A 72,089-nucleotide genomic window follows, 5' to 3' on the forward strand; every position below is an offset into this window, starting at 1 on the left:
TACGTTCACAATTCCTATTGTGAAATGATCAATTGAAATATTTAATTCATAGCACACCAGTGCATAGTCCATTTGTCTTTTAGACTTTTTCCTTTAAAAATATTTATTTATTTTTATTTTATGTGTATTTATGTGTGTCTGAGTATATGCATGTGCATCATGTATGGACAGGTACTCTTGAAGGACAGGAGAAGGTGTCAGCAGAGCCACTGGAGCTGTTGGGAGCCATCCAATATGGATGTTGGTAATCAATCTCTGGTCTTCTGTAACAGCAGCACAAACTTTTAACTGCTGAGACAGCTCTTCAGTCCCAATAATTAATTATTTTGTTGATCTATTACTTTACTCATTCTGATCTTGGTGGGAGTTATATCCACACTGGAAATGCAGATGAAGACATCAAGAGGATTATAACCTCAACTAGAAGCTGAATGACTTTGCAATCAGCCAATGGCAGAACTAGGGTGAGACTCAGCCCTGCTGGGAACCAGAGCTTGTGTCCCCTTGTCCTTCAGGTACCATCAAGTCTCCTGGAGTGATGTGCACCTGCCCTACCTGAGCCACCTGTCCCTTCTCTGGAATCACATAACCATTTGTGGTTTTGCCCTTTTTTGATTGATTGAAGGAAAATTGAGCTAATTAGTTGGTTTCCCACTGTGGGAAAGCATATTTTTCAATGCTTTTGAAAGATAAAATTATCATTCATTCATTATTTTATTTATGCAACAACATCCATGAAGTCTACTTTGAACTTTGACTAACAGAAATCATCTCTCCTTTCTTGTTTTTCATTAATTATCTATACATTTTGTGATACCTTCTAGATGTACCTCAAACTAAGAAATCAGCAGGGCAAAAGTAGTTAATGGTTGTCATGATCAGTTTCATCTCTTGTGGTTCCCATGGTTTAAACAGATCTTTGTTTGCTTCGGGGACCATCTAGTTAGTCTACTCCCAGCTAGCCTTGCGAAGCTAAACTGGGTTTTTTTTTTGTTTTTGTTTTTCATTTTGTATTTGGATCTGGGGATTAAGAGAAACACTGTTTCCAAATGAAATGACTGGGGCACATCTTTTGGAACTGGATGTAGATCTACTTCTAAATCCTGCAAGCAATTTTCTTGATTATTTTAAAGTTCATTATTAGCACACATTAATTCTACATATGAATTTTCTCATTATGACATTTTCATGCATGTATACAGTGTATTTTGATTTTTTTTTATCCCCATTAACCTCTTTCATCCCCTCTCATTTATGCTGAGCCCCTTCCCAATCTTAATTAGTCCCCATGTACTTTCATGTCTTTTTAGAAATAGTCCTATGAGTTCAATTATGGTTGCTTACATGGCTATGGATAAGAGGTTATTGACGATTGTGTGGACATCTTACCAGAGGCTACATCACGACGAAAATGTCTCCCTTTTCCCAACAGCCATTAACTGTCTAGTGATCCTTAGGAAAGGGTCAGCCCTCCGGAGCCCCTCCCCAACCTGCCAAATTTGTTTACCCACTTATTTTTCCTTGCAAATTCATAGTAATCATTTAAAAAACACCTTTTTTGTGACTATTTCAAAGAAACTCAGAGCAATCCCCAAATCTAAGCTGCCTTAAATATTGGGAGCGATTTTTGTTAAGTACACAATAAGTAAGTTTGAGGTTGGAAGGAAGTCATTGGGTCACCCTCCCTAGCCCCCCAACAGACATCAAAAAAGGACAGGACTGTAGAAGGGGATTTGTTGGGAAGGAGGGGATCAGCAGACGTGAGTGGGGAATAAGAGAGGGTCGGGGTAAACACAATCATAACACATTATATGCACATACATATACACAAATGGCAATGTAATAATGGAGTCCATTATTCAGTGTAATTAACATAGGCTAATAAAAAATTTAAAAAATTTTGTAGAAGTTTAGATCTTGTTCTTTGGGAGGCTTTTAAAAACATTTTGTGAGGGCTGGCAAGATGGCTCAGTGGGTAAAAACATTTGCTGCTAAGACTGAGGACCTGAGTTCAATCCTAGGATTCACATGGTGAGAGAAAAAGACATCTGTCTAAAGTTAATTTCTGACCTACACACACACACACACACACACACACACACCACACAAATACACAAACACACATACACACACATACTGTGGCATGCATATGGCCTCCCACAAAAAACAAATAAACAAATAAATAAATATAATGAAAAGAAAAGATTTTATGAGTTGGTAATTATAACCACTCCTTTGTACTGAATGGGAATCTTTGATGTGGGTGTATGAATTCTTTTTTAATTGAAGAAAAATTATGATAAATTCATGACTAGAAAAGAGAATTTGCCTCAGTTACATTTTATAGTATCCTTCACAGAAAGTATTATGGATAGGAGCGGGTTCCAGCTAGGTCACATCCAAGGATAAGGCTACAGAAGTGGCTGATAGGTACATAGAGTTATGAATGAAATAAATGGGCTGGGAGGTTCAATATCTGCAAAACCAACACTCAGGACGTGGGGAGAGATATTAAAATTCATCCTCAGCTACGCAGTGAATTTGAGTCCAGCCTGGGCTACATGAAACCCTTTCTCAAAAAAGTGTGTGTGTATACATTAAACACACACACACACACACACACACACACACACACACACACAAACAGTTTTTATGTGAATATGGAATAAAATTGAAGAGCCAGTGTATGATTTGTGTTTGAGTAGACCAAGCAATCATGGATTTCATTGACACACCAGGATACTGTGCTTACAAGCATGGGCAAGTTTGACCTGTTTTAAGCTATAACTTACCCTTTTCCTGGGTTTCTACTGATTTGCATACAACTCATATTTGTCATAAAACAGCACATACCTTAAATATTTATTTTTAACTTTTGTTTATATGTGTAAGTCTGTGTGTGGATGTGCAAGTGAGTGCAGGTGTCCCCTTCAGTGTGTATGTGTGTATGTGTGTGTGTGTGTGTGTGTGTGTGTGTGTGTGTGTGTGTGTATTTGAACACACTTGTATGCAGGTGCATTGGAAAATATATGCCTACTTATGAGGTCAGAGGACACCTTCTGGTATTATATCTTAGGAACCTCTAGGTGCTGTCTTGTCTGCCTCCTATCTCACCATGGCTGGCTTTAAACTATCACATCCTCCTACTTATCACTGAGCCATCCCCCAACTCCTTTAAAATAGAAAATGGTCCTCTAACAGGGGCAGGCCTCAGGAACTGTGTGATAAGCTTCCTGGGATGAGCTCTGCTCATCTGTTTTCTGGAGTGAGCACAGGTTTTTTTTTTTTTTTTTTTTTGCGGGGGTGGGGGGAGGATATGCTAAAGACCCTTTGCAGGGAGAGATAGGTGCTGAAATACTTTACTCTTATTTTGTTTCAGATTTGGCAAGCACATCCTTTCCTGGCAGTGGAACCTGCTTGTCATTTCCAAAGATAGCCTCGAGAAAAATCATGAAGTCACGGACATCCAACTCATCCATATGCTGTTTTTTGAAATTCTGCCTGTTACTCCTTACCTGCAGGGGAAAGGTGGGCTCTGCTTGGCTCTGTGACACAGTGCTTTGTTCTTGTCGTCCCCTTCTGTGACCCTTTCATCTCTTACCTTCCTTACTTTAGCAAGAATGACTTTTCTGGAGAGTCTCTGAGAAGTGTGCTTAAGAACCTTGTGAGTGGAGGAGCACCAGAAGGAAACAGAGATGCAGAATTTAGAACAAACAGGACAGTGTTTCCAGGGAGGGGACAATATTTCAGCTGCTGTGTTAGAAATTCATGACAAAATTCTGTATTTTGTATGCAAAGTGACCTTCTAACTATTGCTGTAGTCAATCAAGAGGAACTGGCTTAGAAAATCTAAGTACATGGTAGGGGTGTGCCAGGGGATAACTCATTGCATAATGGCATTTATTATTGTGTACAGGATCTGGGGTGTAGCTCAGTGGTAGAGAACTTACTGAGCACGTGCAAAGCCCTTGGTTCAATTACCATCACTACATAACTAAAAATAAAGTATGTGAATAAGAATTTGTGGAAAGGAAGCTGTGTCTTCAGAGACTGACTGGTTGATTAGAACTGTAGTGATTTGGAGGGGTTGGAATGTTGTGGGACCAGATCCCAGTTATACTTTATTTTGGACTAGCCATTCCTTGCCCATCTCTGTGTTGAACCTGATATATTGTGACTAATAGATTAAAAAACAAAACAAAACAAAAAACAACAACAAAAAAACCCTTTGGAATCTATTAACTTAGCAGACCACTTGTTTTCAGAAACCAAAAGTAAAGAATGTCATAATATAGTATCTGACGTGTGTAGAAGAGACGCCCCCATTTTGTTATGTTGTTGTGGAAGTGAATAAGAATGAATTTCATAAACACATGTATTTGAATGCTTAGTTACCAGGTAGTGGTACTTTTTGAAAAAATTGCCATGATTACCAGGTGTGGCCTTGCTGGAAGAAGTATGTCATTGGGAGTGGGCCTTGAGGTTTCAAAAGCCCATGTTTCTCTCTCTCTCTCTCTCTCTCTCTCTCTCTCTCTCTCTCTCTCTCTCTCAGCTCCTCCTTCAGTTCCATGTGTGCCACCATGTTCCCTGCTATGACAAAAATGGACTAACCTCTGAAACTGTGAGCCAGCCCCCAATTAAATGCATTCTTTTATAAGAGTTGCCTTGGTAGACTCCTAGAGGACAAACACTATTCTGCCCCAGATCACTAGATGTGGGGTGAGAAGTACACCCAGGAGCCTGCCTCTCTGGCACCAGGCAGTCAGGCACTATTATCATTCTTGGAAGCAGTGTCCTGCCCAGTGACATGGTAGACTGGGTGGACAAGGAGGCCCACATATGGTGCTGGGCAAATGGGCAGTATTGTGGTAAGGTGACACAACCTCTCTCATCTGTAGAGTTGTGGTGAGGATGAGGAAAAGATGCCACCCATACCCCTTCTGCCTACAGCTGGCAAGAGAACTGACCCCTTTACCAACTGCAGCACTTGTACCTCACCTGGGCAGCACAGCAGAGCTGACCCTGTGACAGGGCACAGATGAACTGGCCGAGGGAATGTAAGCCAGAGAGACCTGGCACCATTCCTCATCACCATCCCCCACAACACCTGAGACTGGTGGGAGAGCTAACCCTGAGGCCATAAGAGCAAGGGAACTGCCCCTGCCCATAACCAGCTGCAACGCTCTGGAGAACAGGCCCTGCACCTCACATGGGCTATACAATAGTGCCAACCCCTTGGTGATGTGGGTGAGCCAGCCCCAAAGTTGTGAGCATGGGAGGGCTGTCTCCATTACTCATCTGTCATGTGGTGGCATGGCCATGGTTGGGGGATAGATGCCATTCCCCACCCTACCCTCCTGCCCATCAAGGCCTGAGGCAGGTGAGAGAGTTGGCTCTGAGGTCATAAAAGTGGGAGGGTTGTCCCTGCCCCTCATCAGCTGTAGCACTTGAGAGAGTGGCCATTACATGAAGTCAGGGCAACACTGTGGAGCTAGCCCTGATGGTATAGATGTGGAGAACAGATCCTGGTGGTATGAAAACAGAACTGCCCCCCACCTGCTTATCACTGCAAGGGATGAACTAGCTGTGGCAATGCAAGAGAGCTCACCTGTGAGGACAAAAGAGAACTGGACCAAGCCCACAACTATCCAGGCCCAGAACCAGGGTTATGAGTTGGCCACCCCATCATCTACCCCACCTGTGTTCTGGAGTACATGAAGGGACCGTTCTTGCAGAGCCAAAGCTGCAGGATTTCCATGACACAGGGCAATAACAGGATAACCAAGAGTAGTTCTAGTGAGGGTATGGCATCCAGAAACAAGAGGCCTCGAACTCTATGCAATGAATACTTTCAAGTACAGATAAGTGGATAAAAGGGTTTACTGTGTGACTCACTGTGTCACACTAGAGCTTCTGTGACAAGATTGATTTTTCTTTTTTTTTTCCTCTTAAATTTTATTTTATTTTATTTGGAGGGGGGAAGGTTGCAAGGGCAGAGGGCAGATACAAAGGGAGGGGGAAATGAATGGGATGAGAGGCATGATGTTAAAGGCACAAAGAATCAATGAAGAAGAAAGTAAAAAAAAGAAAGTTGGCCTTGGTCATAGTGTCTCTTCAAAGCCATAGGACAGTGACATAGACACTCACCCACCTGATATCTCTACTGTTGTGTTTCCTAAATGCCTTCATCTATGACTTTCTTTTTGCTACTATAAAACTTCATGAAACTGCTTCCATGTTGAGAAAATGGACCTGGGGGTAACTTAGTAACATAGTCACTCCAGTTTGGCTCCAGTATAAACTCACATTCCTTTTTGGGTGAGATCTGTCTTTTTGTGTTGACAAATGTTAGAATGTACATTAAGACCCATATGCTCTGATGGTCATTAGGAAGGTTAAGGTAATGTGAAGCGGGAGGTTATGACTATGCTTCATATTCTTTAGTCATATGTAGAAAGAGTGGCTATAGTCATTTTCATTGTCTGGCACATTTTCATTTCATAACTGTTCTTTAATATTGCTAACTCTGGGCAAAGCTTGTGGCTAGGAGGTCTTGGGTTCTAGTGGAAACTTCACCATAGTAGTTTTACCAAGTGGACATGGTGTGGTGGACCAGCCCCCAAATTTGTTTACCTCAGGGACTCTTGAGGAATGAGGGATAAGAGAATTAGTTAGAAATGGAAGAGACAGAAAACAGAGCAAAAACACAGGATACCCATGGGTGGGCCTGGATCCTTATCCACCAGCCCAGAACTTTATTCCAAAGGGCAATTTATAACAATGCCAAGGGGTGGAGCAAAAGACCTCCCCCTTGCTAGTTATCAGCAAGTGTAGACCCCTACAAATACCTGGTATCCAGGCCTGTGGTCCAATCAACTGCTTATGCAGTCCTGCTGGGTACAGCCACTAGTAAACCTAGTTGGCTCCAACAACATGGTATCAAACTTCCCTCTAAATATTGATGTTTATACCCATAGTCAAGAAGACTTCATTACAGCATGCTGTGGCCTTTGGTTTGTGCACCACTTCTTCATGTACATATACAGCTCTCTCTTCATATAGTTGCTTCTGGTAATATTCAGTCTTATAATCACTATTCCCTAAGCAATACAGCATCATGACTATTTACAATGCATTTACATTTTATTGGGAATAAAAGGTATCTAAAGATGATTTAAAGTACATAGGAGCATGCACAGTTCCTATGACAATGCTACAATGCTACACAAGGTCATGTAAGGGACTTGAACATCTGTGGGTTTTAGGTTCTCTGAAAGGTCTAGGACCCAATTCTCCTAAGGCTCTCTAATGGATGACACTGACAGCCCACTTGACAGGATCAAGAATCAGCTAGGACATGAACTTCTGGGCATGCCTGTGAGGGAGTTTCTGGATTGAACTAATTGAGGGGAAGAGATTAAATATGGTTGCACTATTCTGTGAGCTGGCATCCTAAACTGAACAAAAAGGAAAAGGGAAGACTAAACTCCAGTGTTCTCTCTCTGTGTGTATGTGTGTGCATGCATACATGCCACAGCATGTACAGGGAAGGGCTTAGCACTTACCTTGCACCCAGCTTGGACAGGGTCTCTTGTTTTTGTTCTGTGTACCCCAGGCTAGCTGGCCCTAGAGCATTCTGGAATTCCCCATCCCTTCTTGCTGTAGAAATGCTAGAATTAGAGACTTGTGCTACCACATCTGGCTTTTATGTGAGTTCTAGATTCAAACTCAGGTCCTCACATTCTGTGTGGTAGGTGTTTTATTGATGAGCCCAGGCTACTCTCCTCTTTTCTATTGAGCCACATGTCATTTCTTGCTATTGCAGCATGTGAATATCTTGCAAGATTTGATTTGATGTCAGGTAAGACATATTCCTTCTCTGAGCTTCCCTGAGCTTTTTTGTTTAGTTTTTGTTTCTGTTGTGTTTTATTTTAACTAAATTTGTGTGAAATTTTATTCCTCACTATGACTCTTAAGATAAATTTGTCATGTTAATAAAAGTCCCTCCTCTTTCTTGACAGTTGGACACCTGGAGCTCCACCTGGGGCCTGGCTGAGGATCTACTTCCATCAGTTACTGGATGTGAGTTCCAAGATGACTGTTAGTGTGTTTAGTCATCTTATCACCAGACTAGGTCAGATCAGGCTTTCTCTCGACCATTGCCAGCATTCTACAGAGGATATATCATTGTAGATTTCTGGGGACCTCTCGAGCACTCTGCCTATTCCTGTTCTCATGTGGTCTTCATTTATCATGGTCTGTTATTCCTCGTTCTCCCCTCTGGATAAGTGAGACAATTGAATAGCTTGATCTGTTTGGGAGGCATCCAGGCTGTGGGACCAGGACCTGTCCTTAGTGCATGAGCTGGCTGTTTGGAACCTTGGGCTTACACAGGGACACTTTGCTCAGTCTGGAAGGAGGGGACAGGACCTGCCTGTACTGAATCCACCAGGTTTAAATGAATCCCCAGGGGTGTCTTGGTCCTGGAGTACATGGAAATGGAGGGGAGGGGCGGGGGGGAAGAGGGGGGTGAGGGCAGGAGCGGGGAGGACAGGGGAACCCATGGCTGATGTACAAAATTAAAACACATAATAATAAAAAAAATAAAAGTCATCACAGACTTTCCTAAAGGCATATATACTTTATAGATAAGTTTATTTTCTTTGGAGTTTTTTCAGTTTTTGTCATTTTGCTTGACATATTTTAAGACAATATTGTTCAAAACACAATGTCCACAATGACTTGCTATATAAGCAATGCCCCTTTATCTATATGTAACTCACCTATGTAGATATATGAAATATATATATGTATATATATGTATATATATGTATATATATATATATATGTATATATATATAAAACTTCAAATGCATTTTGTCAGATACTAAGAATATTTTGGTTTTTATCAAAGTTTCCAGAAAACTTTTTCATACAAGCAAATCAAAGAGTCTCATGTACAAAAGTATTCATATATTTTAATAGTCACGACTTTCTGCATATAAATCTTGTGCCTTTTTATTAAAATAATTTCTAGACAATTTGCATGTCTTATCTATTATGAATTACATCTTATTTTCTAGTTGATTGAAAATAGTGATTTTTTATATTTTATTGTCCACTGGAAAACAGCACCATTCCATGAGTTCTAATATTTATTTATTTGTGTAGATAATCATGTTCGTGCAAGATGAATATTTTGCCTTCTTGTGACTTTTTTTATACTTCTATAACTGCCATGATTATGTTTATAGAACCATCTGGAACATTACCTAGACAATAGATGCCTGTGTTTGTTTTGGTATGAGTGGAAACTCAGCCGAAGCTGGATTTAAGTATGATATTTCACGTGGGATTTTTGTTAGGTGACCTTTTAAAGTTAAAGAATGCTAAGTGTACTCCTGATTGGCTCTGAACTTTTAATGTATTTGAACTCCATTAGATGCTCTCACTATGTCTACTGAATTAATGAGGTCATTTGCCTTGACAGGTTTTCTAATGCAAAGCCATTATTGCCTTCTCCAGCAAATGCCACTGGACTTTTGGATTTTAATACTATTTTTGTAGTATTATTTTAAACTAGTTTTGAATTTAATTAGCTGATAATTACTATAACTTCCTTGATTTTTGGCTCCACCCACATAAGTGAAATGGAGTTATAGTTAGTTTCAAGTTTATTAATGTGTAGTTGAATTCTATGCTGATTTAGTTTTAAAACTATCATGTTTTATTTGAAATTATTATCACTCTAATTTTTTGTTGTTTTTGTCTTGGTCTGAATCAATCCCCTCCCCCCCTGCCTCTCTCCCACTCTCCTACCCCTCCAAATTTTAAGACTTTTCTGACACCATTAATTATTAATTCCTTCAAGCAACCTGCAACTTCTGACAGCATCTGTGGTTTGTTCTCTTCCTTTCTTCACCCAGTTCTTTCTGTTCAGGTGTGTGTGAGAAATAAAGCCATAGCTGGGGATGGTGAAAAGAGGAAGGGTTGAGAAGTCAAGGCCTGAGGTCTAGAAAGGAGTGGAAGGGAGGGATCTGGCCAAGCTTGTCATACACATAGGTCATTTCCTGCTGACCTCAAGAGGCCCTCAACACACTTCCATGTGCACGTGAATTCTTGGTGAAGAAAAAATGCTTCCAAGTCTTTTCACTGAAGAACTTCAGTGTTTCCAACTTTATAAAATTTATGAAAGCCATTAGCACTATTAGGGTTTCAAATTATGATATTTATTGTGTGTGTGTCAAGGTGTGAGTACATGCTATGACATGCATGTGGAGGCCAGAGGCCAGAGAACATTTTATACTACTGTGTCAGTACTAGGGCTAGACCTAAGGTTGTCAGGTTTGGGAACAGGCTCCTTTAACTGCTGAGCCATCTTGCTGGCCCACTAAAGTGAAAATACTTTAAAAATTGTCTTTTAGATTCTTTCTCATATTTTTTTATTTGAAGATTTTTTTTCATTTTTCTTCATTAAGAAATTTTCTACTCACTCCACATGCTATCCACAGATCGCCCCTTCTTTCACCCCCCCAGCCCTCTTTCCCAAGCCACCCCACATCCCCAAAGTATCCCCAGTGGTTCTCTATAATTTTGTGACATTTTGGGAAGAACAGAGTTTCTTGAACTTGTTGCCAACTTTTTAAGAGTTTCAAATCAGACTATATATGGGCTGAGGATGTGTGTGTGTGTGTGTGTGTGTGTGTGTGTGTGTGTGTGTGTGTAGACTGAAGATGTAGCCCAGTTGGTCAACTATTTGTCTAACATGTACCAGGACTACACACTAAACTGAGTACACAGGTATACCTGTAATCTAAGCACTTGGGAGATTGTAGTTGGATGAGAAATGTCTCCCCAGGCTCTGGAATTTGAACACTTGGTCCACCATTGGTGGTGCAGTTTGAGGAGGTCTACAGTGTGCTACCTTGATGGGAGAAGTACATCACTGAGGGTATGCACTGGGGTTTCAAAGCATCAAGCCACTCCCAGAGATGTCTCTCTGCTATAAGCATGGGAGTACTCCTCTTCTGTTCCTGTCCCGTCCCTGTTTCCTCTCTCCTGTTATCATGGATTCTTAGCCCTCTGAAACCATAAGTCAAAATCAACTGTTTCTTCTACAAGTTTCCTTGGTTATGGCATTTTATCACTGCAGTAGTAAAGCAACTAATACAGAGGTTAAGGCAGGGGTATCAGAAGTTCAAAGTTTTGCTCAGCCAATACAGAGTTAATGAGACCCTGTCATTAAACAAAACAACTCAAAATGGTTGTGGAAGAATGTTTCTTCACAGATAAATATAATGTGTTTTTTTCCTTATGGAAATAATGACTTCTCAATATCTGACTTTTTTTTCTGTTAAATGCATGTGTACTTGATGTCAACACTGGACATGTTTCACACTGCATAGTGTATTCCAGACAATTTCATGGGTTTATCTTACTAGTCTGTCCTAATTAAAATTGTGCTGGCTTTTTTTAAAATCAGATTTGGTGTTTGTCCTATCACAGAGGCATTTATTGTAGTTATGAGTGAAGTCTTCATGTACTAAAAATTCAGTTTACTTACCTCTTTTTCTTATGTGATTTCATTTAGGGTTTTAGTAGCAGTCTTGGCATCCAGAAAGAGAAAGTTAGATTATCAATGACTGGTGAGTGGCCTCAGGCAAGTTGCTTTGAAATCTCAGGACTGCTTCCTTCACAAATCAAGGAGGGGTACGCTTACCTTGCAGGGCTTTTGCAGTGATTGAGATATAACTGCAAAGTGCCTAGTGCCATGATTGGCATACAGTAGGGAATCAATGCGTGGTTGTTGTTATTATCACTCCATTACTCTTCCGTAGAGGGAAATACATCTCCTGCAGTTTGAATGTACTGGAATAAGTAATGACATTTTAGCACTCAGACTTAGCTTCCTTAGCCAGGATTTACGTGCCTTACCATGAGGAATATTCAATCACAAAACCAATCAGATAGTAAAATAGGAGAAGAAATTATAGAGATCAATTTGGTTATTGATAAAGACTTACTTAGCTCCAAATGTAATCTTGAGCATCCTTTCTAGCCTCAGAACCTCCTTCCTGACCCTAGGTACTGTTTTAGGGATTGGGGAGATTCTCCCACAAAGAAAGTCTCTTGAATCCTTATCTATGCAACATTCATGTGCTTGTAAAACAGCAGCAAATGTCAAAGGTTCCATCTGAGGCAAAGCTAGCTTAGAACAGATCACTGAACTTAAAGCATTCTCACGGGTGAGGGAGACAGCTAAATGCGTAAATCTCTTGCCAGGCAAGTTTGAGGACCTGTATTTGGATCCTCAGAACCTGTGTAAAGCTGAATGTGGTAGTATGCCTCTGTAATCCCAGAGCTCCCCCAAGGAGAAGGAAACTGGAGACAGGAGACTTTCAGCAAGAAGATGGAAGGCAAGGACCAACACCTGAGGGTGTTCTGTGAACTCCACCTGTGCATGTACGTGACCACACTCCCACATGAATGTGCACACATCACACCTATGCACAAAGACAAAAACTAGCACTTTCAAGTAACAGGTACCATTTGACACACACACACCAATAATAAAAACATTCTCAAGAAATTGTTTCCATTTATATGGTATATTTTTCTGTTTTTTAGAGTTTATCTTTCAATATTATGTTGCTTTTTAATATCCATAGACAACAGGCCAAGTAATTTCAGGGTACTTTTCATAAAGTGGAGTATAGAATAATAAAACAATGTACTCACAATGTGATTATAATTATAGGTAGAATTGGAACAAAAATCTATATTGCTTTTCTGCAGTGATTGCTTCTGGATTATTTAAGGGACAATGGGTGTTTATATGCTGTCAATGTATCTTCTTCTAGGTTATGTCTATTCATACATTTGCTCATTTAAAAAGTTTGGCTATCTTCTCAAGTAGGTACACATTCAGGCTGCTAATAGGCTAAATCAACATTACACTCCTAGAATAAATCCCATTGGAATATAATTTACTCTAATTTGCATATTGAGTTAGACTGAAGTTGCTGATATTTTATTAAAAATGTTTGCATATGTGTTCATGGTAGATACTACTCTATAGATCTTTTAAAATATATATTTTTTTATTTTCCAGGCATTTGATCAACATTGGCAATATTAGTCAGAGTTCTCTAAAAGAACAGAGATGACTACACACACACACACACAGGGAGTGTTTATTACAATGGTTCTCAGGCTGTGGTCTAAATAGTCTAACAATGATTGTCTCCTGATGGAAAGGCCAAGAATTGGGTAGTTTTTCAGTCCATGATGCTGGATGTCTCAGTAGTCCCCATCTGGTGCTAGAATCCTGGGTGTTTCTACAGAGCTTCTGATCTTCAGTTTGCATTGGAGTCTTGATGAAGTAGGTTCTAATACCAGTGAAGGAGTGGGGCAGTAGCAAGACAGATGGACTTGTCAGGGAGAGCAAGAGCAAGAAGGCAGAAAGCATAAACTTCCTTCTTTCATGTGCTTTTATGCAGGCTGTCACCACAAGATGTGGCCCAAATATAGGGTGGGTCTTCCCTCCAATGATCCAATAAAGAAAACCCCTCACAGATGTGCTCAGGTGCTTGGGTTTAGTTGATTACAGATGTAGTGTAATTGACAACCAAGATTAGCTAGCCATCACAATGGCTTTAAGGAATGACTTTAATTTTGCTTTTTTTCTTTGAGACAGGGTTTCATGTATAGTTCTGCTGACATAACTCCCTATGTAGTACAGGCTAGCTTTGAATTTGTGTGTATGCACCTAACTCAGAGACTCCATTGCTGGGATTAACAGTGTGAACACACCTGCTTTACAGAATAATTTTAACATTGAAAGCATTCTTTTGTTTCAAAATTTCTGAAAGGTTCTGTATAGAATGGGTGTGATTCCTTCCTCATATGTAACCAGTATGCTATGATAGTCTCGGTTATCTCTTTGTGAATGTTTTAAACTATGAATTATGGAGCCTCTGTAAATAGAGATAGAACTGAACGAATTATTTATTCTTCTCCAGGGAGGCTGGCAATTTGTGTCTCTGAATGCATTTTCTCCCTTAAGTTGTTGAATCCTTTAGCATAAGTCCTTCATAATTTCTCACCTTATCATCTTACTAATGTCTTCAGAGTCAGAACTAAATTCACGTTTCTTATTCTTCTATCAGTAATTCATGATTCTTACCTCTTTTCCATGATCACAATGGCTAGATATATATGTACAGTACAGATATGATATATATTGAACATAAAAAGTTGTCTCATTGATTTTTACATTATTTTCATATTTTACATGATTTTCTCTACTCCAGTTGTCATAATCTAATTTTTCTATAGTTTACAAGTTTTAAAAAATTTGTTGTTATGTATTTGAATGTTTTTCATGCATGGATTTATGGGCACTATGTGTGCATGCCTTCTGCCCTTGGAGGTCAGAAGAGGGCATCAAATTCCCTAGAACTGGAGTTATAGAAGATTATAATCCAATATGTCAGTCCTGGGAATCGAACTTGGATCATGTAAATGAACAGCAAATGTTCATAACTGCTTAGCCATCTCTCCAGCCCCAGGAGTTAGTCTCTCTTTGTCTCTCTCTCTGTCTCTCTCTCTGTCTCTCTCTCTGTCTCTCTCTCTCTCTCTCTCTCTCTCTCTCTCTCTCTCTCTCTGTGTGTGTGTGTGTGTGTGTGTGTGTGTGTTTGTGTGTGTGTGTGTGTAGAATAGAGAGATGGATTTGATTGTCCTCTAATATCTCTACCTTATCTTCTTGAATAAGGATCTCTAACTGAATATTCTTTTTATCATCTTGGCTAGACTGTCTGTAAGTGAAGTTTTGGAATTAGTCTTTCTCTGTTACCCAGTCTTGGGATTTTAAAAGTAGGCAACTTGTTCATGTGGGTGCTGGTGATCCAAATTCAGATTGTCAGGTGCTGTGGAGTATTTCTTTACACTGTGAATATATGTTGCTGTGATTGGTTTAATAAAGAAGCTGACTGGCCCATAGTTGGGCAGGAAAAGGTTAGGCAGGAGAGATACACTAGGAGAATGCTGGGAAGAAGAAGGGCAGAGTCTGGAGTTGCCAATAGACATAGGGAGAATCAAGATGGACATGTGGTGAGAGAAGGTACCAAGCCATGTGGCAAAGCATAGATAAGAAATATGGGTTAATTTAAATGTAAGAGTTAACTAGTGACAAGCTTGAGCTATTGACTGAGCATTTATAATTATTAAGACTCTGAGTGGTTATTTGGTTGTGGGTGTTCAGGACAGGAAAACTCCACCTGCAAATGGCCTTCCAACATGGGGCTGGGATGTCCACATAAGATCTGACAAAGCTTAAAAATGAATTCTAAACACACACAAAGCTATCAAATGCAGCTTCTTGGTAATAGTCTTTTTGTGGGTAGGCTGTTTGCTGGTGGCAAATAGAGGTACGACTCCTTGAAGAAGCAGCTTCCTGATTCAGTGCTAGCCACAAACACGGTGCGGCTCTTTTAAGGAGTCCTGCTACCTAACACTTAAATGGGGTTTATGAGCAGCTGGCAGTGTGCTACCGGGTGGCAGGACAGACCTAAAAACTCCCCAGAGTTGGTGCAGTAAATGTGGCTCTCACTGGTACCTCTGCCATGAAGCTAGACTCTCAGGGAACCAAGCAGGTTGGAGCCAGCTGCCAAAGCAGAGGCTTTGGTCCTAGCCATGCTGCTTAGCAGTTTAAAGGCTCATGCAGTCAAAAAAAGATTATAAATATACAATAAAGAGGGATTCAGAAGAAAAGAAAAAACCTAAATGGTTTTCAATGTGTTTAAAAATGTACACAGGTTGGAGAGAAAAAAGAGAAAGTGTAGACAGTAAGGCTTTGGTACGAGGCACTTACCAGCTGAGCCACCGTTCCAGCCCCAGTTATTGGGCTTCAGTTGTGTATCCTTTTCCAGTTTTATAAGGTCAACTGACGGGGAGCATTTCTTCCTTTCAAACACAGGCATTGTGACATGCTTCCCTAGTTGTGTTACTGTGGCTACAATTTTAATCACTTTAAAAATAGCATAACTTCCCTTTTATTTCTACCTGGAACCAAAGGATAGTCACCAGTAAGTTCTTTTATTTCTACATATTTGATGTTTTTTTTGTTTGTTTGGTTGGTTTTTTTTTTTTTTTTTTAGCTAAGGATCGAACCCAGGGCCTTGCACTTGCTAGGCAAGCACTCTACCGCTGAGCTAAATCCCCAACCTTGATGGGTTTTTAATTATGTTGTTTATTTCTAACTTAAGCTCATGTGCTTATGAGCATGATTGTTTGATGTGAATTGTTTAAATATGTTGATATAGCATCCCTACATCCAACATATATTCCATACTCCTTACATCCAAGACTCAGGGAGCATCATAGAAAACAGGGTAGAAAGATTAAAAAGCCAGAGGTTGGGGTAGACGCTGAAAACCATGTTTTCTGGACTTGGTGGGATTCCTGCACTCAGGAACTCAAGGCAACTGAGGCTGTCTGTAGAAGATCAAGCCGCTCCACATTTTGCTACTGGAGGAGCTAGTGGCAGTTAAAGGCTGGCTGCTTGGGAGGGATCCATGGCTCTCCAAGGGTGTGGGACCTGGTCTTGGTTGGTTATTAAAATATAACACAAATAGAATAAGAATTCAGAGCAGGGATGAGATGGGAGCAATCTGGGAGGAACTGGAGACAGGAAATATGAGCAAACTATATCATATGCATGTATCAAATTAGTTAAGATATTTTAAAAGGCATTGAATTATTTTATGATGTATATGATGATTCTGTGGGTATACTATGTCTTTGCTTGCATGGATTGTCCTTTCTGCAGTTATTGGCAAGAGTATTGTAGAATTGCACATTAGGTCAATTTGTTGAATTTGGGTAAGTGAAATGTTTCAGAAGTTCATTTCCCTATTTTCTATTTTTGAGTAACGTTCATGGAAATCAGTGAGAGTTGTGAAATACTCTACTCCAGTGTTGCTGTTTCTTCTGTAAGCAATCATTAGTCTCTGTTAGATGCAAAGACCTTGATGATCTGATGACCATCTTTTTTATTTTAAGCAATATCTTGTTATAAAATCAAATTTGCATGATTTAATAGATATTTTTAGTTTGTTTTGCTTAACATTAGTTTCAGCATGCCATGCAATTTTATTTACTTTATCATTATTTTGTTGTTATGAGTCAGGCAGGGTCTCATGATGTCCAGGGTGGCCTTCATCTTACTGTGTAGCCAAGGATGACCTTGAGCTTCTAACCCTTCAAGTTCTGGAAATAGAAGCCTGTGCCATCCCACTCAGTATGTGTGGTTCTAAAGATGAAGCCCCCAGCTTCTTGAATGCTAGGCTAGCAATCTCCCCAACAAGCTGCACCCCAGCTCTAGTATCCATTAGCCTTTTAAGGAAATCCCCAAATAATAATGTTTAAAAAGTGTCTGTGGAGCTGCCCCACCACTTCTACATTCCTGCGTGCAGACCTCGGGTCCCTTTTAGACTGTCCCTGTGTTGGAAGGACTGCCTCGTCCTAGCACACATTTGGTGGCAATGATTACCTTGTCATTTGCATGAACTGTGCCTTTGGAGCGGTTTTCTCTGACTGCTTTGCTCTCTTAGTTTTCTTCCTGGGTTGTCTTCAGACTTACATTATTTCAAATCACTGAGAAATTTCTCCCACTTCTGTTTTTGTTTCACTTTACATGACATCGTTTTAATACACTTAAGCTTTTAAAACTTCTCTTTATTTCTGACTGCTTTGAAATATTTCTACTTAACATAATTTAAGATTTAAACTTTCTCAATTTGCTTTAAAATTTTATCGTTATCACTCTACTTAAGCATTTGATTATAACATGTCTGGGTAGGTTTTATTCCCTTCCTTCCTTCCTTCCTTCCTTCCTTCCTTCCTTCCTTCCTTCCTCCCTCCCTCCCTTCTTTCTTTCTTTCTTTCTTTCTTGATCTTTGGGATTCCTTCATGAGCTTTCATACAGAGCATTATAATTATTGTCAACTGGTCATCTGTGCTCCATACTAGGGCCCACAGCCCCGGCAGCTTTTCTGGAGGCCAGGCTGGTCCTAGGGACCCCAGGTAAGATACAGCATGTCACCCACTAAACCCCTTTAAACTTGCCCAATAATCCTGGTCTGTATCCCCTCCCTTGAACTCCATATTCTGGCCTACAACTTTGAAAGAAGACTTCCACTTTACCAGAGGCCAGGCCAGATTTAAGGACCCCAGTCCCTAAAACCCTTCAGGAGACATCCTACTGGACCTGAAGACTTGTGAGTCACCAGAACCCTTGGCCACTTAGGCCAGAAGACAAGAGAGGAAAAAGAAACCAAGGAATAAAATACCAGTCCAATGAAGACAAACACAGGAAGCAACACTTAGACCTATAATAATCTCAACTCTAGATGCATAAATGTCAATGGAAGAACAGAATCAATAACAGACAGGGCAATATGAGATCATCAGAACCAAGCTATCAAATGACAGCAAGACCTGAGCAATCCAACACAGCCTAAGCAAAAAAGCAAAACAACAACAACAACAACAAAAACATGACCTTAAAAATAACTTTATGAAGATGATAGAGCTCTTTAAAAGGGGAAGAGAAAAATCCCTTAAAGAAATTGAGGAAAAGACAAACAAGAAATTGAATGAAATCAACAAATCCCCAAAAGAATGCCAAAGTGCCAAGAAAAAACAAACAGGTGACAGAAACAGTTCAAGACCTGAAAATGGAAATAGAAGCAAGAAAGAAAACACAAATGGAAGGAATTCTGGATATGGAAAATCTGGGTAAGTGAAGAGCGACAAAAGGTGCAAGCATCACCATGATTACAATTAGATTACAACAACAGAACAGCAAAATGCTACAGACTCCCGGAAACTGAATGACTCTCTACTGAGTTACCGCAGAGTCAAGGAAGAAATAAAGAGTTAAAGACTTTATAGAATTCAATGAAAATGAATGCACAATATATCCAAACTTATGTGACAATGAAAGCAGTCTAAGAGGAAAGTTCACAGCACTAAGTACCTCGGAGAGATCTCATACTAAAAACAGCACACCTGAAAGCTCTAGAACAAAAAGAAGCAAACACACCCAAAAGGAGTAGATCAGGAAATAATCAAACTGAGGACTGAAATCAATAAAATAGGAAAAAAAGAGAACAATAAACAACAACAACAACAACAACAAAACAAAGAATTGGTTCTTTGAGAAAATCAACAAGATAAACAAACGTTTATCCAAACTTACTAAAAGGCAGAGAAAGAATATCCAAATTAACAAAATCAGAAACAAAAAGGGGGCCATAGCAACAGACTCTGAGAAAATACAAAGAATCATTAGGTCATACTTCAAAAACCTATACTCCACTAAATTGGAAAATCTAGAAGAAACTGACAAATTTCTTGATAGATAACACTTATCAAAGTTAAATCATGATCAGATAAATAATTTAAATAGACCTTCTGCAACTGGATATGTCAAGTTTTGTTGATATACGTGGGAGACCTGCCCTTTCCTGAACAGAAATGAAGGAGCGAAATGGGGGGTGGGAACAGAGAGGAGTAAGGGGAGGGGCTTGGAGTAGAGGAGGGAGGGGTAACTTCAACTGGGATGTAAAATCAATTTAAAAAAATTATAAAATTTAAAAATTTTAATGCCATTATTTTTCCAATTTTTCTTCCTTCTTCTTTGGGTATATAAATTTGGCTCTTTGAAAGGTCATGTTCTTGTGTTGTTGTTTTTCCCTTTGGTCTTTACTTCTACGTGTGTTTTGTTTGGTCTTGTTTGTATTTCTGTGTCTTCAAACTCACCTGTGTTGTATTCTGCAATGTGTGTATACGGCCCGTGCTGACTGGCCCAGGCACCATAGCTTTCGTCATTAGACGTTTGGCTGGGCACTTTGCTGCATCTTCTCTCCCAGTCTTCTCTGTAACTTATTGTATTAGAGCAGGGCCATAGTAATGCTGGGAACTTTGTTCTAGTACCATTACATTTCCTCTTCCTTCAGACAGGTCAACTTCACCGCATTTCTGGTAGTGTCTGATGGAATGCCAGAATTGTCTTTCTTTTTAACATGCTATATCATCAATATTTTTAATAACTCTAAAAATATTGTTGAGCTCTTCTCTGAATTGCAGTTAAGTGACTTGGAAAAATAAGATAGATTTGATGTTTGTCTCTAATCTTTCTTAGTAGGAACACAAGTATATTGATCACGAGGCTAACTTTTTCTCACTACTGAGACAAAAGGCCCTTCACAGTACTCTAACCAAGAATCCCTGCATTATGTGAGTCTCGGGATGGGAAGTGAAACCGACACTTGCCAAGTTTGCATGAATTGGGTAACTGGTTCTCTTGGGGCTGGTGTTTTCCATTTGCATAGTTTCCTCAAGCATCCTGAAAGGTGTTGTGTGTACATGGACCTGTTTTCTAAATGAGCATGTGTTGCCTATCTTACAGAGACTCTCATTACCCAATGTCCGACATATTTACTGCTATAAATTATTGTCCCCTTTTATTTTTCAATTGAATCTTTTTAATGCTCTCTCTCTCTCTTCCCTCCCCTGCATACGTGTGTGTGTGTGTGTGTGTGTGTGTGTGTGTGTGTGTGTGTGTGAATCCCACATATGCAGCTGCCTGATGAGGCCACAGAGGGTATTGAATCCTATGTTGCTGGACTTACAAGTTGCTATGATCTGTACTGTGGGAAGCACGTGTTCATAACTGCTGAGCCATCCCTCCAGTCCCTTAATTTGTTTCTTATAGTAAGGCAGGTGGGATGCTTATTATTTGATCTTAAATGGAAGCACATGTTGCAAATGTCTGTTGGATTGACTTACTTCCCAAAGATTGTAGCAACCATTAGATTTTGGTTACTGTTCATTATTTCAAACACAAACACTCTGTAGACAGAGGCTCAACTGAGTACCAAAAACCTTTAGGACATATGATTTTTTTTAATTAAATAGTTAGCTATTGTCTCTTTTGTCATCCTGCACCAAAAGAAGAATGGCTGAGAGGTGTTCATTTCTCTCTGATTCATGACTGCAGATGAAATGAGACAACATTCCTCAAGTTCTGGCCACCATGCCTTCCAGGCCTTGAGAAAATGGATCATGAAAGTGTGAGCAGAACTACACCTTTCCTTTTTTAAAGTTGCTGTTGTGGGATATTTTGTTACAGCAATGGGAAAAGTAACTAATGTAATGCAACTATTTGCACAGCATGTTGTTGCATTCAGTCCCACACTAAACCAAGGGCTACTTGTATGTATGTAGAAGTATGCATGTGAGTAATTTGCCAACACATTCCATTTTACACAAGGGACTTGACCAGGAATTGTGCAGATCCTGATAATCAATCCTTTATGCATATTGGGTAACAATTACATATAGCTACAACTTTACTTTGAGTTTTTAGCTTTACACCATACATATTTTTCAGAACAACTTTGTAACCTGTACTATTGAATCCTGAAGATCTAATCCCATTCTCTTAGAAGAAACTGAAAGAGAAAGTTTTTAAATGGCTGACTAATATGAACTTGACTGCTTGAACATTTCTTGACTGTTCACAATAGCCAACTCTATAATTTATACAATAAAGGGATTTATTCATGAGATTTCACTGGGTCATTAAAGAAGTTAAAAAACCTGGGGCCAGAGAGGCAGCTCAGTGCTATGTAAGCATGAGGACTTGAGTTTGAATCCTCAGCATCCCTGTAAATGGCTGGGCATGGCTGTGTGCTTGCCTGTAACCCAAGTGTAAAATGCCTGGTTCTTGCTTGCCAACAACTTCATGCCAGATTCAGTGAGAGATTCTGTGTCAAAGGGAATATGGTAGAAAGTAGTAGAGCAGGACTCTTGATATCCTCATCTGTGCATACTGGTGGACACAAGTGCATACGTGGGGCACACCACACATACACACACACACACACACACACACACACACACAGATAGAGAGACAGAGAGACACAGGCACACACACACGTGTGTGTGTGTATATATATATATATATATATATATATATATATATATATATATATATATATATATATATAGAGAGAGAGAGAGAGAGAGAGAGAGAGCACAGGAAGTTAGAAAAGCAGGTTTAGAATACACAGAAACAAAAGAAGAGTAAAAACTAGAGTTTTAGCAAATGTTACAGGATTTAAAGCTGCTGGAGTGCCATGACGCCATGCTGTTGTGCTGTTTCTGTGGAACACCACTCCCCCACTGCAGAAGAGAAGATACTCTTAGGGAGGGATGAATTGTTCCATGTCATTTCTTTCTGCTAGAATATGAATACCTAGGATTCAGAGATCTGGGCAGAAGTACATGATAGGCTGAGCCTATAGCTTATTACCATCTTTTTTTTTTAAAGTTTGTTTTCATTTATTTACTTTCTTAGATACAGTTTCTCATGTATCCAAAGCTGCCTTGGAATTTGCTATGTAGCTGAGAGATGGCCTTGAACTTCTGATCTTACTGCCTCCAGCTCCTGAGTGCTGGGACGAGAGGTATGTCTTACTGTCCCACTGGTCTTAGTTTATAGGATGCTAAGAATGGGACCCAGGGCTTGCTATGTGCTGTTAGCACTCTGCAAGCTGACTGACATCTCCAAACTCTCACTTTCATCTTCTAACTGCTAGAAGAGGGCAATGAGTGATCTGACTCTTTTCACGAGTCAAGATCTTGCCACTTACTAAGTCTGACAAAGTGAGTGATTGTCCCCAGATGATGGAGTCCACAGGAAATGTGATATAGCTGGAATACAATGCCAGACTTCATGACTTTACTGCCTGTGCCTTGTGCCACTGAACAGAGGATTTTGAGTGCACATGGCATAGTGACTCTCAAAGTCCATCTCACTGAAGCATAGATAGTAACCCCAAGAGATCTAGAATGTTCTGTGAGTTTTAAATGTGTTTCATGGGTGTTCATGTTTTTGAAGGTGCATGCTGTAGCATATGTTCAATACTGTCCTATGCACATTTGTATCCATGAAGAGCTCTGCGGGACAGAAATCCATTTAAGTTTGTTAACCCAAGTTTCCCATATTTATTTCATCATTCAGCATTTTTTTTTATTCCTCTTGCACTTCTTATCTTCCCCAGGACAGTTTTTGGAAGTGTCAGACTAGAATCATAATTCTGTTTTTGTAGTAGTAGAGAAGATACAGCCTGGTGACCCAGATGCCATGCCCATAGGCTCCCATGCAGGTCTGAATCTGTGGGGGACATGTCCATTGGCAGGCAGAGAGTAGGGCACATCCAATGTCCCACAGATTTTGTTTGGCAGCTTAGTGAGGTCCAAACAACTATAAGAGCACTGTCTTCCAGGTAATACGCTTGTAGATAAATTTAAAATGAAATTTTAGCTATTGGTTAGGCTGAGTTTGTCCTTTTCCCAAAATATTCAACCATATTAGTGATTCACAGACCTGACCTTAAATCATGGTCACCTAATACATCTTGTTAAACGTAGAGAATCTCCACAAGGAGGCCTTAGGCAGGCTCTAGGCACATGTGTGTACATATGTCTCATCTATTAGCAAGGTCCTGGGAGAGTTGCTGTAAGCCACTCAATACTCCAGTGATGGAAAGGGACTGGGTACATGCTAATTTATCTTCTGCCCCAACCTCCTTTATTTCCTTCCAGGGTTTCAGTCCACATTCCTATGCTCATATAAAACTAATTTTGCTAATTTACTTGTAGTAAAATTTTATGAGCTATAGCAATCAGATACTTCAGGAATATTTCAATCTAGAGTTCATGATGCATCTTCTTCATTATTTTGGAAATGAGTCAGTTGAATATAATTTGCTGAGAGCAGTCCCATGCAATTACATCTGACAATTCCTCTGTCTTTTTGGGTTGTTGATTTGTTTATTTCCATTATTATAATACAGCTGAATAGCTCAGTGTTCTTTTAGACTTACTAAGTGGTAGTTTCTTGTATATTTTTAATTTTTATTTTCTTTAGTTTTAAATGATTATTTAGTTTTTATAACTATCTGCATGTATGCATTGTATTATGATAACAACCACCATTATCCTCTTATTCATTTCACACTCTGATTGGTTCCCTTATTCCCAACCATTCCTTCTTCCATTACATCCTTTTCTGTGTGTATGTAGGGAGCCACAGCTATCATATGCCCAGGATTGTGATGACTTTACCATTGGCAGCATCCTCTTTATCCTCTAGCTATTACAATTTTCCATCTTCTCTTATGATGTTCCCTCATCCTTGTAGAGAATGATAAAGATGTTGCATTTAGGATCCAGTACTCAACAGTCACTTAGTCTTAGCACTTTGACTAGTTGTGAGATTTTATTTTATTAATCATCACCCTCTGCAAGAAGAAGCTTTTCTAACACAGGCTGAGAGCAACACCAGTCTATGTGTATAAACAAAAATTTGAGAGGTATTTCAACTATGTGTCCATTTAGCAAAACAGATGTAGCACATTCCTTCCTAGGGTTATGGCATCTCTAATTACAAGCTTTTGATGTATTCCCTCTTAATGGACCTCTTATCCAGTCTGGAAGATTGGTTAACTATCAAACATTCTTGCTACTATTGTATGATTGGACATATCTTGCCTCAAAGGTTGATATTGTTGCCCATGGAGTCTACAGCTGGTAAAGAACATTGATGATGTTTCTCTCCCAGCAGCCTCCTCTCTCATAGCAACTTCTGGGACTATGAATGTTTTCTAGCAAGGAGGAAGTATCTATTCTCAGTTCCAGCTCAATTTCCTTGTGTCCTAAAATGACGTTGTTTTGAGAATGATCTTGTATTTATTGTGATTGAAATATGGAATGTCGCCGGGCAGTGGTGGTGCACACTTTTAATCCCAGCACTCAGGAGGCAGAGGATCTCTGTGAGTTCGAGGCCAGTCTGGGCTACAGAGTGAGTTCAAGGACAGGCACCAAAGCTACACAGAGAAACCTTGTCCCAAAAAACAAAACAAAACAAAACAAAACAAAACAAAACAAAACAAAACAACAACAACAAAAAGAAGTATGGAATGTCCCCTTTAGACTCTTGTATTTCAACATTTGGTCCCCTGTCAATGGTGCTGTTTGGGAAAGTTATGGAATCTTCTGGAGGCAAAGCCTTGGATGGAAGAAGTTTGTTAATGGGAATGGGCCTTGTGTTTTTATACCCTGTCTACTTCTTGTTCTCTTTCTTCTTCCTGAATGCCAGGCTGCCTCAACAGGTCTGCTTACACATCTTTCTTGGTGTGATGGATTACCAGGCCCCAACTGTAAACCAAAATAAACCTTTTCTCCCCTAAGATGCATTTTCTTATGGCATTTTATCACAGCAGGAGAGAAGAAATAGATACAGTGGATTTTGCTATAGCTAAGCATTCTCCAGCATTTCTCACCTCTGCATTGTCCTGTCTCTCATCATTATTGATCTTTAATTCTTTCCAATTACTGACTATATTGACATTTCTATTGCATTGGATCAAATTAATGCAAAAGTATGGTTAAATTTAAAGAATAGGTTTACTATCTTAGACATCCAGGCAGTATCTAAGGTAATAAAAATCACACTGCAATGTAACACATTATTAACTTTTCAAGGATCTGTCTCATGAGAACTTTTCAAACCCTTCGATAACATGGTGGCATAAGGCAGATAATCTCATCTCCATGGAAAAGGTAAGACTGCTGAGGTCAGAGATACTAGATTAACTTGAGATCACACAGAGCCAAAGTCAGAAACTTAAGGCTTCTTAGATTCCTCAAAGGATACTCATTGAAACCATTGGATTGAATTGGGCCAACATTAAAGAGGAAGGGCTTACTAGCTTATTGGAAGCAGAAAATAATCTGCTTAAAGGCTCTTTCTGCATGGGAAGAACCCTGTTTCTTACCATGACAATAGAGGCTGTGTGATATAGGGGCAATGGGAAAGAAAACAAAGAATATAGAACTCAAATTCAGATCCTCACGTACAGACAGACAGTGCTTTCATGGTGATTTCTCTGCCTGGCGATCGCTTTACTCCTCCCCCACCTGCTGCCCCCCCATACCCCCCATCAATCTCTGTTTCTCTTGTTTTAATACTATTTTGCAAATCAGGACACCTCACACACACTGGACACACAAGCATAAATTTAGTGGATGGGTGTGACTAGTTCTTACAGGGTATGAGGAAGCTTGTCTATTTCAGATAGGAGGAATATGGGTGGCTGAGGTCTGGACCTTAGTCCCTGCCCAGCATTTTCTAAAAATGATGACTATACAAGTTTTTTTTTTGTTGTTTGTTTGTTTGTTTGTTTGTTTGCAACTGTGGAAATTTATGCTTCTAAAACTGGGATACAGAATTGTGAGGCTAGGAGAGGAGAATTATGGACAAAAGTGAATAAATTATGAATGCATTCTAGGCTGTGAAGAAAATTTTAAAATAGGTCCAGTAAAATTCACATTAAAATGAAGACTTTTGTGCCACATAATATTGCTGCCTTTCTTTTCTTGTTGGAGGATTGGCAAAATATGTGAGGAAAAAAAAACTTCTAAGGAAAAGGTTTATTTTGGCTCATAGTCTGTGGCTGTAGCACATCATCACAGAAAGTCATGGTAGCAGAATGGAGAGGTGGCTAGTCACATGGCCGTAGATAGGATGTAGGGAGGTGAGCATTGGTAATCAGCCTACTTTACTCTTCCCTATTAAGTCCAGGACCCCAACTCATGGAATGTCATTGTCCAAAGTCAGAATAGGTCTTTCCTTGCCATTTAAACCATCCTTGCAGACACAACCAGAGGTGTGCTTCTAGGTGATTCAGATCCTATGAAATTAACAATGAAAATTTATTATTGAGAAGAAGCCTATGAGACAGTATTTTGTCATATTTCCCAGTCTTGTCTCAAACTCCTTGTCTTTACTGGTCCTCTTGCCTCAGCCTCCTTCCTCAGCCACCATATCTGACATAATCCCATTAATCTAACTCATGAAATGCTTTTCTACAGAAAAGTTTCATACTCTGTAAAATTCCAGTGGGACATGACCAGCACATGGGAGCTTTAGAATTGTTTGTTCAGCATGGATATTGCTTAATAGACATTATTATACAGGTTGAAGCAATGGCTTAGCTCTTAAGAGCACTTGTTGCTATTGCAAATGATTGGAATTTGGTTCCTATCATCTATGTCAGGTACTTTACAACTGCCTGTAACTCTGTAAGCCCAACTTGATATTCTCTTTCTGCTTTCCACAGGCTCCTGAATACATATGCACAGACACAGACAAACAAAAAAATAAGTAAACAAACAAATAAATGTTTCTGACTGTACTTTCTTTTTGGATCTTAGATGAGACTGAGGTAAGTTTGGTTAGCTTCTTAGAGTTGTCCTATATTGCAAAATATGGCAAGGTTTTCCTACCTCTCCTTGTTCAGTTGCACATGTAACCTACCACAATTGGGAAGAGCTGCCCCTGGGGAGTCCACAGCTGTGATGAGGTAGATATAGAGTAAACAAAGAGCTGAGACTTCTGGCTATCTTTACTAAGCCTTGGCAGCCCCTTTTTTTCTGAAGGTAGATAGATCTAGTCATAGTTAAACAAAGTAGCACCAAGAATTGCCCAAGTAGAACATTTGATTTTTTTAGTCTTTCCTGGTTTGATACTAGATCAGTAGTAACACATTGCAGTGGTTTGAATAGGTGTGGCCCCCATAGACTCTTGTGTTTGGATGCTTCTCCCATAGGGAGTGGTACTATGAGGAAGTGTGGCCTTGTTGGAGTAGGTGTGGTCTTGTTGGAGGAAGTGTGTCACTGTAAGGGCAGGCTTTTGAGGTCTCATACGCTCAGGCTATGCACAGTGTAGCACACAGTTGCTTCTGCTGCCTGTGAATCAAGATGTAGAACTCTCATCTCCCTCTCTAGCAGCATTTCTGCCTACATGCTGCTATGAAGATAAAAGTCTAAACCTCTGAAACTGTAAGCCAGTCCCAATGAAATGTTTTCCTTTATAAGAGTTGCTGTGGTGATGGTGTCTCTTCACAACATAGAAAACCTAACACACACATCCTCTTAATAATAATTCAGGCAAGTTACCTGAGTCAGCAGTTGAGTTTCCTGCCCTTCCTTTCTATACACAAGGAATTCTCGCTGCCCATCCAGCAGCTGCAACTAATGGTTCAATGCTACTCTTGTCTTCTACTCAAGGCAATATGCTTCATTTGGTGCAGAACCTCCAACACTTGTGAACCCTGAGTTGTGGGAATAAGACACAAATAATGTCTTATGGTGTCATAAAGAATGATGGTGAGCTCATGATGTGCCTCAGTTTGTACAGTGCTCACCTAGCATGCAGAAAATTCTGAGTTTAATCACCAGCACTGCACAAATCAAGAATGGTGGCACACAACTTGAAATACTAGAACTTGAGAGGTATAGGCAGGAGGATCAGGAATTCAATGCCATTACAGCTACATAGCATGTTCAAAACTAGCCTGGGCTAAGGGAGACTGCCTCAAAAACACAATAATGATGAGTGGGGTCATTCTTGCTCCTCTTTCTCTTTGTGTTTACTCTTTCTATTGAGAATCCGGAGCTGTATTGTGTCTTTGAGTCAGTACATGCACTGGACCCTAGTAGAGACATCATTTTGCAAATTTTACACATAAAGCATGGTGATTATTCATATATTTTTTAGCAGGCCATCCAAAGATATTTTAGGTCAGTCACTTTATGATAGTGTGAAACTAATTTCACACTAGTTGTAGGGAAAAAGGCCAGCCAAACAAATAAACACACCCTGACCCTGAAACCAGAGGCATAAGGTTAAAAGGAGTCAGTGAAAGAAACATATTTTGGCCCTGAAACCAGAGCCAAACAAACACACCCTGTCCTTGACTCACTCAGCACAACTGTAGAGAACACCGCCGGACTGCGCCATACCTTTCCCAGACCCTGCAACCTACCCCTTCATTTGTAAGTTACCCCACAAAATAAACCCTCCTTTTAACTAAAAAAAAGAAAAAGAGAGAGAGAGAGACAGAAGGAAACCAATTATAAGGGACCATTATCTTCAAGATTCTAATTCTCTCCATGCTTATTCTTGATTTCTTGGAATCCTTTCTTACATGTCATGACATCTTTAAATCCAAACCTTCCATTCTGATAAAAAATAAGTTTTTTCCGATAGCAATCTCTGAAGTCTCCAGAAGGAAGATGGGGCCCCAACAACAACAACTCTACCCAATCCAGAATGATGCCATGGTAATCATCATCATACTACACTTCTTGCCAGAATTTCAGACAATCTTACCCATTACTCTGAGAGTTGTTGCAGAATCTACAGTTAGTCTAACTGAGATTTAACTATCTGAGCATTGTCACAATACCCAACAGAGATACCATCGCCCCCTAAACAACAGGAAGCAATTCTAAGAAAACGACGCCCCTTATCCCTAAGGTTTCATATTTCTCAGGGTTATGGATAATGGTTCTAGGGTTGGGGGTGGAAGAAACTGTTAAACTCAGTACTCTCCTTAAGGAAAGAAAATATGTCTCAAAAAAAAGGCGGGGGGAAAGAAGAAATGGAATGGATAGGTATAAGATATTATGGTAGACTATCATATACATTAGTAAACAAATTTAGTAATATAGCAGCCTTTGCACTGTTATGAATTCTTATATGTTGATACAAATATAAACTTTTTACATTCCTATTTAAGCTAATTTGTATATTGATACAAATACAGAACTCTGTTATATTGTACACATATTTTTACTCTTATTTGAAATATTTGTATATTGATACAAATGTGAATTTATATCTGTCATACTGTATGTATGTTCTACTTCTGTTTAAGATATTCTATTTGCTGATATATATTTAGGATTATTATCATATTGCATATTGCACTATACATTCCTACCTCTGTTAAAGATATTTTGTGTATTGTCACAATTTAAAGTCATTGTCCTTTTACTGTACATTTGCTTACAGACTGTTTGCCTTATTTATAGGAAGCTTAGTCCTTAGGTTGTTTAGGTAGATAAGACTTACAGAGTTATTGTCACCTATGCTTGTCATCTCTATAATTATGTTAGTTAGGTTATCCATATTTATAAATATATAGGTCAGATGGACAGGTAATCTTCAAACACTTCATGGACCTAGAGAATATGGCATTTAAATAACTTAGAATTCTGTTGACGTGAGACACAATTGCTCCTGGCAGCACCAATTTGATCCCGAGAGAATGTTGGGCTTCTAAGACATTTCCATTTGAAAGTTTGTCTTCTTGGCACAAAATGGCCTACTGGGCAAAGAACTGCCCTTGCCTCAACTGCTGACAGTACAAATGCTGTCCTTTCTGGACAAGCGGGACACAAGGAAAGCGACCAGTATACTTTGCCAAGACAGGGTAAGATGGTCTTTCAGAATCCCTGCTTCTGAAAATGGTCTGTCAGATACTCTAGGCCTGTAGCCAATTTGAATGCACCAACGATGCTGAGAAACATTAGGTGACTGTCCAGGCTGCTAGCTGTCTCTGTCTACTCTGGCAAGACTCCTAAAAGTTGCTTGCATCCTTCTCCCATTTCTCAGGTATTATTATATTCCTTCTCAGGTCTTTGATGAGGTTAGAGATTAGCAGTTATAGTTACAACTTAGTATATATACATATATAATATCTTAGATAGAATATATTAAGTATTAGACTCAGGTTCTTTAGGATAGGACACCTTTTGGAATGATCTTTGTAACATGCCACCTACCCATGCCCTAGACTTCCCTGGATTTTACCATGTGTTTTTTGCTTGATATTGTTTGCATTTATTGTAATTCCAACTTATCTAGGCCATTATCCCTCATTACTCGTGGACAATATTTGATAACCATCTCTTTGTGTATAGTCTTGTATTAGGTTAGAACTTTCTTATTTAGACAAAAGGGGGAGATGTAGTGGATAGCCATCCCAGCATTGGCCTGGAAGTTCCAACCCCCATTGAGGCTTCGGTAATGGTCACGCCCACAAGGCAGGGCAGAGGAGGAAGCAGAAGACCGAGGATCGAGAGGAGGTCGCTGTCTTGGTGCCGGGACCCTGGACGCTGAAGGTAGACCGAGCAGAGTTCTCCAGAGAACACCGCCTGACTGTGCCATACCTTTCCCAGACCCTGCAACCTACCCCTTTTTGTAAGTTACCCCACAAAATAAACCTCCCTTTTAACTATGTGGAGTGGCCTTAATAATTTCACCAATACACAACACTAGCAAATCTTTGAGCATGAAACCAACCAATCCCTGAGCATGAAATCCAGGCAATCTCTGAGCTTATCCAAGCTCAGGGATTGAAATCTGACCAATTCTCACACTAAAAATCTTCATTCTAGAAAAACTCTGCCCATGAGAAGAATCCCTGTATAAGCCCTTTACCTGTTCAGTTGGAAGCTTCTTTTTCCACCCTGGCAAAGGCAGCCACTCTCCTGGATTCCTCATTCTCAGTAAATATCTTGAATGAGGTTTGGATGAGACCTTCTGTTCCTGGTTGGAGCAGAGCAGAGCAGAACTGTAACACTTTCACTGAGGACACCTTGTCCTAGCATACCAGAGTTGTTACACTCTGGGGGATCTGAGAAGAATTGTGGTAACTTCGCTGGGGAAACCCTCCCCTGCCTGGGCAGAGTTGTTACCTTGGGGAAACCTTTCCATGGAGCAAGAATGTAAGGTGCTACTTTTGCAGTATTCCTTGGCTGCCAGAATACTTTTCCATCTGAGCTGCAAAGCTTACACTAGTCATCAGGGAACCCTGTAGGTACAGTCCCTGTTGTTTGAATTTTCCTGCCTGGCCCACAGTCAGGACAAATCTCTCTCACCCGCCAGGCCCATAGCCACCTAGACCAAACCAAGTAAACACACAGAAACTTATATTGGTTACAAACTGTATGGCCGTGGCAGGCTTCTTGTTATCTACTTCTTCTATCTTAAATTAACCCATTTCTGTTAGTCTATAAGTTGCCACGTGGCTCGTGGCTTTCCAGTACCTTACATCTTTGTCATGGTGGTGGCTGGCAGCATTTCTCCTTGCCCCAGCCTTCACTTCCCAGAATTCTCCTCCTCCTTGTCCCGCCTACCCTAGCCTTCCTGCCTGGCTACTGGCCAATCATCATTTTATTTATTTTAACCAGTCAGAACAACATATTTGACATACAGAACATCCCACAGCAAGTCCCTTTCTTGCATATCTTTTCCTGTGGCGTGGGTTTCCTCATCTGTTGGGATAATATGTAGAATTCCAAGATAGTAGCTAAACTTCTCCACTTGCCTAAAGAGAATTGTGTTGGCTTAGGATGTTTGTGTAAAATGTAGCAAAACTGTTATCTTGTTGTCAGAACACTGGAGCCACCACAGGATTCTCCCCAATTCTTTCCTTCACCTCAGGGACCACAGCTACACACTGCCAGTCTGAGGATATTTTTTAAACAGCAGTTGTTCTGTGTATACACACGCACGCATATTTTCAACTTTCCTTCCTTTGACAGCAGGTCTAGTACTTGCTCCTCCATTAGAATTGCAAATGTAAGTGTTCATTATTACAATATCACTCTAAAATTCTTATCTTTGGTTTGTGCCATATTCTGCCTTTCATAGTGCAGGCTGTCTGTAAAAGTCTTTAAGACAGAGGGTAGATCTTGTGACTCTCTTAGTCCCTGTACCTAGGATAGTCTGAACTTGTGGGAGGTTTTAAGTTGCCCCACATGGTGCTGAGAACCAAACTTGCCCTCTGCAAAAATAGCAAGGGCTGTTAACTAATGAACCATTTATCCAGCCACTCTTTTCTCTTAATGTACACTGTTGGGATCCTGCCCTCCATCTCTTCCCTAGCTAGAGAACATATTCCCAAGGTCTGGTGAGTGCTGGCTGTTAAGTGGTCACAGTTGCTGCCTTCCTTGGAAAATTACCCTTTAGTAATGAGTGCTTCCATCACTACTGGAAACACCTGGAAGATTACACAATCTTACCTCAAGATGGGACACTCTGTGATAAGGTTACCAGTCACAGCTTCCTCTGTGAGCATTTGTTTGGGTGGGACTCCACCTCAACTCCTGGCACCCTGGCATCCCTATACCCAAAGAGTCAGGAATGTTCTGGTGGAAGATACACCTCAACTCCCCTGCCCCATCTCTTTCCCAAAACCCTACCCTTCAAAGCCTGCCAAACACAACTCCTCCCCCAGAGAGGCTCAAGACCACTCCCACAGGGTATACAATCTGCATCCCAGAAAACAGACACATGGTTTTTTGGGTCTCTTGTCCCTGTGTCTCCTCTCTGTGGGGCCGGGGAATCACCCAGAAATGCTTTATCCATTAAACTGGGCATTTTCCTAATTTGGTATGATTTGGATTGCTGTGTTTGCAGAGAGGCTTATTGGGATACAAAAACAAAAGCAAAAAACAGAAAACAAAAAATCAAGAAAAACAAAACCCCCCAAAACCTTATCAATATTAATACCCATTTTCTGCCCTATCCTCCCCTGACTGCCTTCTAGGTTTCACCCCTGAGCTTATTTCCTCAACACACACACACACACACACACACACACACACACACACACACGCAAAACAAAAACAAAAACAAAAACATAGAGAGACAAGAGAGACAGAGAGACAGAGACAGACAGAGAGACAGAAAGACAGAGACAGAGAGACAGAGGAACCTCCCATTTTAGTAATTTGAGCTAAATGTAGATAGTGTTTCTAAACAACAAAAAAAAGAATAAAAAAGAAAAAGACAATTATTAGTTTTAAATACTTTACATTCAATTGGATTGTTTTATATTGTATACAAATTATTATTATTGAGATTGAGATTGTTAGAATATACCATATACGTATTTCTAATCTTGTTTGAGATATTGTATTTATACCATTCATTTAACAATGTAATGCAATTTGCTAATCCTTGAATGTTATATTACCAACTATTAGGATATATAGAAATGAAAATTAGTGGTTAGACATTACAATTGAACTTGTAGTCATATTAGGTGTGTTTTCAAGATCAAACAGATTTATTTTAGATAGACAGGTCATCTTCAAACCCTTCAGAGATCTACAGAATATGGCATTTAAAATGTTCTAATAACTTAAGAATTTTTCTTTTTTGCTATGACTATGAGACATGACGGCTCCTGGCAGTACCAATCTACTTCAGAGAAAATATGGGCATTGAAGAAACTGCATATGGAGCTAACTTTCATTGTGGCAAAAGTCAGCCACTGGACAACAAAGTATCCTCAAATCAACTGCTGACAAACAGGACAGACAGGACATGAAACCAAGGACTACCAATTCTTGCCAAAACAAGTATGGTTGTGGCTTTAACAAAAGGCATCTTCTGAAGCCAGGACAATATGGCACCATCCCTGAAGTGAGTGACCTTTGCAATCTGTAAAAGGTACTGTGCCCTTTTCTTCGAAGGCAGCTGAACAGGGAGTGGGCCAATGGCTTCTGATATGCAATGGAACAGCAGATGAAACAGTTATTCTTGAAGAAAAACTAAGCTCACCTCTCTCAATAGTAGACTGGCGTTTAATAGAGAGATGTGGAGAAGAACAGGATGCCAAGATGAAGCCACATATACACAGCCAAGAAAAATGGACAGCTGAATTGAAAAGACATCAATAATTTCCAGAATTTAAAATCCTGAATCATGACATGACACTAATGGAATTCAGGTGTTTCTGGTACATGGACTGCTCTCACCAAATGTGAGGTCAAACTGTTGACCTTGTATACATCTTAGTTCACAAAAGAGTCTTTCAGATACGCTAAGCCTGTAGGCTGAAGATGATGCCCCAACACTGTGGAGAAACATTAGGTGACTGTCCAGGCTGCTAGCTGTCTCTGTCTACCCTGCAAGACCCCCGAAAAGTGCTTGCATCCTTCTCCCAGTTCTCAGGTAATATTACATCCTTCTGAGGTCTTTGATGTGGTTGAAGACTAGATAGTTATAATTTCCTCAGTTATGATAAAAGATAAGTTAGATATAAAACCTTAGACTCACAAATATAAGATAGATAGGATATCTTCTTTAATATTATAACTGTAATTCTTGCTTGATAATTGTCTTATTATATGTAATTGTACTATGTAAAAGTTAAAACCTTCCTTTAAAAAAAAAGAAAAGGGGAAGTGCTGTGGATATCGCTCTGTGTAAATAAAGTTCTGATTGGCCAGTGGCCAGGCAGGAAGTATAGGCGGGACAAGAGAGAAGAGAATTTGGGGAAGTAGAAGGCTGGGAGAGACACCGCCAGCTGCCGCCATGAGAAGCAACATGTAAAGACACTGGTAAGCCACACGCCATGTGGCAAAGTATAGATTAACAGAAATGGGTTAATTTAAGATAGAAGAAGTAGATAACAAGCAGCCTGCCATGGCCATACAGTTTATAAGCAATATAAGTTTTTGTGTGCTTTCTTGGTTGGGTCTGAGGGACTGTGGGACTGGCGGGTAAGAGAGATTTGTCCTGACTGTGGGCCAGGCAGGAATACTCTAACTACAGCTAAAAGATTGTTATTTTAAAATCTTCTAGGTCAAAGATATACAGAATCACTTTTTTCTTTTCCCATTTTTCATGTTTGGTGGAGGAGCATACATGTGTGTGGCTATATGTGTGGTTTAAAGATTGATGTTTGGAATGATTCTAGGTTGCTTTTCTACCTTAATCACTCAGGCAGGTCTCTCAGTCAGACCCAGAGTTCACAGATATGGCTCCCCTAGCAATTGACTTGTTCTGGGGTTTCTCCTGTCTCTATGTTCCAAGGCTGGAATTACATGTGGCTGCCAAACCCACCCTGCCTGAATTTATGTGAAGTTCTAGAGACCCCAACTCTAGTTTCATACTTGTGTGGCAAGTGCTGAACCACTGAGCCATCTGCATAGCCCCAGAACCACATTTTTAAATGTAAAGTAATTGAGAGAAAAGAAAAAAAAAAAAAACTATTTGAGCTGTTTTATGATAGTCTGTGACCATCCACCTATTTCCCAATTCTTTCAAAAACAACTCCATTTATCCTGAAAGCTGAAGAAAAATTCTGAAATGCCCCAATAAGTGAATACTGAGCAGCCCCAAACTATTGCCTAGGTTTCTGTAATAATTTTTGGTGACTCCAAATGCCCCGAGGGAGGGTGTGCTCACTCCCAAAGCCTTCGCAGGGAAGAATTATGAGGAGATAACTCTCAGAACACGAAGTAGGAAACATGGGAAAACAATTGAAACCCATCAAAGAAGCAAAGCAAACTCAAAACCTCACCCCGAAACAGTAACAACAGAACACACAGTCAGGGATGGCTTGATTCCAAACACACCCACCGGGTCCATCAATACACTCTGATTCACAGCCAATCATTAAGTCATCTTCCATTCATCCTTATAGGTTTGCAAGCTAATTTTCTGGACCAGTTACTTCAAGCTTTATAGTATTTATTAAATCCAGTTTCCTATTGGGACCCTATATCTAGAACCACCATTCAGTGCCCAGCTGCCTTTTAGTTTGCACTAAGACAGTGAAGTGGAATCATCATATGTACAACTTGTATTTTGGGGTACAAAATTTAAAATAACAGACTATGCCAGGGGGTGTTTGATAACCTGTTCCCTCCTCTGTGTTTATAAAACCTATTTTATGAAGGCTCAGAAATATCCTTTCATAGCCATTTAGTGCTCTGGGGCCCTGAACAATGATGATTGATTCTGTTTGGTCTGGCAAACTCAAATTATCCTATAATCATTTTTGCCTGCTAGCCATGCTTACATTGACTTGTTTTAGAGAAGAGAATCCAGTGCTGTCATGAAAAATGGAAAGGGTAGAGGCTAATAAAATAAGAGATTTCTCTGTGTTGAAGAAAAATGCAGCTACTTTAATTTTCTACACAAAACAGGTTTCATTTAGTGTCAAAGTGAAGTGAATTCGAAGACAGAACACACAGTCCAGTTTTCAAGTAAATGGATGCTTCGAGTGTTGAGTCACAGGCTTGCTTTGTGCCAAAAAGAATTCACTGAACAGGATGAAAGTTTCTCTCTTTCCCATCCCCAAAGCACTGCCACTTATGACATCATAAAAATGTATGAAGTGCTTTAACACATGACTTTAAAGAAATTTCCTCTGAATTGAAACATTTCATCCTAGAGGGAAGTTCTTTAAGATCCAGGAAGTAAACAAAACTTACAAGGCTTAGGAAGTCAACAACTTATAAGTCTAGGAAAAAATACCTCAAATCTACAGGATTCACAAGCTCCTCCCAAAGATTATAGAAAGAGTAAGCGACTTTCTGGTCTATAGAGTAACCTGAAGTTGTACAGGAAGACACAGGGTCTCAGCTTTCATGAGGTGTCACCCAGGCTGGGCTGGGGTTTGTAGCAGTGTAGCTGTGTGGGAGTCATGCACACTTTTGTAAGTAACTTCAATAGTCCCTCATGGGCTCATCAAGCTGGACTTTGGTGCGATCATTTCTTTTGTCTGTCAACCTCTCGAGCTGAGATTAATAGATACTCATTCCTATCCCTCCAAAAAAAGTGACACAATATATATACAAACAAGTATTAGCATAGAAACTTTATAGACAAATTTATGAAATAGACAATGTCTGTATATTGGAGAGATAGAAGGAAGAAAGGAATAGAGAGAAGAGATGGAAGAATGAAAACAGCCAGGTGAAGAACATATCATCTCATCTATTCCTACCTAACTCTGCCTCAACATATACTATGTAAAGGTGGTTTATTATTATGGGCAACAGGCATTTTTTTCTGCCCTTAGTCTAAGACATTGTTAAACCCACATTTCTTGCCTAGTCATCTGTTTCCTTCACTAAAAATGAGCATGAGGGACTACTTGACTAAAAGCCTTCCTAAGGCTGACCTCCTGGACTTCTCAAGTAATTTCTAGATCTGCAAACATTTGATAAATATCCCTGCTGTACCGGCTGGAAAGCTGAGAAAAGCCAACAGGGTACAAAGTTCCTAGGGAACTGCACATGGTTTCCAAAGTCATTGAAATGTTTTAAGAAAATGAGAAGGTGTCAAGTCAGCAATTTTGAAATATCCTATTGGGTAAAATAAGGAACAATTATCTTCCATCAGACATTTCTGAGCGGCTCACCTTGACAGCCTTTGCCATTTTAGCTTTGTCTCCCTCCCACTTTCGAGCTAATTGCTCTTTCCTTTGGATACTCCAAAGTTCTCTGACTTGGCTGAAAAGTTTAATTGTGAAGTATCACACAGTTCCACAGTATTCATCTTCGTGGTTTGATTCATTCTTCACCTGACAGTAGGTAACACTAGCGGCGATTATGCAGCATTCTCAGCAACACCTTTATTATTATTTACAATATGTATCTTATTTTAAATTGTGTGTACATGTGTGTCTGTGTGAGGACATGTACATATGAGTACAGGAGTCAATGGAGTCAAGAAGAGGACACCAGATCCTCTGGAACTAGAGTTCCAGGCAGCTGTGAGCTGTCTGACTTGGGTGCTAGACACTGATCTGGGATCATCTGCAAGAGCAGTAGGGGCTTTTAACCACCAAGCAATGTCTCCAAACTATACCTTTATTTATTTATATTATTATTATTATTATGATGATGATGATGATGATGATGATGTGTTTTAATTTTATACATCAGCCATGGGTTCCCCTTTCCTCCCCCCTCCCGCACCCACCCCCACCTTCCTCCCAGCCCTTCCCCTCCATTCCCATCTCCTCCAGGACCAAGATACCCCTGGGGACTCATTTAAACCTGATGGATTCTGTACAGGCAGGTCCAGTCCCCCCCTTCCAGGCTGAGCATGTGTCCCTGTGTAAGCCCAAGGTTCCAAACAGCCAGCTCATGCACCAAGGACAGGTCCCAGTCCCACAGCGTGGGTGCCTCCCAAACAGATCAAGCTATTCAATTGTCTCACTTATCCAGAGGGCCTGATCCAGCTGGGGGCTCCGTTGGTTCATAATTCATGTGCTTCCATTCGATTGGCTATTTGTCCCTGTGCTTTTTGCAATCTTGGATTCAACAATTCATGCTCTTGTAGTTCCTCTTCCTTCCCGACAGTTGGACATCTGGAGCTCCACCTGGGGTCTGGCCGAGGCTCTCTGCATCCACTTCCATCAGTTATTGGATGAGAGTTCCAAGATGACTGCTAGGGTGTTTAGTCATCTGATCACCAGACTAGGTCAGATCAGGCCCTCCCTCGACCACTGCCAGCAGACTACAGAGGATGTATCATTGTGGATTTCTGGGGACCTCTGGAGCACTCTGCCTATTCCTGTTCTCATGTGGTCTTCATTTATCATGGTCTGTTATTCCTCATTCTCCCTTTCTGTTCTTGATCCAGCTTCCACCAAGTTTCATAGACTGTGTTGCTGAGGTTGTGTTAGAAAACAAATATGAATGAGAAGTTTTTAATTGATAAGGGCTTATGTAAGTATTAATTTTAGCACTATTACCCTTAGTTGTTGCGACTGCCTCGACCAGCAAGGATGACACAACACCGGAGCTCTTCTTTAAGCAGTTTATTCAGGACCTTGTTAGTAGCGATGTCTCTACCCGGGCAAGCCTCTCCCAGCCCTTAAGTAGGTCTGGGCTGCCAACCCCAGACAGCCACGTGGGCACTATCCATAGGTCCACGCATATGCAAGTGGCACACAAATCCAGCCATAGCCAAATAAGGAGCTGTTTACCACAAAGAGTACTTGCCGTCGAGAAGGCAGAGGGTGGAAGCCAGCACCATCTTTAAGGTGCGGCTACACGCAGCTCTCTACACTTAGTAACAGAAAGAATAAATACCACTTACATATCATTGATGCTTTAAACAGTTCATATTTGTATGCTTTGAATGAAAACCTGGAATAAAATGTATGTGAGTGATTACAACGTGAATCCACAACATTCAAGATTTGTTTTTGTTTTTACTTATTGAGGCAGAATTTTACCATATAGCACTAACTGTCCTTAAATTCACTATTTAGCCCAGGCTGATTTCCAACTCACAACTAATCTTGTGCCTCAGCCCTGTAAGTGCCGGGTTGCATGTGTGCACTACCAGCTTGAATGGCCAGCTTGAATTTTAGCGGGATTATAATTTCTGTATATTACTTCTTATAGTTAAGTCATAGTCATCACTGCTTTGAGCCTTTCAGCTGCACTGTGGGTCTCTGGTGAGCACCACAGGGAACCTCTTCCCAGGCACAGGGGACCTAGAGAAGAGCATGACTTATCAAGCTGCTATAGAAACAAAAACATTAAAATGTAAGGTTTCACTTTAAAAGCAAAGGCCGTTTCTGCCACAGCAGGTTAAACCCATGTGAACTGAGCTTTGGTTCAAGAAGATAAGCCCAGAACAATATGAGAATAGAATGCTGCATAAAAGGGTAGATGAAATATTTGATTCACTGATTCAACAAATACTCGTTGTGAACATAATGTGATTTTGGGCTCTGTAGTCCACACACACACACACACACACACACACACACACACACACACAAATATTTTTTTTATCTTTAAAAAAAGAGTAGCCAGGTGGTGGTGGCGCATGCCTTTAATCCCAGCACTTGGGAGGCAGAGCCAGACAACTCTCTGTGAGTTCGAGGCCAGCCTGGGCTACCAAGTGAGTTCCAGGAGAGGTGCAAAGCTACACAGAGAAACCCTGTCTCAGGAAAAAAAAAAAAGAGAGAGAGAGAGTAAAACCAGCATATTGATAGAAGAAGTACTTCACATTGCCTTTTTGAGCTCTATCACATTTTATATTACAGTGTTCTTTTGTGTCTTTTACTGATAAATATTTTCTTCCAGTCTTCTTGATTTATCATTTTAAGTGCTCTGTCAACATTTGTTACTTTTATGACATTAAAATAGGCTACAGTTATAGACGTTGAACCAGTGGATCAAAAGGTGTGGATTAACTTTGTTTTATTTCCCTAATTGCCCTTTATAGGATTTTTGCACCAGCAGCGCAGAGAGTTTGTCTCCATATACCCAGGAAAGGCTATTGCCAAGTTTGGTGCTGTTTGTACACTAGATGGAAAACTGTCCAGGCTATTTTGCAAAGGTAGTCCATACCCTTAAATTTCCTTTTTAATTTTCTTTTTTTTTAATTAGAGAGTGGCTAGCTCCCTTCTTGTTTTATTAAGAAAGATTTTATTCATCTTACATACTAACCACAAATCCCCCTCTCTTCCCTCCTTCTGACCCCCAGCATCTCCCCACTCGCCCAACCACATCCCCTCTTCCAAAAAAGTAAGGCCTCCTATGGGGAGTCAGCAAAGCCTGGTACATTCAGTTGAGGCAGGTCCAAGCCCCTCCCCCTGCATTAAGGCTGTGAAAGGTGTCCCACCACTGGTAATAGGCTCCAAAAAGCCACTTCATGTACCAGGGATAGATCCTGATCCCACTGCCGGAGGCCCCTTAAATAGACCAAACTACACAACTGTCTCATTTATGCAGAGGGCCTAGTCCAGTCCCATGGAGACTCCATAGCTGTTGGTCTAAAGTTCATGAGTTCCCACTGGCTTGATTTGGTTGTCTCTGTAGGTTTCTCCATCGTGATATTGATGCCTCTTGCTCACAGAATCCCTCTTCTCTCTCTTTGACTGGACTTCTGGAGCTCAGCCTGGTGCTTGGCTATGGATCTCTGCATCTGTTTCCATCAGTTACTGGATAAAGGCTCCATGATGACAGTTTGGGTATTCACCAATCTGATTACTGAAGTAGGCCAGCTCGGGCACCCTCTCCACTATTGCTAGTAGTCTAAGCTGACGTCATCCTTATAGATTCCTGGGAACTTTCCTAGCACCAGATTTCTCTCTAATGCCATGATGTTCCCTTCTATCAAGTTATCTCTTTCATTGCTCTCACACTCTGTTCCTATTCCAGCTTGACCATCCTATTCCCTTATGTTTTCATCACCCATCTCCTACCCTCTATTGTCTCCCATACCTCCAGTTTACTCATGGAGATCTCACCTATTTTCCCTTTCCAGGGAGATCCATGCATCCCCCTTAGGTCCTCCCTGTTACCTGGCTTCTCTGGAGCTGTAGGTTGTAGTCTGGTTATCCTTTGCTTTACATCTAGTATCCACTGATGAGTGAGTATATATCATGTTTGTCTATTTGAGTCTGGGTTATACCTTGGGGTAGCTCTAACTAAAAAAGTGAGGGACCTGTATGACAAGAACTTTAAGTCTTTGAAGAAAGAAATTGAAGAAGGTATCAGAAAATGGAAAGATCTCCCCTGCTCATGAATAGGTAGCCTCAACATAATAAAAATGGCAATCTTACCAAAAGCAATCTACAGATTCAATACAATCACCATCAAAACCCCAACACAATTCTTCACAGACCTTGAAAGAACAATACTCAACTTCATATGGAAAAACAAAAAACCCAGGATAGCTAAAACAATCCTGTACAATAAAACAACTTCTGGAAGCATCACAATCCCTGACCTCAAGCTCTACTATAGAGCTATAGTAATAAAAACAGCTTGGTATTGGTATTAAAAACTTACATGTGGACCAATGGAATCAAATTGAAAACTCAGACATTAGTCTGCACACCTACAAACACCTGATTTTTGACCAAGAAGCCAAAACAGTACAATGAAAAAAAAGAAAGCATCTTCAACAAATGGTGCTGTCATAACTGGATGTCAACATGTAGAAGATTGCAAATAGATCCATATCTGATGCCATGCACAAAACTTAAGTCCAAGTGGATCAAAGATCTCAACATAAATCAAGTAACACTGAACCTGATAGAAGAGAAAGTAGGAAGTAGCCTTGAATGCATTGGCACAGGAGATCACTTCTTATATATAATACCAGCAGCACAGACACTGAAATGAACAATTAATAAATGTGACCTCCTGAAACTGAGAATCTTCTGTAAGGCAAAGGACATGATAAAAAAGACAAAATGAGAGCCTATAGAATTGGAAAATATCTTCACCAACCCCACATCTGACAGAGGGCTGATCTTCAAAATACATAAAGAACTCAAGAAACTAGACATCAAAATAACAAACAATCCAATTAATAAGTAGGCTATAGAGCTAAACAGAGAATTCTCAACAGAAGAATCTCAAATGATTGAAAGACATCTAAGGAATTGTTCCATATCCTTAGTCATCAGGGAAATGCAAATCAAAATGACTCTGAGATACCATCTTACACCTGTCAGAATGGCTAAAATCGAAAAACACAGATGACAACTTATGTTGGAGAGGATGTGGAGCAAGGGAAATACTCCTTCATTGTTGGTGGGAGTGCAAACTTTTACAGCCACTTTGGAAATCAGTATGATGGTTTCTCAGAAAATTGGGAATCAATTTACCTCAAGACCCAATGATACCACTATTGAACATATATCTAAGGAATGCTGACTCATCCCACAAGGACACTTGCTCAACTATGTTCATAGCAGCATTAGTTATAATAGCCAGAACCTGGAAACAACCTAGATGCCCTTCAACCAAAGAATGGATAAAGAAAATGTGGTATATATGCACAATGGAGTACTACTCAGCAGTGAAAAACAATGATATTATAAAATTTGCAGGCAAATAGATTGAGCTATTTAATTTTCTATCCTGCAATTTTACAGTTGAAAATTATTTAAAGTAAACTCCCTTTATACCCAGGTTAAATCAGAAACTCCATCAGAGCTTGCGGAAATCTATGCATCTTGGGTATATTTTATGAATGTTTATATTTGTGTTTATGTTTTATATACAACATCTATGTGATAGTTTGAATGAAAAGTCTCCCATAGTCTTGGATATTTAAGTCCTTGGTCCCCACTTGATAGCACGGTTTGGGAGGTCAAGGTGGAGGTGTGGCCTTACTGGGTGAAGTAAGGCACTGGAGATTGTCTTTGACAGTTTACAGACCTGCACCATTTTGAGCTCCCTGTCTGCTTCCTTCTAGGATTTGGAGACATGACCTTTCAGCTCTTCTTGCTGTCATACCTGTCTGCAGCTGCCATTCCTTGCCACGATAGGCCCCTATCCCTCTGGAACTGTAAGTCCAAAGAAACTATTTCTTTCATAAGTTACCTTTGTCATTGTGTTTTATCATAGGAAAATAAAAACGACTAATACAAGATCTCCCCATTTCCTGCTGGACAGTGAGTTCCATTAAAGAAGAATTGCTTATGCAAGAAAGCTGTATCAACGCCTGCTTGACAGCAGTGAACACAGACATTCGTAACTGGTCAAAGTGTGTGAGTAAGAGACTTTGTATGCAGACTCAAATGGGACCTCTTTATGGTTCTTTCCCAAGACTCAAGGAACATCGAGGAAGAGGAGAAAAAGAACGTAAGAGCTGAAGGATTGAGAGTAGGGCTGTGAAATGCTGTCCTTTGGAAACGACTTGGCTAGCATACTCACAAACTCACAGTAGCTGTGCTTACCTGCAGAAGATCTGCACAAGATCACGACAGACCACATTAGAGCCTGGATGGAGGAGGGCTTTCCAGGACCCACTCCTTTATCTAGGAACTAGTGACAGTTGATAGCTACAGGAAGAGGAAGGATTATTTTTGTTGGAGGGTGTGACCACTCAGGTTTCCCAAGTTCCGATGGATGACTCCACCTCCATGCATGTATGAATAGCACAAAATGAACTTAGTAAATTATCAGCAGCAAAAAGAAGACATGGAATTGGGAGGGGGACTTTCTAAGGGGACTTGGAAGAAGAGGGAAGGAAAATGAGGTGCTGATCTGACCATATTTCACTGAATATATTTTCAGGGATAAAGAAAACTTATTTGATAGTGGCTGGGGTTATTAGGTTATTACTCCACCCCTTCCTTTACTTTCTATATAACAAAAATGTGTTAAGTATCTTACCAACTCCTTTAATTTTTCAGTAGAATTCACTGTTTTTATCTCAGAAACGAAATCATCAGACTTTTGGTGATTTGGAGTGTTGCAATGCTATACTTCAGGGACCAGACATGTTAAGACACCCTGCAGAGAGCTGATGCTGTACCCCAGGGTGTCCTGTAAAGACTCCTAGCATTGCAACCCTCCTGCAATGGGAAACAAGTCAGTTAATATTCTAGATAACATTGACTCAAAGAAAATATGTATGTCTGACATGCTTTCTCTCTGAGCAAGAATGGGGCTTGTATACACAGAAGGTCATAAATGCCTTTTGAAGAGGAGACCTGAGGCAGGGAAGAAAGCTAAAGGACCAAATAGGGGCAGCAAGGTGGATCAGCAGGTAAAGGTGCTTCACCAAGCCTGACAGTCCGAGCTTGATTTCTGGGACGCACATGGTGGAAGGAGAGACCTGTAGTGGTGGAAAGTGTCCTTTGGTCTCCACTGTCCTTACAGATAAATCCCCTCCTCCACAGAAATAAATGTAATAAACATAAAGAAGAAGTAATAAGTGATAGTGTGGACCATCAGAGAGGGATTTAGACCTTTTTATAGTATGGCACAAAAGGAAATCTGTCTAAAGCATCACTTAAATAGATCCAAGTACAGGGTATGTCTTGGTAGACAATTTTAAGTCAAGTTAATTAAGAATATAGAGGAATTAAGGGGAAAAAAAGGTGCAAATCTGCATTGACTTGCTCTTCCATCCTGTTGCAATTTAAAATTTATTAATAACATTCACATTGCATAATACAAATTTTCTAATTCTGAGCATTTAAGTGATATTTCATCAGAAATATAGTATAAAGTAAAGCAAATACAGTTTTCTAGAGAAAAAGAATGAAGCAGTAGGTTTCAAATTAAATTCTAATATATTTCTGGTGAGTGGATTCATTTTTATTACTTTTTTGTGGATAGTGCTTTCACTAATCATTAAAAAAGAACCCCAATGGGTCCTATATAGAAGATTTTTTCACTTTTCAAGGTTTAGAAGCACTCTTTAAAAGGGGAAACATAGACGGTATGGAGCTGTTTCTCCTAGAAGCACTTAGATGAACTCATATGCACCTGGAATTTATTACACCCAGGTCAAGACTGTTCACAGGACCACCACACATTACACCTCTAACATGTAAGAAGCTGAAGATGCCACTATCTTCGGTGTATATGTCTGCATTTGGACACAGAAGTGACTTACAGTCAAGACTAATTTTAAGTGTGTCTATGTATTTGTATTTGGATATGGCATGTGAGTGCAGGTGCCTGTGGAGGCCAGAAGAGGGCATCAGATCTCCTGAAGCTGGAGTTAGAGGCTGTGGTTAGCCCCCCAATGAAGGTGAGTGTTTGGAACTGAGCTCTGTCCTTCTATAAGAGCTCTTATACCATGAACCACCACTCAGTTCCCAATATCTGAACTTAATGTCTGCAAAACTTTCTACATTTGCATAAGCAATTCACCTGATTTAAATATTTCTTGTTATAAAACACAGTAACTTATGATTTAATATTCTCAATTCATCTCCTACTGAGTCACTGTGAGGTCTCGGCTGATCAAATCTCTCACGATGACATTTGCAGCTGTAGGACTGCCAGACTGTCAGCCAGTGTGAGTTCATCATCCCAGGGCAGCATGTCCAAAAGACTACAGAGAAAGCACCAGGCACTCAACAGACGCTCTTTCAGCAATTCTTTAGCAATGGAAAAGGAGTAACTCATGAAAAGTTGCAAATGTAGTGATAATTTTATGAGTGGGAGAGGGACTCATCTGTCTCAGAATTGTCTCTCCCTTTGACAGTGTGTATTAACCTATGAGTTGAAGTTAACTAGAGCAGTGGGAAAGCACCTGCTGAGACACAGTTGGAGCCCTTTGCACAGAGTCTTACCACTCCATTGCAGAAGCTTCTTGAATCTACATTATCATTTCCATTCTTTTAATAAGCTTTCTGAGGTTATGTGTAATATTTATGTGCATGTGTGGGCATGTTTGTGCATGTATGCATTTGTGAATGTGGGTGTGTTGCTTGCATTTGCATGCGGAGGCCAAAGGATAACCATGAGTATTGCTCCATGGGTGAAGTCTACCTTGCTTTTTGAATCCAGGCTCTCCCACTGGCCTGAAACTCCCTGATTTGCTTCAACTATCTGGCTAAAGATCCCTGGATGCTAGCCTGTTTCCATTTCCCCAGTGTTGGCATTATTAGTGGGTGTGGTTGTGTATAGCTTTCTCATACGGGTTCTAGGGATTGAATTCAGGTCCCTGTGTTTGCATGGTAAGCACTTCACCATCTGAGGCACCTCTTTGGAGATATTCTAACGTAAGTTACAATTGATTACTATTTTGCTGAATTAAATACAATGAATATGAATTCTCTGTGTCTTTTCTTTTTAACCACCATACCAACTTTTGCTGAGTGCTAAGCATACAGTGCTGAGTAGTAACTAAATTGATGATTTTGTAAAGCTAGCAAGCTGAGAGTTGGTCAGGCTAAGTAAGACCCAGTAGCCATGGATCAGTGGGGAAGGAAGTATGCCAGCATTCAGGGGAGTGTGCCATGCCAGAGGAGGCAGAGAAAAGGTGAGGATTTAAGACTGCTTTGTCTGGAAGTACTTCCTGCAGGAAAACACATAGAGCTGAGACTTGTTCTTCCCTGTAGTATCTTTGAGCACTTAAATAGTATCTGATACTCCTGAAGCCTTTTCAGGATAAAGGTGCCCAACAGGCTATCTTTGTTATTATTTATTATTTGCTTGTTTGTTTTTAAATAAGAAACAGGGTCCCACTACACAGTTGTAGCACAGGTATTTCCTCTAAGTTGAAAATTCCACTTTCAGCTAAAGGTGGGGAAACCAACAAAACTTACTAACCTCAGGAAGCTCCTGAAACTTACAAGGCCCCTCCCCAGCAGTAACAACTACCAGGCATACTTTCTGAACTATTGAGCTGCCTCCAAACAGTAGACCCAGGGATTTAGCTTTCATGAATCATTATCCATGCTGGGGTGGATTTTCCTCTTATAGAATTGCCACACATACTCATGTAAGTTAATGCCTCACCCATACTGCTTTAAGTAACATAATCAATTCACTGGTTCAATGAGCTAGACTTGAACAATGTTGTTTCTTTGGTCAGTGATCAGTGTCCTCTCATAGCATGTCTGTAGGAAAAAAATCACACAGTAAGAATGTTAGGAGCCTAGGCTGGCCTTGAACTCACAATTATCCTCTGAGCCTCACAAATGCTGAGATTACTGGCATTTGCTGTGATGCCTGGCCCAAATGCAAAGTTTTCTTAGCACCAAGAATTTCAATGGAATCATCTTTTACAAATCAGAAATTGTAAACTATAGTGTTAAGTTTTAGTTGTGGAAGACAAAGTCGACTATTTAGGCAGTTCACTAAATGGAACATTCTAGTACATGATCAGCCTCATAAACAAAACATGCACATTGTTGTGATTGGGCAGCAAATTTCTTTAATAACCATCTGTCGGGCAACATACTCCATAAACCATCTGCCACGAAATGAGCATGGAAAAAATACGTTGCTCCTGCAGCTTGGTGGGTGACTAGATTAGAAGTCAAGGCTGTAACCCCAGTGATGGAATAAATTGTTGTCAGAAAGCAGTGGGAATCAAGTCCAGAATTTAAAAAAAAAAATGTGACTCATAATGAAGCATCACATTGAAGTCCTGTCAGAAATAGAAGAGAAAAATGTTCCAGTTCTCTGAATAAGAACAGAGAAAAATTGCATTTAATTTTAATGCACTTAGTCTAGCTGTATTTGGATTTTATTATTGGAATTTTTGGAACTGGAACTTTTGGAACATATATATGTGTGAGGTGTGTGTACACCTAGGCATGTGCATTTGTCATGTGTAGGCTCTATATTCACATGCTAGGTGCACATGTACATGTGTGTTCATGTATGTAGAGGCACAAACCTGAAGCTGATGTCTTCTTTGATCACTGTCCTCTTTATCTGTTGAGGCATGGTCTCTCAGTTGAACCCAGGGCTCATTGAGTTGTCTACTCTAGCTAGCCAACTTGGCCCAGGGATTTCCTGTCTCCACTTACTTATTATTAAATATCAATATTTACTATGAAACCACACTGCACAGAAGATGAAATTAAAAGCAGAATCCTGTACTGAGGAAAGTACATAAAAATAACATCCCATGAAGAGAAGGTCAGATAGGAGCTGGAGAGATGACTCAGTTAGTTGGTAAAGTGCTGCTGCACAAGCATGAGGACCTGAGTTCAAGCCCTAGAAACTACATAAAGTAACTGGGGACTATGGTACATGCCTATAATTCCAGTGCTGGGAGGTGGACACCAGCTGCGATGGTTAGGTTTTAATTATCAACTTTTCACCACCTAGAATCACTTGAGAAGAGGGTCTCAGTTGGGGAATTATCTGGACCAAGTTAGTCTTGACTGTCTTGACTGTTAATTGAGGTAGGAGGGACCCCACCTTGAATGGGACCCACCCTGAATGTGGCTTTCATGGGTCAGGCCCAGACTGTATAAGAGCAGAGAAAGCAAGCTGGGTAGCCAGAAACCAACCAAGACTTGCATGTTTATCCTCTTTCCCCTGACTGTGGATGTGTTAGTTTAAGTTCCTGCCACTGTGGCTTCTCTGCAGTCATGGACTATAAGCTAAAACTGTGAGCCAAATGAGCCCTTTGTCTCCTGAGTTGACTTGTGGAGGGTATTTGTCAAAGCAACAGGAATGAAATGAGAACCTAGAACCTTGGTGCTTACTAGCAAAGCAGCCTAGTCTGTGTCATGAAGAGGTGGAGGGTGGCTGAAGAAGACATTTGAGGTTGTCCTTTGGCCTCCACATGCACATTTATGCATTTGTGCCTGCATACCTGTGTGCTAACATGTAAATGAACGTGCACACATGCACAAGTTCATGGTACCCTAGAGTGTAACAGTATTAAGAATGCCTTAGTTTGGTAGCAAGCATGAGAATCAGTTTAATAAAATTAGAGGAAACATACAAGTAGATTTGGGAATTGAAAAATGACAGACTGTTCTTTTGTCAATAGTGACATAAGGAAATAAATAACTTGATGGAGAAATTTTTGAAGACCAATATGCTCAAAAGGTACAGAACAAATCTTTATATTTTTCTTTCTGGAAAATGGATGGTTTCCTTTATGATACCATGAAGACTAATGCATAAGAAGAGATGGTTTCAATATGAAAAATAACACAAAAGGATAGTCAGTGTTGGAACTCCGTGTTTACAATATTCCACTCGTATCTCTGTGATCTTTCTTGCTATAGAAAGTTCCTACTGCATGTGATCATAGCAAACATTCATAGTTTATTTTAGGGTTTAGACACATTGTATGAAATTCTTATTGTGTGGTGTGTGTGTGTGTAGGCAAGGTGTTGACATTAGGCCTCTTTCTCAATCACTTCCTACCTTACTTTTTGAGAAAAGGTCTCTCAATGAACCTGGAGCCCGAGTTAAACAGGCTGGCCAATAAGCCATAGCGATCCACCTGTTTTCTCCTTCACATTTCTGGGATTACAGAAATGAGCTGCCACATTGAGCTTTTTACTTGGGTTCTAGGAATCTAAAGGCAAGTACTTCACCAACTGAGTCAACCCCCACCCCTATACAAAATTCCAGAACATCAATTATACAGCATGTAGGTTTTTGGAACCTTGGACTTTGGATCTGCATCTTCAATCCATTGTTTTGCAAATTGTTTCTCTAAGAGTCTTGCTACATGGATGGTGCTTCCCAAAGGTTTTATTTATTTATTTTTTTGAGCAACATAAAAAGATAATGGTTATATACTTTCATAAAAAGCAATGTAGGTAAAAGGAACAGCATCAAATGGAGACATCTTCCCATGACTGCAGTGATGCTTTCCTAGATTGTTGTCACCCAAGGCAGCTCACCCTTTCTTTAGAGGACTTCAGTACAATTCAGGAATGTTAAATCTGGGTATGATTTTAAAGGTTTAGTTGACCCCCCCATCTGTGGTGTGTGTGTGTGTGTGTGTGTGTGTGTGTGTGTGTGTGTGTGTGTAGGACAGAGGCTGACATTGGATGTCTCATTCAATTGTTCTTTCCTTTATGGCTTTGTTCTTGTTGTTTTGACACAGGGTCTCTCACTGAACATGGAGCTCACTGACTCGGCTAAGCTGGCTGGCCATCAAGTCTCAGGAATCCTTCTCTCTCTACCTCCCAGATCTGGGATTATAAATGTGTGCTTCCACATCTGCTTTTGAAATTATTTAAGTGGGCACCAGGAGTCTGAAATCAGTTCCTCATACTTCCAAGACAGTTCACTGACTGAGCCTTCTCCCCAGCTTCTGTATTTTTCATTTTCTTAGAGGTGAGAGTGGGTACGAATTGCTCCAGATCTCCAGCAATTAGGCCACAGGGGACACAAGAGGCTGGAATGCAAACAACGTCTAGATTGTCACAATGCGACATGCCAGGGCAAGCAACATTGTCAGAATGCAAAATTGTCAGCAACTTGCATAATTTTTCTCATTGCCTTGTGAATGTTGAAGATTGCCTTTTCCCCCACTGCTCCTGTCTGGAAGTTCTGCCATGCACTCTCACTTTTCAATATTTATATTTTTCAGTCTTTATTTTCAGAAGCTAAACACCGTCACTTAAGCTGAAAGGACTCCTTTAGCAAGTCTCTCCATAGCAGCGAGTTTTCTCTTTTATTTGACCAAAAGTTCTACACTATGTCATCTTTTCCTTTCTTTTTCTCCTTTTTCTTCTGCCATCAAGTTTGCAGAGGGAGACTTGAGATCTATTTTAACCTAATTGTTTTTGACAGGCCAACTGTACCAAACAGGATGAAATTATAACCTTTTCAGTTAATTGTTGTGATTATCTACTTAGCATAATGCGCTTGCCTGTCACATTGAGGAGATGCCTGCTGGAAGGATGTGTCTGGTGGCTTGAAGGTGTAAAGGGTGTGACTTAAAATTTCAGGGGAGAAGGGAGGTGGGGGAGATTGGGAGGAGGGGCCTCCCCTCTGGATACATTGGGATACATTGTATGAGAGAAGAATAAATAAATAAAATGAAGAAGAAGGAAAATATGGTATACACACACAAAAAAAAAGAAAGAAAAAAAAAACCCAAACAAACAAAATCCAAAAGCATGCACGTTAAGAACCAGAGCAGGAGCTGGTCAATGCCTTTAGTTTTCTGCTGCTGAGCAGTGTGTCTCTATACACTCTCCCAGACTGTCTCCTTTCTACGATAAGAACTTGAAAGAAAATAATGAACTTCAGATTTGGTGACTGTTAAGGTTTGAATATGAAATATCCCCTCTAGATTCATGTGTTTCAGTGCTTCCTGTCCAGCTGGTGGCGCTGTTTGGAAGGTAATAGAACCAGTAAGAGGCTATGGCTTGCTGGAGAGAGTGCATGTTAGCATGTTAGGGGTGGGCTTGAGACTTGAAACCCAGGACCCACTTTTTTTTCCCTCTGCTTTCTGCTTACAGACAAGTGTAATGTGTCTGCTTCCTGCCTACCAGCCAGGCCTCACACTTCTGCTGCTCTGCCTTCCCTGCCGTGATGATCCATATCCTCTCGTGCACTGTACGCCAGGATAAACTCTTCCGTCTATAATCTGCTTTTTGTCAGTTTTAAAAAAAGTTTTCATCATGACAACAGAAAAATAATTAATATACTGACATACTAAAATCCACGTTGTAAGGAAATACTAGGGGAGGCCGCGAGATAGTTTGGTGTTGAGGGCACCACGTGGTGGAGCAGTTTGCTGACTGAGACATCTCTATGGGTCATGGAGATAAATGGACTGAGTTTATAGCTGGAGAAAATGTCCTTGGTCACTTAGTTCTCATTGCCAGAGTGAAGCAGGCTTTTAGTGAAGGGTCTCTGAACAAAAAAAGGAAGCAGGGGCTGCCCGAAAGAGGAGCACGAGGTGGAGACAGCTCAGTGAAGGGGTCGTCAGGGTGTGGTTCTGTCTTACTGATTTCACCAGATGACCCCTTTACTTTTCATTTTTGTCCAGAAATATTATAGAGATGAAGGACAGTAGAGACATTCACTATTACTTTTTTCTGTGGAAGGATAAAGGATAATAATATCCACATTACAATTTCAATTTATATTAGGTAGGGACAAGGAGAATCAGGACTTTTGATTATATATAGGTCTGGGACCAGAAAATCGTGGGCATAAAGGCTCTCTTGGTGTTTGCTATAAGAGCCAAATGCTCATTTTATGGGTCCACCCTTGAAGCAGTAACCTTATTCTAATTGGCGATATTATTCATAATTCAAAGATAATTAAAGTATGTTCAATACTTTAGAGAGGGCACCAGAAGTCAAACCCTTACTTTGGACCCTTCATATACTGCTTCTGTGGTATCTGACCCTAGGAAATGTCAGCATATCACTGGGCTTCTGTCACCCAATAACCTTGCATAATTGTTTTTAAAAGTCAGCAAGGTTTGCCTTTATTCTGCAATGTACATATTAGAGAGGGGAAACTCCTCTCATGTGGGACAAAAATGAACACCCAATGTGTAGGTTCCACACTCAAAGACATTTGGAGGAACCATATAGAAATGGGGCTGGGGAGATGGCTCAGTGGGCAACATGCTTGCTGTGCAAGCGTGTGGACCAGAGTTTAGATCCTCAGAACCCTGGATGTGGCCATGTGCATCTATAATTTCTGCTTTTCCTATGTCTAGAGTCCTTGCAAGCATATGCAACTACTAGATTGCTCTTCACAGTGTCTGGCAGCAAGAGACCTTTTTGCAAATGTTAGAGGGTGAAGTTCAATACCTCAAGTTGTCCTCTGGTATCCACATGCATGTCATGGGACACACACACACACACACACACACACACACACACACACACAGACGTAAAGGGAGGAGGATAAAATAAACCATATGTAAAAAAACACGGACTTACAAATCCAATAGTAAGTCCTTAGTATATTTTGTTTTGCAGCTGGAAACAAATCAGTAGTTCACATGACATGTGTTTATTGCATTTGTTGTGTCTTAGATATTGTGTTGAATAATACTTTTCCTTTCATTGTACCTGATTTCTCTTTTCTCTTTCTTTTATTTTCTTTTCTTTTAAGAGGGTGATGGAGATCAAACTTGAGTCTCTGAGAAAGCTAAATGAACATTCTACCACTCAGTCAAATCCTAGCCATCAAAGGTTCAGATAACAAGAAGTCAATTTGGGCTAGGAATATGGTTCAGTGGATAATGCCCTTGCCACAGTAGAATAAGGACCACTGTTTGGATTTCCAGAACTACATAAAAACTGGGCATTGCGGGTCATCCCTGGAGGAAGTGGATCTCCAGGGGCAAGATGGATATATAGATCATCCAAATGGGCAAGCTCTGGCATCAGTGAGAGGCCTTGCTTCAGTAAATAAACAGAAAGTGAGCGAGAACAATACTTAAGATCAACCTCTGGAATCCACATGTGTACATGTGCACACATGCACATGTGCGCACACACACACACACACACACACCTACAGACATGCATGTTGTGGTGGGTTGAAAGAAAATGGCCCCCCGTAGGGATTGTCATTATTAGGAAGTGTGACCCTGTTGGAGGAAGTTTGTCACTGTAGGGGTGGGCTTTGAGGTCTCTTAAGCCTCCAGTGACACAGTTCATTTCCTGTTAACTGTGGATCAAGATGTAGAGCCTCACTTCCTTCTCCAGCACTATGTCTGCCTGCCTGCTGCCATTTCCCTCCATGATGACAATGGACTAAACCTCTGAACTGTAAGTCACCTCAATTAAATATTCTCCTTGATAAGAGTTGCTATAGTTCTGGTGTCTCTTTACAACAATAGAAATTCTAGCTAAGACACATGTGTCAATGCATCTTGGTCTCTTGATTTCAGCAACACAACATAAACACACACACACACACACACAGAAAGAGAGAGAGAGAGAGAGAGAGAGAGAGAGAGAGAGAGAGGGAGAGAGAGAGGGAGAGAGGGAGAATTGGGTTGAAATTGTAGGTTTTATGAGACTAGTGTGTGTTAATTTAACTAACTCATTCATTTGGATCAGATAGCAATAAATGAGTAGGTTATCTATGCATAGTTATATGTGTGGCAAGATCAATTGTGTAGTATGCTTTAAGGATGTGCATGCACTGTTTTATTAAAGCCTGTGAACTACACTTTAGTAAGCAGTCATAATGTGAGAGAACATAGGGAGAAATAACAGCTAATATAATATAGGACCTAGATAGGATTCTGGAAAAGGAGAGCAACAATCATGTTAGAATTGATGGAATTTCAAAGAAGGTCTGTGGTTCCGTTAAAAATCTTGTGCCAATGTGGAATGTGTCAGTTTTGATCATTATGCTATGACATTAAAGAAGATGTTAATGTGAGGGAAATATGGAATCTATCATTACAACTTGCTATTCTAAAACTGATTAAACCTTAAAAGTTAAAAACACAGAAACACATTGAAACTTGTTTTGTGAAAATTTTCTAATGGAACAGTTAAGGTAAACTTAGTCCCAGTAACTACATTTAACACATGTCAAATAGATCCTAAAGAAACATTGTGGGGCTGGAGAAATGACTTAGTGTTTAAAATCAATTAATACTTTGGTAGAGGACCCTAGTGGGGGGGCTCACAACTGTCTGAAACTCCAGGTCCAGAGGATCCGATGCTCTCATCTGGCCACTGTGGGCACTGTATTCATACAAATGTGATAAACAGTGAACGAATTCATTTTTTAAGAAGCACTGAATATGCAGGGAGATTAGGGCCACAGAGAAGAGAAGTTGTAGGGTTGAGAAAGTGGACTCTGGATGAGGGTAGGCTGGGTTGCTATTCCTCCTGGGCAAGCAGCCTGCTGGTGACCTTTGGGAAACTGGCCCCTTTCTGCTTCAGGTTCTCATGCATGAGATCAAGTTCACCACCATGCTTGGCAACATGGTTACTTTAAAATTCTGTAAGTGGCATCTTCTTTTATTCTAGAAGTTTATTTTCTCTTTAAATATAAAATAAATGATGTTTCCTTCTCACTGGTGCCAAGTGGTGTGTGTGTGTGTGTGTGTGTGTGTGTGTGTGTGTGTGTGTGTGTGTGTGTGTTTGCACACACACATGTATGTAGAGCTCAAAAATTGAAGTCAGGGGTCTTCCTCAGTTGCTCTCAACCTTAATTTTTGTAATAGTGTCTCTCAGCATATGTGGAGCTTACTGGCTCATCTAGGCTAACTGGTTAGCAAGTCCCAGGGACCCTAGTGCTGGGATTACAAACACACACTCCCATGCCCATATACATACATACATGCATCAATGTACATGTGTGTGTGTGTGTGTGTGTGTGTGTGTGTGTGTGTTTTCTTGAGGACTGAATTGCAAATCTTCATGCTTCTGTGGCAAATCCTTTACCATCTGAGCCATCTCCTCAGCCCATGGGTGAGTCTTTAGAGCAAGAAAAACAGGATTTTTGAAGATGAGTGTTTGTGAGATTAGAACATTGAGTTGCCGTGACTATGTATTTGCCATCACCATATTTGTGAAGGATTTCCCCCAGTTTTATGGTGTTCATTGTTTCTCAGCTCCACTCTTGTCCTCACATAGTTTCCTCCTTCAGTATGGTTGGAATCTTGTTTATTACATTTCAGGCTCTTCAGACAGGTTTCTGTCAGTGGTAACCACTAGAGATTATAATGTAGAAGGAGAGAAGAAGATATCTACTATCAGTGATAACAATAGAAATGGAAGCTTTGTCATTTTCACAGGAAACAACAGTGTTTGAATTGGGCTAGATTGGATCATTGACATGATAACAAAGTGCACAACCATGAGGATACATTGTTTGACAAGGGCGGTCAGATGGCACAGTAGTGCTGCTGTGTGAGAGTTACTGGTTATAGCACACAGCACACCTGTTTTCCTAGTTAGCTTTAACTGTCAAATGGACACAGCCTAGAGTCACTTGAGAAGGGACTCTCAAGTGAAGGATTGCCCAGATCAGATTGGCCTGTGGGAATATCTTCATTATCAGTTGATGTAGGAGGGCCAAGCTTATTGTCCATGGCACTATTCCTACTTGTGGGTTACTGGTCTATACAAGAAGCTAGCTAAGTGTGAGTCAGTGAGTGAACCAGAGAATAAGGCAGAAAACAACTTTTCCCTCAATGGTTTCTATCTCAATGTCCTGCTTGAGTTCCTGCCCTGACTTTGCTCAATGATGGAGTATAATCTGTAAATTGAGATAAAGCCTTCTCCTGTACATTTGCTCATTTTGTATCAGAGTAATTTATCACACCAATAGAAATCAAACTAGAACACATTATTCTGAAGCTGACAGCTTTTTGAGTAGTAGGAGGGACTTGAGGGTTTCTTTTGTGTTGCTTAGTTTTTATTGTCAACTTGGTACAACCTAGAGTCTCCAGAGAACAGGGAAAGTTGAAGAATTGCCTTAATCTGATTGGCCTGTGCCTGTGTCTGTGAGGAATTGTCTTGATTGATGATTGACGTAGGAGGGTCCAGCAGACTGTGGGTAGTGCTACCCCTGGGCAGAGGGTCATGGGCTATATAAGAAAGCTGCTTGTATGTTAGGCTGAATGAAAGCCACAAAACAGACCCAGTTTCTTCCCTCAATGACAGTGTAAGCCAAATAAACCCTTTTCTCCCCATGATGCTTTTGGCTAGAGTGTTTTATGACAGCTACAGAACAGAAACTAGAGCATCTTCTATGGCTTGAATCTGAAGTGCTTCCACAGGCTCATGGTTGGGATGCTTGGTCTACAGGCTGGGGTGCTAGTTTTCAGACTGTATGGCTTCAGGATGTAAGACCTGCCAAACAGAAATAGATGACTACAGGCAGACTACTGTGCTCAGGTCTGTCTTGTGCCAAACAGACCTGAGTACCATGTATTCTGGGAGACAGAGCCAAAGCAGTCCTATCCAGTCCTATTATGTTTCTGATCTCTTTCTTTAAGTTATCTCTACTACTCTGGTTTAGGCTAGGGGGTCATAAAGATCTAATTTTCTAGAAGTTTTCTCACACTGAATGAGTCAGGTATAGGCTTGATAGATTAAATGTGGAATCTCTGGTTATATTTGAATTTCAGAAAAAGATTGTGTGTGTAATTTTGTAATTTTATCTTGGCTATATATTTTGCTTTTTAATGAGTCTGGGGAAACAGTCTAAGAACTTCTGTGAGATGTTTAAGAGGTCCATTTGCTGTTACAGAATTACATGATATGAGTCATTCTTTATAGATCCAAGAACAGATTGAATGTGTTCAGTCTGTAGCATGGAGTTCAAGGTAATAGGTTTGTCAGTTCCATGTTTTTTTCGTTTCTCAACAGGAAGTAGGTGACATCCAATACTCCAAGCCATTTTTTTTAAAGTATAGCCCTTTACTACTTGGAGACCATCACTTGGAGATAGCCATGCAGGCCTACTTATTCAGAGATAGGAGTTGAGGCAAAGCAAGCTTAATTTTAGGAAAGTTTCCAAAACATTAATATAGGTAAATTCTTACAAAGCCCTGACTCGATGTCTTGTGCACACACCACCTGTGACTTTACTCCCTCCTCTGCACTTGCAAAATGTTTTTATTTCTTGAATGTATTATTTTCCATTATGTCTGTGACTAGTACCACAATATTTCTTATTATGTAGTTCCCTTAGGCAGTTGACACCAACTGATTTTGCTACATATTATTAGTCTTTGAGTATACTTCTTTATTAGTTTCTTTTATTGTTGCTGAGACAAATAGGTGAAGAGGGGTAAGGTCAGTGAAGAAGGACTTATTTTGGCTTATAATGTGAGATGACACAGTCCACCATGATGGAGCAGAAATTGTTGTGATAGGAATAGGAGGTTGACTGGCTGGTCCCATGGAATCTGTAATCATGAACTAGAATGTGAACAGGAAGTACAGCCAGGCAATAGAACCACAAGCACTGCCCCTAGTCCCCCAGACCCCAGTCCTCCAGTCGCTTAGTCCCCCAGTCCTCCAGTCCTCCAGTCCCCCAGTCCCCCAGTCCCCCAGTCCCCCAGTCCTACAGTCCTACAGTCCCCCAGTCCCCTAGTCCCCCAGTCCCCCAGTCCTCTAGTCCTCCAGTCCACCAGTCCCCCAGTCCCCCAGTCCTCCAGTCCACCAGTCCCCCAGTCCCCCAGTCCCCCAGTCCTCCAGTCCCCCAGTCCTCCAGTCCCCCAGTCCCCCAGTCCTCCAGTGCCCCAGTCCTCCAGTCCCCTAGTCCTCCAGTCCCCCAGCCCTCCAGTCCCCTAGTCCTCCAGTCCCCCAGCCCTCCAGTCCACCAGTCCCCCAGTCCCCCAGTCCCCCAGTCCTCCAGTCCTCCAGTCCTCTAGCCCTCCAGTCCCCCAGTCCTCCAGTCCCCCAGTCCTCCAGTCCCCCAGCCCTCCAGTCCCCTAGTCCTCCAGTCCCCCAGCCCTCCAGTCCCCTAGTCCCCCAGTCCTCCATTCCCCCTGTCCCCCAGTCCTCCAGTCCCCTAGTCCCCCAGTCCTCCAGTCCTCCAGTCCCCCAGTCCTCCAGTCCTCTAGTCGCCTAGTCCTCCAGTCCTCCAGTCCTCCAGTCCTCTAGTCCCGTAGTCCCCCAGTCCCCCAGTCCTCCAGTCCTCCAGTCCCCTAGTCCCCCTGTCCCCCAGTCCTCCAGTTCCTCAGTCCTCCAGTCCCCTAGTCCTCCAGTCCCCCAGTCCTCCAGTCCTCCAGTCCCTCAGTCCTCCAGTCCTCCTGTGCCCCAGTCCTCAAGTCCTCCAGTCTCCAGTCCCCCAGTCCTCCAGTCCTCCAGTCCTCCAGTCCCCTAGTCCTCCAGTCCCCCAGTCCTCCAGTCCCCCAGTCCTCCAGTCCCCCAGTCCCCCAGTCCTCCAGCCCTCCAGTGCCCCAGTCCCTCAGTCCTCCAGTCCCCTAGTCCCCCAGTCCTCCAGTCCCTCAGTCCTCCAGTCCTCCAGTCCCCCAGTCCCTCCAGTGAGATGCCACTACATAAACATTCCATGACCTTCTGAAACAGCACTACTAGCTGAAGAATCATGCCCCTGTGGGTGACAGGTCACATTCACATCACAATGACTTCCATCTTTCTACTTCTAACTAAAACCTTCCCATCATAGAGTTGTGCTTTATAGTCTGATATGTCCTTTTATGTCAGCTATACATTTCCATCAGGGACACATCAAGAGGACCTAGGCTAAAAGTTAAAATATTGTTTTAATGTTCATTCCCAGTATATAGACAGATAACTAAAACACTGGAATCCACTGACTTGATTCCATTATATTGATATGGATGGTAAAGTCTAAGTCAGGGTGTAAAGCAAAATAAACAAGTCATTTTGGTGAGGAAAGATTTGTACAGTGGCCTACAAATAACAGAACAAGTAATGATATATTATGTTTATGTGTATGTAAACATCAGAGACCTGAGAAGGATATAATGTTACCTGAGTTAATGGAGTGTTTAAAGCAAACACATTCCAAAATAAGAAATGACAGAAACAGCTGGCTGCCTGGACAGTTACCCAAGTTTCCTCTGAAATGTTGAGGCATCCATCTTCATCCTGCAGGCCTAGAATGTCTGACAGACTTATCTGTGAAGTAGGATTTTTGGAGGACTCTCCCACCTTATCTTGGCAAAGTTCTGCAATAACTTTCTTTTGTGTCTTGATTTTCCAGTTTGGACAGCATACTGTTAGCAGTTCAGGGGAGGGCAGTTTTTCCCTAGTGGACAACTTTTGCCACAGAGAAAGTAAACTTCATATGGAGTTTCTTTGATGCCCATTATCTTCTCTGAAGTAGATTGGTGCTGCCAGGAACAAACATGTCTAATTGTCACAGAAAAGAAACTTATGTTATTAAAACATCTTAAATGCCATGTTCTGTTGATCTCTGAAGTGTTTGAGGACTACCTGTCTACCTAAAATATATCTCTGTTTGACATTGAAAACATATGTAACATGACAAGAGTAGAAACATATTTACAGTATGTTCTAACCAAAATAACCTTTAATTTGTATCACTATACCAATATATCTTAAGCAAAAGTAGAAACATATATACAATATAATAAAAATAACATCAGATTTGTATCAATATACAAAAATCCATATCAATATAAAATATTTAAGATTAGTAGTTGCATTTTTGGTTTAAAAGTAGAATCAATAATCTACCCTTCTATAGGAATAACATATAATTCTGACTTTTGAAAGGAATCCCAAGGGCTTTGAGCCACTCTATTCAAATTTCCTGATTTATAACCTGCCTTTCCTAATTTGTTTGCATCAGTATAGAATGCAGGGGCTCCAGAAATTAATGTTCCTAATACAATGTGAAGAAGGATTCAGTTAGTTCTCTTTATACATTGAATTCTCTTGCTTTGGGAATATTTGTTGTAATCTCTCCCTAGAAATTACTGTAAGCTCTTTTGCCAAAGTTCACTTTCTGCCCATAAAGAGGAAATTTCAGCATTAGTAAAAGGCATTACAATTTCTGCTGGGTCTATTCCTGATAATTATCAAAATCTTAATTTTCCTTTTACAATCATCTTAGAAACCTTTTCTACAGATGTCTTTAATTTTTTAACTCCGTGTCATAAAAATATCCATTCTAAGACATTATCTTCTCTCTGCATTAAAATGCCTGTTGTTGATCTACATTCATTGGTTCAATGTCAGCAATTGTCACACCTTCTGCATACTCTAGAAGGCAAGAACCTTCTGTTTGAACTGGAAAAAACATTGTTTCTAGGAATACCCTGTCTACAATCCCTTTTTAGGTGATCTTGTTTGTCACAATTAAAATATCTGACATTCTGAATTTTCTTCAAGCCTCTGGAAATCACCTCTCCTATTCAAACATCATCATGGCTATGAGATTCCATATTGACTTTATCTAGGATCCATTCCTCTGTGGGTGCTTATCTTGCCTTTAAAGGCCTAATTACCATTTGCATTGTGAATTAGAATTTTCAAAAGCCAAAGATTCAATTATTATTTGTTTAGCTTCTGAATTTGGTATCGTTCTATTTATAGCTGAAGTCAATCTTTGTAAGAAATTAGTAAAGCTTTCTTTTGGTCCCTGTATAACTTTAGTAAATGACTCAGATCTCTTTCTGACTTCTTCAAGTCTGTCCCAAGCATTCAGAGCTGCTACATGGCATAGAGCCAGGGTGCAGTCATCATATAGAGACTGTATTCATTTATCAGCATGATTGCCCTCTCCAAGAAGTTGGTCTTGGGAGATTTGCATACCTCTAGTTCTACTTTGTTGTTCAATGGTCCCAACCTTATCTTTCTACCAGGTCCTCCACTGTAATTGAGGACCAGGTTCCAATACTGCTGTCACCAAGTCTTTCCAGTCTTAAGGGACAATTCTTTTACTAGTTGACAATGAAGGTAATGATTGTTTCATAAAAGGTGAATGCATACTATATGAGACTATTGCTTCCTTAAATCACCTCAAATCTAACCTTTCCACAGGATTCCAGACAGCTAATACATCATGGTGGGGTTACCTGTTATTTGGTAGTTGTTCCTGTAAGGAGACTGGAGAAATTAAAGTTGGTATTTTGATAACCTTGGGCTGTTCCTCTTATTTATAATGCAATGGTGAGGTTGGTTTTCCTTTAAATTCCTGTGTCGATGTCTAAATATCTCTATTATCTGTTTTAATAAGTTTTTCTAAGGCTTGTAACTTATCAGTCAAAATTGCATTATTTTCTTTAGTAATTAGTTATAGGTATTGTGTATTACCAGCAGTAATCTTTTCTAAGATTATGATTACATTAAGTAAATCTTATGAATAGCAAGTTTTTCTAAGGTTTGTATATTATCAGTCAATTTCTCATATTTGGCACTACTATCAACCAACTTTTTTAGGGAAAAAACAAGAAATACCAAACCCATAATGATTATAATTGACATTATGTAAATCCCATCTAAGTTAATTATCCCCTCATTTAATTGTTACATTTTAAAACCATCCATTGTATAATCATTCAGAGACATAATTCCCTCCATTGTAATATTGTTTCCCATTTTTAATGTGGGAAAACTCTCTCTCTCTCTCTCTCTGTCTGTCTCTGTCTGTCTCTCTCTCAAACTAATTTACTACTTTAAGAATTCCCAATTGTCTCACCAAATCTGCTGACAATCTGACAATGACAGTAAAGTATAAGGTTGGCTGCTGTTGTGTAGCATGTCTGAGTTGAGAATACACACAGTGCACAGCCTGGCTGAGGACAGCTGTAGCTGCTAGTGTATAGCTGTGAGCTGAGAGTGTGTGGTGGTTGCAACAACAGTAGAATCCTGATCAGGTGTCAAGGCACCTATCGAGTGTGGTAACAGCCTGAGGAGGGGGTCCAGGGGAAGCATACAATCCACAAGGAGAGGGAGCCAGCTGTCTGAAAAAAAGCACACAGGGGATGGGGCAGAAGAAGCATGTATGTTGGGAGCTGCCTGAAGGCAGAGCTGGCCAGTGGTGAGGGGCTAACTCTGGTGGTGTTTGAAGCTCAAGTGCGTGTGGTGTTGAGGCTTGTGGAGACTGCAGGAGATGCTTCAATAGGAAAATCGCAGACTTACTTAGAGGGCTTGAGGGAAAACCTAGTTGGTTGTTCAGTGACTCTGCTGGGTACAGTTTCTGCATGCAGCTCTGGCATGTGAGCAAGCAACTTTTTCATGAATTTGTGACCCAAAAGTTGGACACCAGATGAAGCATAAATCTAACTAATCTTATAAATAAAAGCCAGGAGTCAGATATGGGGGTAAAACCTGAAAGATCAGAGAATCAGGAGAGCAACCACAGTCATCTCCTTCCTCTTCCATTCCTCCAGTCCAAAAGGGCCAAGATCCTGTCTCTGCACCCATTACCACTTCCTGTATCCTTTCTGTACAGAACTCCAGAACTCTATGGTTAATTAGTGACTAGTCCTGCCCTCTGACTCCAAGCAAGCTTTGTCATGACACAAACAAAAAACAACACAACAGATCTGGGACCTCTGAAAAAGTAACAAGTGCTCTTAATTACTTCACCAACTTTTCAGCCCCTGAGAACAGATTTTCTTTCCCTTCCTTCCTTCCAGCCTTCCTGTCTCCATCCTTCCCTCCCCCTCCCTCTCTCTCTCTCTCCCTCTCTCTCTCCCTCCCTCTCTTCTTTTTTTTTGTGAATGAAGAATTTTGAACTACTGGAGGTATTCAGGTTCATAAATTGTGCTAAAAAGCAAATTATGTAAAAGTTAGCATGACTTTGTCTACCAAGAGCTTGTCAAATATGACTTTGACTCAGCAATTCATTTTGTTGTCTGTTCCTTGCAGACATATGAACAAATATGTACATAAAATATACATTATTTCTTTAAAGACAAAATTTAGAAACAGCTAGCTTGAATGTCTAAGAATGAGAAAATGGCTAAACAAATTATGGTGCTTGTATGTTATGATCATTATATGGGATTTAAAACATTTTATATTAGTTTCTTATGGAATAATATTAGATGGAAAGTCAGGATAGAATACTGTACACATAAAATGTCAATTTTGTGAATATCACATAAATATTTTGTAGTAAACTGGAATAGGATAAAACAACACAATGTTGAACACTCTCTAAATGGCATTTCAGTCTTATCTTCAAATACATATGCACGCACATGTATATCATCCCTTTGTTTTCTGACATAAGGTAACAACCTTTATTTCCCATCTGTTTTCCTTTCCTCTCTTCACCTTCATCCTTTTCTCCTCTCCTTCATTTCTTTCTTTCCTCCCTTTATTTCTCTCTCTCTCTCTCTCTCTCTCATCTTTTCATAGTACTTGGGACCAAATCCAGGGCATCACAAACTACCATCATTCTACCATGAATTCCACCCCAGACTTTTAAAGTAATAACATATACATGAAGTAAAAGTCATGTAGATTTTCTTGAAGTTCATTGAAATATAACCAGGAATCTCAACCCATGAATTCTAGGCTCAATAAGCTATTGGTGTACTATCTTGCAATGATAATGCTTTACATGTAGATATTATGTGCTAAGCACTGCACAAATGTACATACATGCACAGAGAAAACTGTCCAGGAAGTAGTGCCTCATGAGAAGTAAATGTGTACTATAGGCAATGAAGGAGTAGAAGGTTAGGAAGTGGGGATCTTTTTGTGAGAAGCATAAGACTTTGTTGAGACAGTTGAAGAGGAGGAAATGGTCTTACAATTACCTTGGAAGAACACCCCAACTGGAGCAAGAACCAGGAAAAAGGTCCCCAGTTTAGAATGTGTCTGACATGTTAAAGGTGAAGCAAAAGAACAGAAAGGAAAGAGCCGAGCATTGAGAGAATTCAAAATCAAAAAATGACATTGAAGACTTAGTATACAGAACCATGTCAGCCATGAAGATATTGGTATTCTGAGAATGGGCTACCACTGAAATAGTCTGTGGTTAGTTGATTGATTATAAAAGGTTGCTCTACCTAAAATGGAAGCAGATGGGCTATCAAAGGGCAAGGGGATAGAAGGGCCAGTTATGAAGCTTACAATAAAATTTCTATGAGGATCATAACTTAACTAGGATGGTAGCAATGTGAGACTGTTCCTGGGGAGCAAAAGTTCACTTACCCCAGATATGTAGCCTACAAAGTATCGATACCTCCAAAGTCCTAACTTGGTGAACTAATGCATTTGTGGGGTAACTTACATGACTATGGGTGAGGGGTTACTTATGGGAACAGGATGACTCAAAGAAAACAGCATCAGCAAAAGCCCACCTCAGAATGAAAAACTGGAACCCTGGAGTTCTCTGCATAACTTGAAGGCAGCTCATAGGTCAAAAAGTCTCTTTCAGGCTACTCTGTCTTAGTTCCTCAGCAGACATTGTTGCTTATGTAACCTTGGGAAGGAAGGAGCTTTGTGCACCTGACATTTTTAAATTATTTACTTCCTGAACCTTAAGGAGCCTCTCTTTAGGACTTTCTGAGTCTAAAAAGTATACTTTTAGGATAGAATGTTTAAAGTCCTACTCAACATGTCATGTTCTTGATATGGTTGAAGATATGGCCAAGGAAATGCTAGGAGGATTGGGCATCAGACACAAAGCAGCAAGGAATAGGATCTTGTCAAGATTTTTTTTTTTACGCACAAGACAATTCATTTTTGTCTTTTTGAGGTACTTATTCCTGTATGAGGTTCAGATTGGTCGCTGGGGAGAGAAAGAGAAAGGGAGCTTTTATTTTATTTTTGTTTAACTTAGAGAACCTATTTAAAATGCCATTGCAGACAAACAGCTTTATGTAGAAGAGAGGGGGGAGAGAGAGAGAGAGAGAGAGAGAGAGAGAGAACATAAAGTTCATTGGGTATTAAGGTGTGTATGACTGGGGAGGAATTGTGGGGGGGAAAACATAATAAAATACATTGTACAAAAATATTTTTCAATGAAAGATAAAGATGACTATTGCATATTAAAAATCCCAAAATACCAAGAATATGAACAAAGATGTGGTGGTGATACACACTTAACCATTGTGATTCTAGAAAATACTTAAGAGAACGGATCTGAAGGAGCTAAGCTAATGTGCTGAATGTAGATGTGTTGAGTGTAGATGGATAATAGTTCTGAAGACTGAGCCTTGTAACATACAAATTTTAGACATTGGGTGGGCCAGAGCTATAAATGTAGCACAGTTCATAAAGAAATTGCCTAGTATGCAAAATGTTCAAGCAATATAACCATGAAATGTCACCTCTAAGAGGCTCCCTAACAAGAGCCAATAAAGGAATCCTGTGTCTCCTCTTTGCCAAAAAGAGTAACATGTGGGTCCTATTTACCCATCCTCTAAATCAGGGTGACAAGAACAAGTCTCCCACTGACCAGAGATGAAAACAGTTTCCCACTGACCACAGAAGGATGGAATGGATGAACTAGGAAGATAGTGGATTAGTGACTTCAACACAGCTAAGGTTGTGCTCTCTCTTATTCTGTAATTTAATATCATAAATTTTAATATAATTTTGGATATTCGAGAAAAGGAGAGGAGTAAGCAAGATTGAGTGTCCACTTTAGGTTTTAAATACACTAGCTGTGTACAAGAAAAGAAAAACAAACATGGAGGATTTTTACCTTCAAAGGAGGAAGAAACAAAGTTGTGGAAAACGTAGATTTTTGTCAAAAGTATGTGTATTAAAAAGGGATGTGGTTAGTATAATTTCTCATTGGTATGACGAAATACTGACCAAAAAGCAGCTTCAGGGAGGAAAAGTTGATCCTGGCTCACAGCTTGAGGAGATGCAGAGCGTCCTATCAGGAAAGGCATGGCAGCAGACAGAGGAGGCTCGATGATCCTATAGTGTCTGAATTCAGGATGGAGAGCACAAACAGGAAGTGAGAATGGGAAGAAAACCTTGAGGCCTGCCTCCAGAGGCCTACTTCCTCCAGGAGACTCTACTATGTAAACTTCTGTAGTCTCAAACATCAGCACCAGCTCACAGCCATGTATTCAAACACACGAGCCTATGGGGGACATTTCATTAGAACTACAGTATGAAACTGGTGCACATTGCATGAAATTGTTACTGAGCCAGACCTATTTTTCCAGCTAAACAACATGCTAATCCTAAAAATAAAACTTTTGCTAAAGATAAAGGGTTTATTCACCAGGCAGTGAAGACAATGAGCAGAGGAGGCCAAGTCAGGGATGTTTATGGGTAAAGGAGCAGGCAAGCTGGTTACAGATGAACTAATCTGAGTTATACATGTGTTTAATCAAATGCCATGGCTCTCTGTGGAGCACATGCTCAGAGAACAGTGGTGTCAGCTGGTGCCTGGTGGAGTATTTGGTTCACTGATGTTACAAGGCCAATCACTGGACCTTTGTACAGGGCCAAGGGAAGACAGCTGTTTCAACAAAAACATCCTTTAAGCCTTTACAATGTAGCCTAGGCAACTATCAGTATCATGACACACCATCAGACTTATCTATAACAAAGCTAGAGGGAGACTCATAATATATTGCCTAGCTGCTTGACTACCAAAACTAGTAGAATTTTATTAGTAAAATTTTATTTATGTGTGTATTTATATGTGCCTGTTCACATATGTGTGTGTGTGTGTGTGTGTGTGTGTGTGTGTGTGTGTGTGTGTGTTTGAACATCAAAGGACAACCTTGGCAGCCATTTCTCAGACACCATCCACCTTGTAATTTGAGATAGGGTTCATTGGCCTATGACTGGCTAAGTAGGTAGACTGGCTGGGTAGGAAGCTGTCTCTCCTTCCCTGCACCAGAATTAGAAGCAGCCATCACTTCATCTGGCTTTCACACCTGGGTTCTAAGGGTCAAACCCAAGTCCTTATGCTTGTAAGGCAAACATTTCCCTGAATATACCATTTCCCAAGCCCCAATTAGTGGTTTTGCAATTTTTCGGAAAGCAGGTCACTGAAAACACATGGAACTGGACAGTTGATTCTGTGTTTCACTTAGATTGATGTGAGGAGTGCTTGGATCAGCAACTAGTGGTGACCAGCATGGCTTGCAGTAATCAGGATTTCCCTTAGCCAATTTTCTCTCTCTATGGGTCAGGTAGTAAATACTTCAGGCTTTATTGGTCAAACATCAAGCTGAGGATTGTGTAGTTTCTTACCATAACACTATAAGCCATTGAACTAGGTAAGAAGGAAGGCTTAGAAGATACCCCAGTCAGCAAAGCTGAGGATCTGAGTTCAAGGTGAGAATCTATGTGAAAAAGCCAGGCATAAGAGCACAATTTACAATCAGCCCTGGGGAGAGAGAAGTGGATCCCCCCATGCTCTTTATCAGGCAGTCTAGTCTACTTGGTGAATTCCAAACTAGTGAGAGACTCTGTCTCAAGAAATAAAAATGATGACCTTCATCCATCATCCAAAGTTGGCCTTTGGCTTCCACAGAAATATGCAGCACAGCTGCACACATGTGTGTCCATACACATATGAGCATACACACATCTGTACACACAGAGACACATCAAAAATGCAAGAACTATTTCCAGTCATTCTTCATACACAACCAGGATTCAGGCTGTGCATGCTGATACCTGATGCAAAGCATCATGGGATTAAATTCCCCTTGCTTTTTAGCCACATTGACATATTTAGGATATAATGACTGCCCAGCACAATCTCAGAAGTGCTACATCTTATTACTTCCCAGCATTTATATTACCTACCACTGCCATGATGGCAACCAAACCTGGGACCAGGAGCTCTCCTGTCCATTTAGGTTTCTACTAGCTTTCAGTATACTAAAAAAAATTTATTACATATTTGCCTTTGTGAACATGTAGTGTTTTGAGGGAGAATGTCCCCAAATAGGCTCATGTATTTGAACTCTTGGTTCTCAGTTGGCGGCACTGTTTGAGAAGACTTGGAATGCACGGACTTGCTAGAGGAAGTATGTTACTTGGGGTGGGCTTTGAGATAAAAAGCCTCACACTGTTGCTAGTTTGCTATCTCTGATTCATGCATGTGTTTCACGATGGGAAGTCCTAGCTTGCTGCTCCAGCCACCAAGTCGGCCTGTCACCATGCCTTCCCACAATGGTCATGACAGACTCTTATCCCTCTGAAACTGCAAGCATAGAAGCCCTTTCTGCTGTAAACTGTCTTGGTCATGGTGTTTTTTTGCAACAACAGAAAATTAACTAATGTAGTGTGGATGACTGCAGATTCCAGGAGAAACATCAGATCTCCAGGAGCTGGAGTTACATGAGGTTGTGAGCTGTCCTGTGTGGGTGCTGAGACCCAAACTCCATTACTCTTCAAAATTAGCAAGCACTCTTAACTACTAAGCCATCTCTCCAACCATTCAGTGCCCCTACCGCTTTGTTCAGAGACTTTGCTCTGTTTGGCACTTTGTAAAAGACCATAGAATCCTAACTTTTCTGTTATAATCCTGTCAGGCTGGCATTAATTCTATTAATGAGGGTGTGTCAAAGGCTAAGATCATGAGATCATATACTGCTCTTGCAGAGGACTTGTCAGGTAGCCCACAACCACTTGTAACTCCAGCTCTAGGGGTATCTAATGCTTTCTTCTGAACTCTGTAGGTATCTGTATGCATATGTACATGCACCTACATGCAGACACAGACACAGATACGCAGACACAGACACACACAAATAAACAAGATTTTAAAAAGTTGTTGTCTGCTATGTCCAAAGTTATCTAAAGTCATCATGTCATGCCTAAAAATATACAATGGTATTCCTTTGAAGTTTTCTCATTTTTTTTAGACATTATTTGTATTTTCATCTCCTTTGTTTAGGAAAAGTGTTGGCAAGGAAGTAAGGTTTCTGAGTGACTATAACCTTGCAGGTCCTTGGGCTTTGTGACACACTGAAGTATTTCTATGCTTTCCTGCTTGCTGACTCTCCCTGAAGCACGGGGCTTGCTGAGCTGGCCTCATATCATTTTGATTATAAGAGGCTTATGTTTTGATGTGGAAAACCTTTATTGTCAGTGGTTGGTTTAGGAAAAGGAGGAGTTGTCAAATACGAAGTATGTAACCTTGATTTCTTCAATATATTTGAGGTTGATTTTTTTTTTCTAGAAGTAGATAGGGCATATTGAAAACTCAACTATAAAGGTGTGCTTTTGTTTTAGCCAGATAATGTGTTCAAGCTGCCTGGCCTGCACGGGGAAAGGAAAGTTCACTGTATGACATGATTGACATTTCAGAACAGAGATCTCCAAGCAGGCAGGACTTAACCTTTTGCTACATAAGCACTAAACCAAGATTTTGCCAATGAATGAAATTCTTTATCTCTTATACTTCTCAACAAGAAAAAGAACTTTTTTTTTAATAAAGGTCCACAATTCTTTCCACATTATTTATGTTTCAAGTAGATTTTATTTTTATAACAGTTTTAGATTCCTAGCTCCTTGCTCTCTCCTCCCTCTTCTCCTTCCCTGCCACTCTCTTGAGTATCCATTCAAAAAGCCTGAGTCCAGTAGTGAACTATATAGCAGACCATCCCAGAACTTAGTGATGCTGGTATGAATTCAAACTCATTAAACCTCAGGGACACACCGATAATTTAAAAGCCAGTTCACACACTTGCTCAGTTGGTGATTCATATCACTCAAAATATTTTAATTGTTTAGTTCAAAATACTGTATATCTTTACAAAAACCATGTATTGTATAAAATGAAGAAATAAAAAACAATTTTGGTCAAGCTATTATTAACTTCTGTTCACATTTTACTATGTACATTTTTGCTTTTATTTTATATCTAGTATTTAAAAACCAATAATTTTTTTATGAATTTTGATTTGCTCACTGCCTTAAACATTATCTTTTGATTGGAAGTTTGTTTTTTAAATATGTGAGATAATCTATTTTACACGGCGTTAAATAATATGAACACAGTTAATTTTATTTATTCTTCATGATATTGTGCTTTGCTACATAAGTTACTATTTAAAAATTTATGCATATTTCTAAAGTATACATATCATATGGTTCATTACTTGTTCCCATTTATGATTATTTCTTTTGATTAATTTTCCTCCAGTAGAGGTCTGATTAGATTTTAAAGGTCAATAGTATTTTCAAAACCCATGAAATTACCAAACTACAATCATGCAAAGTAAAAGCTTTCTATAAAATTAAAGAAAGTAATGGGAACAACACCTTTTTATAGGACTCCCTCAAGTCAAGTCAGTGGTGGTGGTGGGAATAGAGGAGTTCCTTGGGTAACAGGAACTTCACTAAACACCCAAAATTTCAGAATGGTCAGTATAAACATTAGCTCCTCCCCCTTTAGTTTTGGGACAGGGTCTCACTATGTGGCTCTGGCTGTCCTTGTACTCCCTCTGTAGACCAGGCTGCCCTTGAACTCACAGAGATCCACCTGCTTCTGCCACCTGAGTGTTGGGATTAAAGGCATGCACCATGATACCTGGCCATTTCCCTCCAATTGACTGTTTTGTATATTTGATTTGGTGGATTGCATCTACATACATGTTAAATACCACAATAAATCACAGTGTGTAGTGTGTACAGCAAGAGAGGAATTCACCTTTTGTGGATGTTTTAGATGGGCAGTTTGTTCTGTTCAAAATAAGTATGTTAAATAATAATGTTATATAAAATAAAATTAATCATAAAATAAAAATATTTATAAAAAATTAATGTAACTAGTTACCATTA

Source organism: Onychomys torridus, chromosome 11 (assembly GCF_903995425.1).
Source record: "Onychomys torridus chromosome 11, mOncTor1.1, whole genome shotgun sequence".
NCBI classification, from domain to species: domain Eukaryota; kingdom Metazoa; phylum Chordata; class Mammalia; order Rodentia; family Cricetidae; genus Onychomys; species Onychomys torridus.